Below are 66,949 nucleotides of genomic sequence, written 5' to 3' on the forward strand. Positions count from 1 at the left end.
ATTTATAAATCACCTCACGTACCCCTTGGCTGCTTGACATATTGGGCTCCGTGCTCAGCTGTGTTTAAACAAATACGTCTCGGTAATGAATTTAGAACTTCTCATCAGGAGCTAATTCTGAAAATTGTGAATGTACCTTTGTTATTAATAGTGGTAGGTTCGTATTTAACAAACGTGCCAATCATGCCATTTGGGAAAATCCTCATTGTCTACAATAATGTTTTTGGACACATTCCATATACGGGCGTGTCTCGCTTAACGAGCGAGATACGTTTCTCGAAGATTGCTCGTTAAATGATCATTGCTTTCCCATCGACTCCCATGTTAAAAGCTGATATATATGTTTCAGCTCCAAAAAATATCCAATCTTGAACAGCTTTTATAACATGCGATATACAAATTATGGTATAATTTTAAAATAGAGTAATTAAACATCAAATGTAACACTTACCACACATGAAAAACCACAGTGCAAGATCCCCAGTATAGCCTATGATATCACCTCCTTACAGCTGCATATTCTATTTGAAATCAACGCCTTCACACTCTCTTTCTCTCCTCAATCACACAGCCCTATTGCGCGCTCCCCACACGCACTCCTCTCCGCACCCATGGCACAACTGCCAAGCAAACAGCTGCGGGCCGTGGTGTGCCCACTACCGCCACGGGACGCATTTGATCGATTGGTCTCAGCTCGTTACGCAAACACTTGCTCGTTTTGCGAACAAATTGGGCTCAATTCAAATTGCTCGTTATCGTGAATTCCCGTAAAAATCACATTCGTTAAGCGAAGCATGCCTCTAATGCTACCATAAGTTCACTCTCGCGAATGTAATTTATTTTGTACAAACATACGGCAATTTTATCAATCCACCGCTGGATTAAAGCCGTGGGTCCTGGGGGTAAATTTGATCAAACTTCACCACGCTGGTCAGTGAGGGTTGGTGAAGATGTGGTGCATCGATGTGGAAGCATATAAGTACAGAACAACAATGTATTTTGATGGGCTGCCCTCTACTTGCCACCACGTAGCCCCGCATGACCCTATAGCAACCACAGTGGTCACTCATCCAAGCACTATCCAGTCTCAAACCAGCTTTGCTTCTGAGCCCTGACAAGATACAGGATCATTCCATGTGATTCGGTCAGAGGCGCCTGCTAACACCAGGTATTAATATAACCATGGCAAGGTAATATAGTACTCTATTCATTCTATCCTGAACAATATTTTGTCGCAGTGTTACATGTAATCCTAACCCTGAAAAACAAACTCGTATTCGGAGCGAATGGCCACGGATATTAAACATGAGTGAAGTGCTATACAGAGTAAAATGAGTATCTCCGTGTCTTTTCGTTATTCCTACTGCTCTGTATACAGTTGTGTTATATTGAGAGCCCCTTTGGGGAAAGGACGGCCAATGGCGTTGTTGTGCAATGCCATCCAATGCACAAGCAATGCTCTACATATGACTTTGTGAATGACGATGGCTTGCCAAAACCAAACAAACGGCTCACATTACAAGGGGAGGCTAAATAGAGTCACGCCGTGGACGGGTTGCTTACGCTGTTGCAGAATGCCACGAGGGTGGGGGACTTCGATGATGCACCATGCCTGGCGCCTAGCTGGGGGGGGAGCCTTTACATTTTACTTCAATTGTAAATTTTGAAAAAATAGCAATATATCAGCAAAAACACAAGCATATCGACATATTAACGAAAGATTACTTTAATGGCTGACAAATTCCTAGAGCTCAGTCTTCTGACCCAAGAGGCCCCTTTCGTGAAGGCGCGAGGAGTGCGCGGAACTGGAGATGCGCACGTACATGTCATCAACCGCCTGTCAGGCTCCGTTTGTTCCATGAAAAGTGACAAATGCGATGTGGCCCCCTGACAGTATTAGCAACAAACAGAAAGCCGATTGCGTTAAAGCATCTTCAACGGTGGTTACAGACATTTACAGTGTATTCTGAGAGCAAGGTTGATCTCACTGACCATTGTTCTTGCTTCTTCTTTGCTTGTTCACCTAGGAAAACCTCAGGAGGGTCCTGTCAAGTCTCTCGCAGGAGGTGGCGATATTGCTGCTGATGTGTAAAGCCAATTGAGTAATTTGCAGGGGTTTTTTTCCAGCATTGGGATGTTTGGCCAAAACCAGATACATTCTTCTTCTTTGGGTCTTTCGGTAAAGTCACGTAGAATGAGAATAAAATAATAAATTAATAAAATAAAATAACACAATAAAATTATCACGACGTTTCGGCCACAACACAAGTGGCCTTCATCAGGTGTTGTGGCCGAAACGTCGTGAGAATTTTATTGTGTTATTTTATTAATTTATTATTTTATTCTCATTCTACGTGACTTTACCGAAAGAACCAAAGAAGTTTAATCCTTGCAGTCACGAAAGCTTTAAATGGAAACAGATACATTCTATCGTTGTTTATGGTGGGTTAAAGAAGGTAACTGCAGAAATCTAGATAAACCTCATGTTGAACAGGGAGGAACATACAAACTCCACACAAAGATGCACTAGAGCCGACAACTGAACCCAGAGAGGCACAATAATTACCACTGCGCCACCCTGCCGTCAAATATAGCTAATTATTGTATACACTGCTGCGTTTAACTTAGAATAATAATTCATAATGTACAGCCTTTTGTCAACCAACTGCTGGTTGAAGGCCTCCTCACATAATGCTATAATGTTGGTCATTAACTATTTAACTACTTTTAAAATTTCATTTTACCAGGTAAGGCCCACTGACCTATATAGCTTTTTTCATAGCCCAATGAAGTGGCTTATTTGGAAATGTATAGCAGCCAAATACTCTAAACCAGTGGTTCTTAACCTTGTTGGAGGTACCGAACCCCACCAGTTTCATATGCGCATTCACCGAACCCCTCTTTAGTGAAAAATAAAATGTGATTTTTTTCAAATTCAAGACGTAGATATGTTTTTTACTGGTACACAAAATGAGCCGTGCATGAACATTACCTTGTTCAAAGAATAAAACCAACACAATGCATAAACTCACAACAAATTACATACCTGGAAATCAATGTGACTTCTGCTGTTGCCTTTGAGAGATCAGTTCAGATATGCGTGGCTTCACCTTGGCAAGTGCCACTCTCATGTCATTTTCACAGCAAAGTCTGTTCCTTTTCTTCGTTTTTATGTCCAGCATCCTCGAAAAGGATTGCTCACAAAGATATGTTGTAACAAATGGTATAAAAAAATCCAGGGCTTTCTTAGCAATAACTGGATACTTGTTCATTTGTCGACACCAAAACGTTGAGAGCGTTGTTGTTCTGAAGAGTTGCTGTTGAACCTGGCTCTGCTGAATTTCAATGATTTCGTCGAGGAATTCATCATTGACATCTGCTGTTTCAACAGCAAACGTGAACGGCTGTCTCACCCATGCTGGATATGACTCTCTTGTAGGGAAATATCCGTCGAGAGACTTTGCAAGCTCATCTAAGTGCGTGGCAATTGTTTGCTTCAGTTCCGTGGATACAGAAATATCTCCGATTCCAGACACATCTTCGATCTTACTTGCACAGTCGTCCAGAAGCGGGAAGTTTGCGAAGTTATTGTTCTCTGTTCGTCGTTTCCATAACGGTAGCTTTTTTTGAAAAGCCTTCAGGTGTTCTTCCGCTTCCATGATATTGACTCCACCACCCTGCATCTGCTGATTGAGATGATTGAGAGCTGCGAATATATCAGCCATGTACGCTAAAATGAGAATGAACTCAGGATTTTTGAAGCAATCTGCATGGCAGTGTTGGTGTTCTTGCAAAAACAGGGCTGATTCCACACGCATGGCAAAAACACGATTCAGCACCTGTCCCCGGGATAACCACCGAATATTAGAATGGAGCAGAAGTACCTCAAATTCAGAGCCCATTTCTTTACACAGCTCACTGAAGATGCGGTGCCTCAGAGCACTTTTTCGCACATAGTTCACACATTCCACCACAGTTTTTAATACTTCTGCCATTTTTGGAGGTAAGGTTTTTGTTGCCAACGCATGCCTGTGCAGAATACAATGCGTCACAATGATGTGTGGTGCATCGGCCTTTACTAGCGCACCAAAACCAGACTTTCTTCCCAGCATGACTGGAGCTCCGTCCGTACAAACTGCAGAAACCATATCCCATGAAAGATTGTTGTCTCTGAAGAAGTCATCCACAAGCTTCTTCACATCGGCTGCCTTCGTTGTTGTTGTAAGAGGCTTACAAAATAAAAACTCTTCTTTTATCATGTCGTCTTTCACATAGCGTACAAAAACAGCAAGCTGGCTTAGATCAGAAACGTCTGTGGTTTCGTCGAGTTGAAGGCTGAATTTTGCCGGGCTTGAAATCAGATCCGCGACTACTTGAGCCAATATGTCTTTACTCATGTCTTCTATTCTGTCACTGACGGTGTCATTTGAAAGGGGAATTTGGGATAATTTACCTTCGGCCGCTGTTCCGAGTATCAGATTCGCCATCTTTAATGCAGCTGGTTTCACAAGTGTTTCACCAATGGTGTGTGGCTTGCCCTGCTTTGCGATCAGGTAAGCAACTTCGTACGATGCTGTCAGGATCGGTTTGTAAACAGGTACAAATCCAAGAGCAGGCAGAGTGGCCCTTTCATCGAATCTGGCTCTCTTCACCCTGAATTCAGCAAGTGTTGTGTTCTTGTATTCCCCGTCTCCATGCAGCTTCAAGAAGTGTTCCTTTAGTTTTGCCGGTGCAAGACTAGAGTTGCTCAACTTGGCGTTGCAAATCATGCAGATAGGACGCTCACTCCCATCACGTTCCGTGATACATGAGAATCCATGTTGTACATATTCGTCCGACCACTTTCTTCTTTTGCCCGACATAGTTAGTATGGATAAAATATTAAAGAAATCACACGACGTACGACAACAACAGTCACACGTTGACTACTGAGTACGCACTAAATTCCCCGCAGCGCTGATTGGCCAAGCAGTGTAGCATGATCATCTGCAGCCAGTGATGGCCAAGCGGGCCGTGTGTGTCATCACAAATTTACACAATAATTCAAGTGTGTCCGGACCTCCGTGGCGGGGGCTCTGCCGAACCCCTGAGATCGACTCACCGAACCCCTGGGGTTCGATCGAACCCAGGTTAAGAACCACTGCTCTAAACGCATGTTTCTAAATGTGGAAGGAAAATCAGAGGACGCAGAGAAAAATCCACGCCACCACAGGGAGATACATGTAAATTCCAAATATACATGCGTCAGGGTCGGGGTTGAACGCACGGCCTCATGTATACCAGAACCAAAGAGTATACTTAATCATACTGGTAATTTTGGGTGATGAAAGGATTGGACCTGGGTAATCCACAAATTGCTGCGATTTATTCCATTTTTATTGCGGATTTTTGGAGTTTTGCTGTTATTTTAAACTTGACAAATTTGGACCAATGATATCAGAGGAACTTTAACATCTACTGTCCAGCAGACTGAGTGCATCGGTATGGTCAATACACCGACAGCGATGACTAAATGGTAACCAGCCCCTCCCTGTCTTCAAAGAAATGGAACACAGCGAGGGCCTCTGAGCGAATGAAATTATCCTGCTGAAATGCATTTGTTCCGGCAATTAAGAATTAATCAAACTGTGCTCCCTCCACATTGACGCAAACACAAGCGTATGTCGATTACCAACATGTTTATTGGGGAAAGCAAGCAGAAGTGCACAACATGTAAATCAGTACCAAATACCCAGGAAATAAACTATCGTTTGTTGCTTTCCATACACGTGTACCCATTGTAAAAAAAACACAAAGCGATGTCTCCTTGTGTATTGTAACATTTGTGTTGTGTGCACTTGTTTTGTGTATACGTGTGTTGTGTGTACTTGTGTTGTGTGCACTTGTTTTGTGTATACGTGTGTTGTGTGTACTTGTGTTGTGTGCACTTGTTTTGTGTATATGTGTGTTGTGTGTAATTGTGTTGTGTGTACTTGTGTCGTGTGCACTTGTGTCGTGTGTACTTGTGTTGTGTGTACTTGTGTATTTGTGTCGTGTGTACTTGTGTTGTGTGTACTTGTGTTGTGTGTACTTGTGTCGTGTGTGCTTGTGTTGTGTGTACTTGTTTATGTGCACTTGTTTTGTGTGTACTTGTGTCGTGTGTACTTGTGTCGTGTGTACTTGTGTTGTGTGTATTTGTGTTGCATGTGCTTGTGTTGTGTGTACTTGTGTTGTGTGTATGTGTGTATTTGTGTTGTGTGTACTTGTGTTGTGTGTACTTGTCATGTGTACGTGTGTCGTGTGTATTTGTGTCGTGTGTATTTGTCGTGTGTACTTGTGTTGTGTGTATTTGTGTCGTGTGTACTTGTGTTGTGTGTGCTTGTGTTGTGTGTACTTATGTCGTGTGTACTTATGTCGTGTGTACGTGTGTTGTGTGTATTTGTGTCGTGTGCATTTGTGTTGTGTGCATTTGTGTTGTGTGTACTTGTGTCGTGTGTACTTGGTCGTGTGTACTTGTGTTGTGTGTACTTGTGTTGTGTGTACTTGTGTCGTGTGTATTTGTTTGCCAAAAGCATGAGGGATATAGAGCCTCCATTTGTAAACCGCAATACGCATTCAACTTTCATTGAACACATCAATCCAAAAAAGCTTACCAATGTGCTCTGTGAACTCTATTAAGAAGTTAACACTTGTCCTTGGTATTTAATTTGCTGGCAATGGCTGAGATATATGCCCACATCAATGCGTACACATATACAGTACTGTACGTAAACAGGTGTGTTTAGAATTACAATTTCAAATCCAATTAACATTTTCATAACGTGTTAGCTGATTAAATTAATGCCGCTTAGTATTGAGACATGTAAGCTGGGCTGGAAAGTTTTGGGGAATTACGTTTTGTGAAGTATCTAAGTGCCATGTTAAGCATCGGTTGAGTCGGACAGGGTTTTCTCAGCCACTTCCTCCGTTGACTCCACCACTTTCCCATCCACGATGGTCTGAGTGATGATTACGGTTTTCGTTCTCTTGACTTCCTCTGGAACAGTTAAGATACCACAATTGTAAACTCTACAGACATTAACAATATACAGTCATTTGTTTTTGATAGAGCCCTCCTTTATCCTGGGGCATATCAGAGCACTTGACATGCAAAAAGCGGCTTGTTCACATCTCAATTGAAACATGTGAAAGGGTACCCCCGGTGGCAGGTGTCACTGTGCTGCACAAGATGACTCAGCACCTGGCCTGCCAGCGGGAATTATCCGGGCCAGTAAGGAGTGTTGATTGCTGCTCTTTGTGTTCCCAATAGAGTAATTTGCAGGTCATTTTTCAAATTTCTAAAACTTGGACAATGATGCTGGCACACAATGGCCTACTCTGCTCGCATAATGCCAGAGGGTCTTTAACGTCTGCTTTGGTGCAGATTTGAACCACGAACCTCTACAACAACCAGTCAACTCGCTAACTCTGGACCGTGTTACCACCCATGTGACATGGACCTCACACACAACTCTAGAAAAGTGCTTCCAAAATAGAGAATCAACATCCATGTCTGTTACAACCTAAGACAAATATCCCCCCGTATAGCCTTAACAGACTGTTGGGGCAAGTGCTGTTAGCGAGCACCTATGAAGGCCAGCACCTCACGCGAGGGGTGGGTGGTCAGCACCATGCCCGGCCACCTTTGTCTCCCCAGTGATGATGTTTACACACCGCACCAGGTACTCATATGAGGCTGAGTCGACCTCGGGGAGGCCAGGATAGATAATCGTCATTGGTGTTGTTTGTGAGCGGGAATGGCGCAGCGGGCTAACTGCTCCACTACCGCTCCTGTAAGACACACCTATTCCTAGACTCGCTTTTTCAAGTCTAGAAATTACATGTAGAGTATATGCCTGATGTGATACTATGCCTTATTCACATGTCCTGCCATGAGTATTTATCAGAAGCATTACAGGATGTAATTGTCATGGAGTTTTCTTTCACACCAATAACAATACGTCCCAATTTTTTGGGATAACTTAATTAGTTGCAATTAGGCAATTTGACAATTATATCAATGTTCTTTCTGTTAAAGATGTTTCCTTCTGAAAATGTTATCTGTAATTCCAGATAAAGACAGATCGTACAGAGTGAGGAGAGTGCAAAAACGGGGAGAAACATCAGGGTTACCTCGCTTGGGTTCTGGTTCTTTCACAACTTCCTCTGTAAAACAAAACAAACAGATGTCAGCATTGCCACCGATTCCCCCACTCGTGTTGAGGACTCGGTCTACAAGACTGACTGTTTCGTCTCATCTTATCTACATTCATAAAAGCCTTATTCGAAGGCGCTTTACAGGAATTAGTTTCTTTACATAAGATGTTAGTGGTTGAGATAAAGAGTGGGGTTATTGAAAGTGGTGCAGTTATGGTGACAGGAGAACAGGCAGGAGAGGTTAAGGAGGGGTTGGGGTAGGGGTTGTGATAGGGGTATGGATAGTGATACGGGTAGTGATAGGTGTTGGGGAAAGTGATAGGGGTTTGGGTAGTGATAGGGTTTTGAGTAATAATAGGGGTAGTGCTCGGGGTAGTGATAGGTGTGAGTTGGGGAAGTGATAGGGGTTGGGGTAGTGATAGGGGTTGGGGTAGTGATAGGGGTAATGATAGGGGTTGGAGTAGTGACAGGGGTTGGGGTAGCGATGTGTGGGGATCGTAATAGGGGTAGTGATAGGGGTAGTGATAGGGGTAGTGATAGTTGTAGGGGTAATGGTACGAGTAAGGGTAGTGATAGGTGTTGGCGAAAGTGATAGGGGTTGGGGTAGTCCTAGGGATTGGGGTAGTGATAGGGATTGGGGTAGTGATAGGGGTAGTGATAGTTGTAGGGGTAATGGTACGAGTAAAGGTAGTGATAGGGGTAGGCCTGGTGGTAGCTGGGGAGTGAAGGGGCAGGGAATAGGATGGGCTCGGGAGAAGATATGGGTTTTAAGGAAGGAACGGAAGCAGGTCAGTGAAGATGATTGCTCTGTGTGCTGCAGTGGGAGTTGGTTTCAGTGAAGGGGAGCAAGAAGGGAAAAGGAATGAAAGTATGACTGGGTGCAGGGCGAGGGAGGCATAGAGAGGGACACTCACCCATTCACACACTCAATTACCCACCCACTCACCCACTCATTCATTCACCCACTCACTCAATTACCCATCCACTCACCCACTCACTCACCCACTCATTCATTCATTCACCCACTCACTCAATTACCCACCCACTCACCCACAAACAAAGACCCCCCGTATAGCCTTAACAGACTGTTGGGGCAAGTGCTGTTAACGAGCACCTATGAAGGCCGGCACGGCACACGAGGGGGTGGGTGCCATTTGCTGACCACGCAGCACCTCTTACACACAGTGGGGGTTGTCTTTCCGGGCAAACGAAACAGGCGTTCCAGGCTCCTGCTTAAGCACTGTCCAGGCTCTACTCTGCTGAGTTTCTGAGCTCTAACGAGACCAGGTGCATTCCGTCAAAGTGAAGAAAAAATGTCCAAGGAAATTCGTTTAATAACAAAAACCCATGATGCCAAACTTGTCGTGCATGTGGATGATAAATACAAATTAAATCAGGCTTTGCTTCAAAATGACAGCCATTAAAATTCATGTAAATTCATCCCCAGTGCTCTTGTTGTGAATTGTTTGTCTATTTATGCTACATTATTATGATTTCTAGATTTAAAGCTTTCGTGACTGCAAGGATTGTCTTCTTACTATTGTGCTTTTTTTACCCAGGAAAGTTTAATAACGTTTTACAACTCTTTTCAGGAGGGTCCCACCAAGTGGGTGATGTTGCTACTGTGTGTGATACCAAGTGAGTAATTTGCATGCAATTTTTCAATAATGGGGTGTTTGGTCAATACCAAAGAACCCGGAGTAAACCCATGGAGAACATGGGGAGAGAGAGAGAACATACAAACTCCTGCAACAGATAGATACCTGAGTCGGGAATTTAACCCAAACGCTTATGGCTGTCAGGCACGTGTGCTACCACTGCTGCCACCCTGCCGTCCTGAGATTGTAGATGTGACTTGAACATGGACTCTACTCCACACTCCATGAAACAGCACAGGAATGAGAACAAACTGCTTCGCTGAGCCGTTTCACTCACTGGTGGTGGAGGAGCTGGTTATGGTCGTGGAGCTGGAGCTCGACGCGTCGTTTTCTACGACAACGGAATTAGAAGCGGCGCTAGAGGCGCCGTCACTTGAAAGCGAACTGGTCTGGCTGGTGGTCTCTGTTAAAAGATCGTCACCACCACAATAAAAAAGTGAAGCATATGAACATTATAGATACAACAAATATATAGTTCCGTATACAGCATGAACAAAAAGTCTATGTAGTGAACATGTGTGGTGCCACCGCAGCGGAGCAGCTCGGCCGGCGCTGCCCTCTCCTTGCACCCCCCCCCCACCACGAACGCACGCACGCCCCACTAAACACTCACATGCACCCCCGTAGGGTCTCGAGGAGGGATCACCTGGTACAATGGGTTTTCACCCGAGGACCCCATTAACAGGGACGTTCTACGGTTTCCCCGGACCAGGAAATTGGCTGTACCCCCCAGATCGGATTACATGGCAGCCCCCCCAAAAAGGGGGCATAGAGCTTTACAGGCAAATTGGGTCAGAGTTCTTCTGGAGTGGCGGAGAATACCAGTCGCCCTCAGCGTCCGTGGGACGCCTGCAGGGTGCAGCTGAAAACAATTGCCCAGGCAAAGTCTCCGAGGCGGGCATCTTCCCCAACCCCCATCATGCAGCTGGAAAGGTGAGTAAGTATGGGGGGAGGGGGCCAATTCAGCCCAGCTTGGAGGATAGACGCACTCTGCGATGGCTAGGTGATAGGTTAGGCGCTGTCCGAAGGGTACTGGCTGGAGGGGGCCATAAACAGGAGTTCCCTATTCGCTCCGGGAAATAAATCTTAGCACAGACTGACGTTTGACGCGTGGTGCATGTGTGCGTGTGAAGAACGGTGGGACAGCGAACGGTGTACGACGGTGTGTGGGCAAATATAAATCAGTGTGGGTGTGACGCGCGCGCATATTAAAATATCAACGGTTGCCCGTGCCGGCGCGTGTCTATGGGAGCATCACAGTGTTAACGGTGAGACACACACGTGTGTCACTAGTGTCTGTGCGTGCACTGCAGTGTTAACGGTGAGACACGCGAGTGTCACTAGTGTCTGTGCGTGCACCGCAGTGTTAACGGTGAGACACGCGCGAGTGTCACTAGTGTCTGTGCGTGCACCGCAGTGTTAACGGTGAGACACGCGCGAGTGTCACTAGTGTCTGTGTGTGCACCGCAGTGTTAATGGTGAGACACACGCGAGTGTCACTAGTGTCTGTGTGTGCACCGCAGTGTTAATGGTGAGACACACGTGAGTGGGTGGGGGGCGCGTGAGCGCCGATTAATTTATTAATATCCGGACCGCGCGGGAGCGTTCGCCTTGTTGACACAACGGCTTAGTGGAAATTATTAATTAAATCCCATACAGTGGCGAGTCAAACAATTACGTAATCCATGCGGGGAGGAGGTGATTGACTCCCCCCCCCCAATGGCGGGTGGGGGGGAGGGCATCAGCCTCCACCAATTAGAAGTGGTGCCCCTCCCCCGCCCGTGGTGGGTGAGGGGGAGGTCGGCCCCCACCTAATGGGGAGTGAAGGGGAGGGGCATCAGCCCCCACCAAGTAGACGTGGCGCCCCCCCCCCCGCTCGTGGTGAGGGAGGGGGAGATCAGCCCCCACCTAATGGGGAGTGGGGAGGGGGGAATTAGCCCCCACACATGTATCAATTGTGCTAGATGTTAACTACGATCGTGTGAATGTGAAAGGGAAAGAACGAATTATCCAACTGCATGGTAAAACATTTCCGTCTCAAGTTGTGTCGAGGTTTTCGACGTCATTCTGCCAAAAATAGGTGGTCGTTCTCGTGCAAACTCGGGCCTATTCGAATAGCAATACGCGGCCACCATTCTGCAAGGTTTTTATGGATACCAACTGATTTGTAGTAGCTTTTACCTCCCAGAATGGGGTCTGATGTCGCTAAATTGACGCATGCATACAGATAACACGAATATTATGAAGACGTTGTTGGCAGACACTTTCTGCTTCACTGAGCGTGAGCTGTGATATCTAGTTAGGCAAGATGAGAGATGCAGGGTAGCACTACGACTCACTGGTGGTGTTGGATGTCACGGCAGTGCTGGCTCCTCCTGTGGTGCTGGATCCTCCTGCGCTCTTTGTGGCAGAGGAAACGGAAGATGAAGCAGCCCCAGAGCCAGAGCTGGACCCGGTGGTACTTGAACTTTGGTAGCTGGAGCTGCTCTCTGTCACTGAGAATGTCATCAGATTCAGAGAAGATATGCATGTGGCAGAGCATTCACCTTCAGAGCATCGGTCTCTAAACTGTGGAATGAGCCGCCCCGATCTGTAAGGGAGGGTGCCTTCTGGCTGTTTTTAAATAATATTTATATGATATAGAATTTACACTCGTGTAAATGATATTTTATTACTTGCTTCATCTGTTTTAAAGTATTTGTTTTGCACCATTCCTATTATTGTCCATCATTATGTACGCTGATATATACATTTATAGTCTATTGCTCTGTTACTGAGAATGCAGTCACATGATTCTCATTTGGCATCACGAGCAGCAGTCCAATGTGCACTAAGTCCCCCTCTTGTGAACGTGCTGAGGTGCAGTCTATTCATCGCTTAACCGACCATTGTAAACATTGCACGTTCACACAGGAGGGAGGAGGGACGGTTACTCTTGTGCGTCAAGCAACACCTGTTGCCATCAGATGGGTTACCAGACTCGGCATACAGTTCTAATATTTTTTTGCCAGATGCTTTTCAAATGCCATACGAAAGAAGATGAGTAGCAGCAATCCATGTTGTGTAACGGTGTGTGTAATACATACATGGGGATCTGAGTGTGTTTAGCTGTACAGTATATCGTGCATTGTTAAAGGTAAGTACAGTAAAATAAATATATTCTTTGGAAGCGACCGTACCACTCTGTACTACGTATGGGGGGGAAACACATTTTGTGAAATGGAGCAGAAGATAATGCTATATTTTCACCACGATAAAATCAACTCGCTGTGCATGGGAATATTTTCATGAGTGAGCACGCACATTTACACTCAATAGATTTTATTTGCCTTACTGAAGTCTCTAAACTTGATGAATGCAAGCACGTGTGATTGTACGACCATGCAGGTAAATGTTCAGAACACACAGTACCTCCTTTGTGACCAGCACCAAAGCTGAAACTCGACTGCATCGAGTGCGAAGATTCCGAGGAGATATTCTTCAGCCTGCGGGGATCGGGGTGTTGGGGAGATCACAGGTGAGGGAGGAGGATGCATGATTAAAATATGTCATGAGCATTCTATACACTTTTTTTTATTTTCCCAGGTAAGGTTCATTGAGCGATATAGCTCTTTTTCAGAGGCTACCAGGCCACAAATAATAGCTCAACGAAGTGACTTATCACGTGGAAAATTATAGCAGCCAAATACTTAAACGCATGTTCTAAATGTGGAGGGAAAACCAGAGGACCCTGGAGAAAAATCTACGCAACCATGGGGAGAACATGCAAACTCCAAGTATACAGGCGTCAGGGTCGGGATCAAACCCACGAGGTCCTGTATACCAGGCGAGGGAGTTGACATCTAGCCCCCATTGCACCCCCTCACATTCACTCAAATCGCCTTTTAATAAAGACCCATATGGCAGATTTTCACTATTTGGGTGTTATATAAAAATAATGAGCTTAAAATCCGTGCATTTATTGTGGAGTAATATAGCTGTTTGTCGTGTGCCACGCTTCCCCTGAAATCCTCAAATATTTTGAGGACTCATTCCTCCTGTAATACGCGACACACGGCATCAGTGCAAAAAGAAAATCCCGAATCATAAGTCTAATCTCCGCGGTGCACCAATCATTATTTAGTCCACAATATGATCCCCTGATATCAGTGCAAATGATTGGATTTATGCTATACATCAAACATAGCTGTAGGGTCTCACAGAAGGAAGCAATGGTGGTGTCATCACACCTGATTATTTGACATGACCTTCTCACCTTGACCTGTGCAAAGCAATAGCCATTCTTGCTCTCATTAAATGTAACTGATTGTGGTCAGCGTTAGGAGTAGAGATTGTTAGTGCAGATGCCTTCCCGAGACTCAACGTGAGCTGAGTATGGACAAATAGTGACATGTCTGGGAACATTTAGCACAAGGTTAACCTTACAGTGCAACATGTTGTGAGTCATGGACAAGTATCTCCACCTGCCACTATGTGACGAGAGCCAGTGCACTCGTGTTTGCATTTGCGGGCAGTGACGTGATACCAGCGGTAGTGCATTCACCCCTTTTTCCGGAGGTTCGTGGTTCGAATACAGCATGCCGCCCTGGTTCATACTATTGGGTGCGTTAACCACAAAATACCCACCACCGTCTGCGTCACAGAGGACGTTAAAGATCCCCTGATGTCATCCTTGGGTGCCAGTGTCGTGGTCCAAATTTGCCAATTTAAAAAAATACCTGCAAATTACTGAATTGGGATTACACATTGCAATCACCTCCCCCAAATGTAAAACTACTTCAGACTGTGTCAGTGAAACATGGCACATTCACGATAGCCTTTTGCAATGAGAATGGCACGAATACCATCTGTACTCAATGACAATAATCATTATTATTACAATGATTATGTAACTAGAGCTAGTACATGTACCGGCTGTCTTCTCCCTCCAGAAGCCTCCTGTAGGTGCTGATCTCCTGCTCAAGCTTCATCTTCATGTTGAGCAGCTCTGCGTAGTCCTTCAGCTGTTGGTTGATGCCCACTCGCACGGAACCCAGCTCTCCCTCCAGCATCTGGATATGCACGGTGTAGGATGCCAGGTCGCGGGCATTGCGGTCCTCCGTATCGTACTGCTGATCTTCCAGAGAGCGAATCTGGTTGTCGTGGAACAGAGAGAGAGATGTGGATAAGATAATGTATAATCTTAGTTCTTTCGGTAAAGTCGAAACGTCGTGAGAATTTTTATTGTTTTATATATTTTATTATTTTATTGTTTCCCTTCAACGTGACTTTACCGAAAGAACTAAGAATATGAATTACTGGAGTCACGAAAGCTTTAAATCAAAATTTAAGATAATGTATTTGAAGTTTTGTGACAAAATGGATGAACGGGACAGTGAGTGCCATTACATCATTAAAACTCAAATATTTCAAATCAAGATCAAATATTTTGTTTAAACCCAGAAGAGGTGTGCGCAGTTGTGGGTCCTGGAGCAAGGAATGCATTTCCTTGCTCCATTTCCTGTCTCTCCATAGCCCAGCATCTGGACCTTCAGGCCCAGAGGCTCCCCGTGTATTTGCACTGCCTGCAGCACAGTCGATAGCTACGTCACTGAGTGCAACTGTGACGTATGTGTGTGATAACCGTGGTGTATGTGTTAGGTAACTGTGGTGTATGTGTGTGGTAACTGTGGTGTATGTGTAAGGTAACTGTGGTGTATGTGTGGTAACTGTGGTGTATGTGCGTGGTAACCGTGGTGTATGTGTGAGGTAACTGTGGTGTATGTGCGTGGTAACTGTGGTGTATGTGTGTGGTAACTGTGGTGTATGTGTGTGGTAACTGTGGTGTATGTGTGTGGTAACTGTGGTGTATGTGTAAGGTAACTGTGGTGTATGTGTGGTAACTGTGGTGTGTGTGTGTGGTAACTGTGGTGTATGTGTGTGGTAACTGTGGTGTATGTGAGGTAACTGTGGTGTATGTGTGTAGTAACTGTGGTGTATGTGTGGGGTAACTGTGGTGTATGTGCGAGGTAACCGTGTACAGGGCACAGTGATTCTCACGAGGCCTCGCAGTGACTCGAGCTCGGTCATGAGGCTCTGCATGGCGTGCCTCGTCTCCGACATCTCGCTCTGGGCGGCCAATGCAGCTTGACTTTGCTGTGCACCTTGCACCACGACACTTTCCGCCTGAACACAAACGCATCTTTCGCATCAACTCAATACTCATAATTCACATTCCAAGGTCAATTAGACAGACTCATGATTGTTTTCCCCCTATTTTAATGGTTTTAACAACTTTAATACCAACTTTAATTCGGCATCCCTCAATAATAAATAGAATTGTTATCTACGTGCAACCTGTCTGCCACTTTTGGCACCAGGTCTGGCATCCGACATTGGATCATTAAGCGTGCCCTACATGATCGGCAATTTCACGCACGCTGATGAGAGGCTCACTGACGCGGATGATATTGCCGGATAACGGTCTCGCATGGTAATTGTAATTGAGGGAAAATGCTCGAAGTTGAGCTCCACATCTCGTGGGCCAAGACTAAGATTCAGAAAATGGGTGCTCGCCGAGCAGCGCCACAACCTCGCCATGAACGGCCAGATGGTCGAAAGCGTTCACAACTCCATCTATCTTGGAAGCCTGTGAAGTTGAGAGAGGGCGCCAGTATTTTACGGTGACCACTGCTGCATCCAACGCGATGACTGCGTGGAGTTGCACAGTTGCATGTGCGTGTGTGTGCAATGTGAAGAGCGGTAGTGTAGGGGAGCGGTAGTGTACTCGTTAGCGTGCTGCACTACGGACCAGGCGACCCGAGTTCGATTCTCGCTCACGGCCAACACTGGTGAGGATTATCTGAATCGTTCCTGGGCCTCTCCTAGGTTGACTCAGCCTCAAATAAGTACCGGGAGTGGTGTGTAAACATCGCCACTGGGGAGACGAAGGCGGCCGGGCATGGTGCTGGCCACCCACCCCTTCGTGTGTCGTGCCAACCTTCATAGGTGCTACTCGCTAACAGCACTTGTGCCAACAGTCTGTTACAGGCTATATGGGAAGCCTTGTGCGTGTGGTCCAGCACCTGCTTGTTGAAGGCCATCTCTGCGTTGGCGCGGTTCACGGCGATTAAGCCCTCGTACTGCGCCCGCATGTCGTCCAAGATCTTGTGGAGGTCCTGGCCCCTGGTGCTGTCGACCTCCACCGACATGTTGGCGCCGGACAGCTGGGCCCTGAGAGCGGCCAGCTCCTGCACGGCACGAGCGAGAGACCATTACTGCCCCCCATCTGCATGGCAATCGATCGCACGCACGCGTGGGACTAAGCCAACCCTCGGACATGCACGGTGCGACACTTTCCGTAGTCAGCAATAGACTGAGTCGACTGTTGTATTTTAACCGCATAAGGAATTTGAAATAAATGAAGTGTGAAGCATGCTAATTGCATCTCACAACACTGTACAATAGTTACATGCATCTTGACTTAAAGCTTTCGTGACAGCAGGAATTCATATTATTTGGGCCTTTCGGTAAATTCACATAGATAGGTTGATGAAGATCGCTTGTGTTGTGATCGAAACGTCGTAGTTTTTTTGTTATTTTCTTTCCACCTATCTACGTGACTTTACCGAAAGACCAAACGAATATTATATGCATCATCGCATTTCTGTGGTAAATTCTATTTATAGCAATATAATGAAATAAATAAAATACTCAGAACATAAAAAATTAATAAGCAAATAAAATAATGGTATAAAACAAAAGGTATAAACAACAAACGAATGATCACAATGTAGGTATATAAGACATTATGTATGGTAAAAAGGTCTGGCTCAGGGGTCAGCCGCATGCAGCTCTTTGGCTGCCTCCTTGCAGGCTGCCGTTTAAAATAAACGGAATTCTTCAAACATAATTTAACGTAAAGATAATTGATTAAATACGGCAGGGAATGGGTCACTGTGGAATGTCTTGGTGAAAACAATATGTACAACAGTCAAATTGTGAAAGAATAACGAAGGGGGGAAAAACTAAATATATGCAGTTCATTCCATCACCTATTTGTTTATTTAAGTCAGAATGCATTTGTCATCTGCTGTATGCTTGCTGCTGTGTTTGTGTACGTGTGCAAGTCGCTCTCAAAGACAAAACAAATGGCTCTTCTACTTTGAAAGGTTGCCGACCCCTGGTCTAGCTCTTAGCTCCTCACCACCAGCAAATAGCCATTAGTCCACTCAGTGACAACCCAAAGCACAATCCCAAACACACAGCAACATCACTCCTTTGCACGAGCTAAAAAAGCAACTCACATTTTCGTGGTTCTTTTTCATGAAGATCAACTCCTCTCTCAGGGCCTCGATGTCGCCCTCCAGGCCCATGCACGCCATCCCGTACTCGTCCAGGAGGCCCCTCAGGTTCCCGATGTCCGTCTCCACCGACATGCGCAGTGCCGCCTCCGTCTCCCACCTGAGAAGCACGTGGCCGGCAGCCCACAAGAGTTTCCCTTTACACACTGCGATGGTGGTTCAAGTTGGCTGTTTATGCATTACCGGTAACCGCGTCGAAAATACGGTACAAACACCAAAACTTGTTATCGGTTTGACACATAGGCAGACATATCTGGGAAATTAGGGGAGTTCGAACTCGCTACCCACAGGTCACCAGTTCGAATCCATTCCTGACGCGGTAGTTAAATCAATGGTGCAGGTTCGTCAAAAACGCTGCCCACCCCCACCATCCTCTCCGCCTACATCCAGCCAGCAGGATACAGCACAGTCGATCCAGTAAGTAGATCGTGTATGGTGGGGTAAAGTGTGGGTACGCCCACCTCTTCCTACTAAAATTCAACTGGAAATGATTACAAGTTCTGAAAACGATTATCGCTTTGCCCATTATCATTTAACCCTGATTAAAACTGTGATGTTTGGCGCAGTGATGTGGATGCTATACTATTAGCTCTGAGGCTATGCATCCCCTCCCAGGTGACCTCCTGACCTCACGTTATGCCCGGCAAGACCGCACATGCTCTCCACTCACTTGCTGCGGAAGTCATCTGCGGCCAATCTTGCGTTGTCTATCTCCAGGCTGATTTTTGCATTCTCCAATATTTGGACAAAGATCTGTAAAGGGATGGCGGGACAGAAAAGAAAACACGCGGCAATATTTTAACGAGCCAACTCGACAGACATCTATAATAGTGTTTTTTCTTAGATCGCATAAATATGAATGTGTCGTTAAACCTACCACCACCCGACACAGCCAAGTGGTAAGGTTTGTGTAAACAAAAGATGCCAAATCGTTACTCGTTCAGCACACTGGTGTGTTGGAGAGTAAACCCACAACATTTACAATTCGATTGCGTCATTTCGCCAATAATTTAAACCAGCCTCATCAGGCGACAGCCAGAATTGTGGAGAAGTCAACAATGTCGATGGACATCGTCAATGCGCACAAGGTGAGCGAGACAAGACAGGAGGAAATCTCTAACCTTTTCCCGCAGGTCCTCGATAGTGGAATAGTAAACACTGTAGTCCTTTGCGGTGGACCCTTTGCCTTGCAGCATCTCTTTGATTTTGAGCTCTATGGCCTGGTTTGCCGATTCCAGGTATTTAACTTTGTCCAGGTATTCGGCAAGACGCTCGTTCAGGCCTTGCATCTCCACCTTTTCACTCACACCGCCGCCTTGTCCCCCCACGATCATCTTGAACTGTGAGCTCCCCCACCCACCCGCGCCGCCTCCCGCGAAGTTCCCCCGACCAAAGCTGGCCGAAGAAATCTGGCAGCTACTGCCACCATAGACGCTGGCTGCTCCGCTGCGACCCAGGACAATTCCCCCTCCATATCCTCCGCTGACTGAGCGTGAACTGGAGCTGTAGTACGTCATCCTAATAAGATCTGCTTTGTGGTGATTACAGTTAAGCTACAATTTGCAAGGGTATGTTTTTAGCGAATCGATTTTGACCTAAAAGATTAACCGAGTGTCCGATGCGCGGGGAGAGTGCAGTCTTCTAGGAAGTCGCAGACGTAATAATTTGAACACGCAAGCGGCAAATTTTGCAAGTGAGGCACGCGCAGGTTTGGCTACGGCTGTGCCTGAAATTTCTAGCCAGGGTTGGCACCTTTTAAGGTTGAACATTGTGGGAGGGCTCTTTCAATGGCAGACATTGATTGATCGATGATCCAATAAGAAATCAAGAACACAAGCCTCGGGTGATAGGAGGCTCGGAGTGGGTATAAGGGAGGGGTTAAGCTGTTGCATGTTTGTAAAAAAAAAGTAATAGCTAGGAAGCATCGTAATCATAATAAATAATTTATAACCACACCTTTATTTGACCATAATTCACCACGCTGGACAATTTCGATTTGTGAAGGGGTTAGGGGGCCTCGGGACCGCTTCAGATCGCGCGCTTCTGATGTCAGTCGTGGCCCGGAGGGGATGCATAGCCTGGTTCCGAGTGCAGCGCAAACAACTGCACCACCGCTCCACACGGAAGCATCGTAGTAACTACTTGCACGTCGAGTCCCACGCGCTGTGATCCCCTCAAGCGACAGCTCCGTGTGTGTGGCTGTGGATGTGTACGTGGGAGCGGTAGTATAGCGGTTAGCACGCTGCACTAAAACCCCAGCGACCCGAGTTCGATTCCTCGCTCACGGCCGACAACAGTGAAGATGATCTGAAACGGTCCTGGCCTCCCCTATGTCAACCAGTGCCAGATTATTCTCGCAGCAAAAGTAGCTACATATGCTACGGGACCCACACTTTCAAGGGCCCCGCGCTAAATGCTTTCAAGCTATCAATTCCGGTTCAGTGATTCTGCACTTGCTCTATTACTATAGTACTATACTGCATTCAACTTTTATGAACGACTGGGTGTTTAAGGTTAGCGATTTGTCGTATTATTTGGCTGTATAGAAAATGAAAAAATACAATTACTTTAATATGCAAGTGAAAAATGTGTGTTTTAATGTTTTTATTTTTATTTCGGGCCCCTTTATAACATATGCTACAGGCCCCGTACTAGCTTAATCCGGCACTGATGTCGACTCAACCTCAAGTGAGTGTCTGCTGCGATGTGTAAACATTTCCGTGCCGGTCTTCATAGGTGCTCGCTAACAGCACTTTCCCCAACAGTCTGTTCAGGCTACAAGAGGGATCCTTGTATTTTTGTACGTGCAAACTTCAGTGGTGGTTGCGGGTTGTCGTTGCAGTGTCCTGTCCCAGGGCTGCCAGCCAATTCCAATCACCTCGATTCGTTTTGTAGCCAAGCACATCAGTGACAATTGTGAACTACTCTGGTCGTGATGATTGCATGTAATCGTATATCTCAGTGCCATAAGTTCCTTCAGTTCCTCAGTGAGCTGGCGTATGGCAAATTAAAGTATTTTTTTCATAATTACGTTTTTCTTAACACGTAGATTTTCAGAGCCAATATTATCATTATTAATTGATCTTTGGGTTAGGCCACCTAGATCTGGCCAAAATTTTGTCGTTCATTCCCTCCACCACCCGACACAGCCAAAAGAGTTCGACCATCACGTGTACAAGCGTTTTAACAAAGTGGCAATTAAAATTACAGGTAGTCCCCGACTTACGATGGAGATGCGTTCCGACGACCCCATCGTAAGTCGAAAATTCCGTAAGTCGAAAATGGCCTAGCCTACCAAGGAGTCTTAAAGAATGGTGATAATTTAGCAAAACAGTGCAATTTACAGTACCGTACTGTATAAACTATATACTGCATGTATTTATTAATTACAATACTTTATTGCAGAGTAAAATTTTAAGTAAAAAGCAAGGTAAATTCTTAGGCTACCTATATGAACTGCATTTTCATAGAATTTTTTTTAGGAAACAATCCTATCTGCTATAAAAAAACTTTTAACATGCATTGAACGTATGTATCGTATCGTGGTAACCCTAAAATGAAATCGCTAAAGCTATGTATCATACATGCATTGAACGTATCGTAACGTATCATATTCTACTGTGCTCACCAAGATTCTGTCCGTCGTCTGCATACTTGAACGATGTTAGGTTGTTGATGGCTACATTAACTTAGTTGTCGGAAGAGGAGGATGGCGATGATGCAATTCAGTATCGTACCTCGTAACGCTGCTGCGTTTGCCTGCCGCGCGAAATTAAAAATATTTTACAATTTTGTCATATCGCTATCGCCATCGTTAAATCGAAATATCGAAAGTCGGACCATCGTAAGTCAGGGACTACCTGTATTATTGTTTCAGCTCACCGGTCAGTTGAAGAACAATGATCACAACCATAATTTGCAAATTAGATATGAAGATTTTTCCCTTGAAACTACCTCAAGCATTTTCGGGACAAGATCAAGGAAATTAGACTACTGCGTGACCTGTGACTGCATTGCGCGCTGTTCTGCAGATGTCTGGAATGCTCTTCCTTTTGATAAGAGGAAGCCACTGGAGCTATGCACTTTTTACATCTAGATTTTAAACGAATTTCTTTAAAACTGTTTTTATACCACAACGCTACGGTCCTACACGTCTGCGTTGGTTTTCTAACCGAGCCGCCTATCCCACTATGCACCACTCACCTGTCCATGGAAGTTGTACACCCCCCCCCCCACCGCGGTTGAATCAATATAAATAACTCGCCTTTTGCCCGTCCAAGGACGGATGTATTGCAGTAAATCTGAACTTGCGAGCGAAAAGCAGACCGCGACGTGATATTCATTGCATCAATGCGTGTGCAGTTAGTAAGGGCGCGGTGACACAGAGCTATTTTATTTTAAAGTTATAATCCCTTGTTCATCATGACGTCCTTTTTACTTCGATGTCTCAACAGCGTTACGGAGATCACGTGACGTGAGGGTTCTGCCTTTGTAGTGAGGGTTGTGAGTTGACGCTGAGGAGGGGGGAGGAGGTGCCTCAGCCCCCCATGTGGAGTGACGTCTGCCGCTAATTATTATGAATGGAGGGGGGGGGGGTGTCCATTTGGAGGGCGTCACCTGCTCATGAATATTAATTAGGGGGTTGGTCGATGCGGAGTGACGTCACGAGCGTTAAGGACAGACATTCCTGGGTGATTTTCGTATGTATTATAGTATGTAGTGTAGAATGTAGTGTAGTATGTAGAGTAGTATGTAGTATAGTATGTAGTGTAGTATGTAGTGTAGTATGTAGTATAGTATGTAGTGTAGTATGTAGTGTAGTATGTAGTATAGTATGTAGTGTAGTATGTAGTGTAGTATGTAGTATAGTATGTAGTGTAGTATGTAGTGTAGTATGTAGTATAGTATGTAGTGTAGTATGTATTATAGTATGTAGTGTAGTATGTAGTGTAGTATGTAGTGTAGTATGTATTGTAGTATGTAGTGCAGTATGTAGTGTAGTATGTACAACAACAGAAACTGCTTTTTATGTTGTCCCTTCCCCACACCTCCAATCAGCACGGTTGGCTACCTACGGTGCGAAATAAGTTCAACTTCCATACATCATATAGGTGTCAAATTTAACTTAGCATCATTGTTTTTTTTCTTCAGCCAATCGAGCCCAGTGAGATAACCTCAACCCAATGCAAAGGCAACCACAGGTGCCTGAAACCCACGTCTCAGCATTGCCGGCTGAGTGCGCTGTTGTGGTAATGGCTCCCTTGCGAATTCAATAATTTCAAAAGTAATCATTCACTGTGTTCTATTCGGTAAAGTCACGTAAAAAAAATTCACGACGTTTCGGCCACAACACAAGTGGCCTTCATCAGGTGAAGGGACCGTGCTGTCATGAGGACAGCGTTGGAGTGACAACAGCCAAGCCCAGGTCGCGTCCTTTAAGCTGTGTGGGAGGAAGCAAAACGCTTGACAAAGGAATTAGTATAGAAATGAGCACGATGTACGTAGGAGGTGCATGGGCCATGATGGACCAGGAGCCGGTGGGGACCATGACGGACCAGCAGCAGGGGGGGGGGGGGGGGTGGGTAGAGTGAGTGAGTGGAGTGAGTGGAGTGAGTGAGTGGAGTGAGTGGAGTGAGTGAGTGGAGTGAGTGAGTGGAGTGAGTGGAGTGAGTGGAGTGAGTGAGTGGAGTGAGTTAGTGGAGTGAGTGGAGTGAGTGAGTGGAGTGAGTGAGTGGAGTGAGTGAGTGGAGTGAGTGGAGTGAGTGAGTGGAGTGAGTGAGTGTAGTGAGTGGAGTGAGTGAGTGGAGTGGAGTGAGTGAGTGGAGTGAGTGAGTGGAGTGAGTGGAGTGAGTGGAGTGAGTGAGTGGAGTGAGTGAGTGAGTGGAGTGAGTGGAGTGAGTGAGTGGAGTGAGTGGAGTGAGTGAGTGGAGTGAGTGAGTGGAGTGAGTGAGTGGAGTGAGTGGGTGGAGTGAGTGAGTGGAGTGAGTGAGTGGAGTGAGTGAGTGGAGTGAGTGGAGTGAGTGAAGGGGACCAGACTGTCCAGAGGACAGCGCTGGAGTGCACACAGTCAAGCTCAGACCGCGACCTCTAAGCTGTGTGAGAGGAAGCAGAGCGCCCTGACAAAGGAATTAGCATAAAAATTCGCATTTCATTGGCGGACTTAGAATGAAGGACGATGTACTGGGGGGGGGGGGGGGGAGCATGTGCAGACAGGCGAGGGGGAGAGGGGGGAGCCCACATATTGACGGTGTGAAAAGGGAATTTAAGCAGCTGCGAAAGTTTGGGATACCACTACTTAAAAAAATATACTGTACCATTGAAAATTAGCTTAATGTTTGGTTTGATTCAGAACAACTTTCCAATGGTTGCTTAATTGATGGACCAGGGGGGTGGGGGGGGGAGTGGAGTGAGTGAGTGGAGTGAGTGGAGTGAGTGCGTGAGTGGAGTGAGTCCGCCAATGAAATGCTAATGTTTATGCTAATTCCTTTGTCAGGGCGCTCTGCTTCCTCTCACACAGCTTAGAGGTCGCGGTCTGAGCTTAACTGTGTGCACTCCAGCGCTGTCCTCTGGACAGTCTGGTCACCTTCACTCACGCCACTCACTCCACTCACTCCACTCACTCACTCCACTCACTCACTCCACTCACTCACTCCACTCACTCACTCCACTCACTCACTCACTCCACTCACTCCACTCACTCACTCCACTCACTCACTCCACTCACTCCACTCACTCACTCACTCCACTCACTCCACTCACTCACTCCACTCACTGCACTCACTCCACTCACTCACTCCACTCACTCCACTCACTCCACTCACTCACTCCACTCACTCCACTCACTCACTCCACTCACTCACTCCACTCACTCACTCACTCCACTCACTCACTCACTCCACCCACTCACTCCACTCACTCACTCCACTCACTCACTCTACTCACTCACTCACTCCACTCACTCCACTCACTCACTCCACTCACTCACTCTACTCCCCCCCCCCCCCCCCCCCTGCTGCTGGTCCGTCATGGTCCCCACCCGCTCCTGGTCCATCATGGCCCATACACCTCCTATGTATATCGTGCTAATTTCTATACTAATTCCTTTGTCAAGCGTTTTGCTTACTCCCACATAGCTTAAAGGACGCGACCTGGGCTTGGCTGTTGTCACTCCAACGCTGTTCTCATGACAGCATGGTCCCTTCACCTGATGAAGGCCACTTGTGTTGTGGCCGAAACGTCGTGAATTTTTTATTTTTTGTTGTTTTTTACGTGACTTTTCCGAATAGAACCAAAGAGTATGGATCCTTGCAGTCACGAAAGCTTTAAATCTAGAATTCACTGTGTTGTTCACTGCGTTATTTACGGCTGAAGCTTTATTATTGTTATAGTGGCTCACAGTCAGCTCTAGAAACGTCCCAAGTGGGGGGGGGGGGGGGGGGGGGGGCGGTCCTGAAATGTCCAGCTTCTTAAATAGATCCCTACGTTTATCTAAATATATATGTAAAAACACGTATATTTTTATGGTATATATAAATAAGATACCAATTTTTTGGGACCTCATAGGGGGGAAGGGGGAAATTTCCCTCTTCACCCCTCCGTGTTTACGTTTTCAAAATAACAAGATGTGCATGAATATTGTATTCGTCTGGTGAACATCGTTGACTTTTCTTCTTTGGTTCTTTTGAATCGAAATGTAAATCTTTGACTTTGTTTTATTTCCAATTAAATATGTGCATGTAATGTTTATTAGTGATAATTTCTTATCATTAATGAGAAGCACAAGTTATGAAGTTGTTAATGAGAAACAAAGCTTCAAATCAAGAAAGAAACACAAGTCATAAACGACGGCAATAGGATTGTAGATGTCAGGTACGTGCACAGCATTAATTACGGCTGTCAGTTTCATTTAATGAAATTGCCATTGGCCAAGCCACATACTCGTGGAATCTTGAATGCCCTGTAGGAGAATGCAGCGCTCGGTTGCACAATTTATTATAGAGACATCGCTGTTCATTCAATCCACAGCTGTAAATCATTGCCAAGTACTCTAATCAGCTATTCTACACTTGATGAAAAAATAAGAGGCTTTACCCCGTCCAGCAAGAATACAGGAGGCGTTCAAGCACAAATAGACACCCATTACAAGGCATTAAGTCTGCATTAATCACATGTGTTCATGGTGAAACATGAAAACAAACATGTTTTGATAATGTGTGCATTGTCCTTGAAACTGATTGGCCAACAATCCTTGAAACTAATACTGAAAAAAGGATGCCATACTGTACATATTCTACAATTGTACTCCTGTAGTAAAGCACAATAGTTTACAGCTCCTTATCAATCAACTGCTGGATGAAGACCCTCCCACGCCACATCAGTCATGGAGATTGTTTAATTGTGATTGTTGGTGGAGCAGCCACCCCAGAACCAGTGTCAGTATCACTCGCCATTGACATTAGTCACTGCCAGGAATCCAACTCAGGATTCTGGATTCATAGCGTAGTTGTGTTTTCTTATCTCAAAATAGCATTTTGGTTTAGTTAACGTGTTCTTTACCTAGTCTATGGAACTTTATATAATTTGTTTAAGGAGCAAGGTAAGGTATCTTTTCAACCTATTATGTAATTGATGGTTATGTAAACATAATAATTATAGATCATTCTCATATTTATAAATTAATAATTTTTAAAAATCCGAGACCAAATTCCCACGGCAGGGTGCAGAGTAAAGCCGTCCTTCCACATGCAGAAAAATATTTATCGAAATCTTTTATTTATTAAAAAAAATGTACGTGGAAAATCTCTAAACCTTGCTCATTTGGTTGGTTGTTCACAAGAACATAAATAGTAAAAAGTACATCATAGCGTCACATATTCGACCACCTGAGGACTGAGATTTAGGTGATTTTTTTCAAAAGATCAGATTCGTGAGCATCTGCAGAAATTATAGTTACATCATCATGCACACCTGCTGCACTGGATGTAGGCAGTTGTTTGGTTAGTATGAATATGTGATATAATGCGACGTACTGTAAAACTGAAAATAAAACTATGAAAGAATTAACAGCTCCACGGGTTACATGAAGAAAATACCAAACTGTGCTGAATAGGAAAGTCGGTCAAGGTGCCCACGCTTTCACTCGTCATTGAGAGCAACGTTGGACTTTGAATGCACTGCGACATTAGATCTCTAAAAACTAGACCACAGGTAAAAAGGTATAAACATAGATGCAAATAATATTAACCACCTCATATTTGCTTACGATATAGTTCTTATATTCACTGATGGGCTACCGGGGGTTGATGTCAATTGCCTGCAGCTGGTGCAGAATACGGCTGGCAGGCTATTGACTGGTATGTCGAGGACCGGTCATAATTATAACGCCTCTGTTCCATGGACCGCATTAGCTGCGAGTGCGAGGATACATTCAAAATCAATCCTCTAACCTATAAAGCCCTACAAAACCAGGGACTCTTCTACCTGCAAGGTGTCCTTTCTCCGCACTTCCCCTCAAGACCAACTCAACCCACCGACAAGGGATTGCCAGGGTGCAAACGGGCGCAGCACAGCCGAGTAAATACTGCACTATACTAGACTCATCAGCTTTGTCTGCATCTCTCCACTATTATTAATCTTCGGTGGGGGCGTAAGCCACCACCGCCACCATTCCTCGCCTTTTGTTGATGGGGAGGCGAGCCCACAGTAGCCCGGGACTCGCAGTTTCCCACCCCTCGCCTCCAAACAAATTAAACTATTCTTTGGTTCTTTCGGTAAAGTCACGTAGATAGAAAAATAATAAAATTATTTTAAAAAATCACGTTTCGATCGCAACACAAGCAATCGTCCTAAGGTGAACAAATACAGCAGGCGGACTGCAGAGGCAGGAAGAAATATAGCGATAGAGCCACTAAGCTTTAAGTCAAGATTTAACCGCCTCTACAGGGAGGGTTTCCACACAACAATGAGATCTTTTAACAGACTCCGAGACAAGAGGGTGCATTTGATCGAGTCGCTCACTTCTCTGAAGAGATGCCGCGACACTAAGGTAATACCGATCGCCTTATTTTTGTTTGCATTCTGACCACAAGTATTGTGGTTAATACAGACATAATTAGCCGAGGTATTCCTGGCTCTGCGATCTTGCATTTACTTGCAAATTCCATCTCAAGCCCCGCCCACTTCAAGCATATGTAGGGGTGTTGTGAGATGCAGAGGTACAGCCGACCCTTGGTGTGATCCTAGGTGGCTACAACCACGTCCGCTGTTTCAGCCCCGCCCAGGGGTCTGTGGGTATAAAGGGCGGGGAGTGAGATACCTCGGGGCAGAGTGTTGGGGCCAATAATGAAGTACCAGGGAAGAAGGAAGACCAGCTAAGTAGAACCCTGGGACTCCCCTGACCGCTGTCCTTCTTAGGATCGGCAGGGCAAGCCAGTGGTATGGCCCCAGGAGCCACAGAGCCGACGTCATTCTAAGGGCTGGTCTGGTTGGCGGGGTGCCGTGATCTGCGCTTAACCAGGGCCAGATCAGACAGCCTCCCCTAGAGCCCTTAGCTGGAGGAATCGGGGAACATAGGCTTAGGCTAGATAGCCTAGGGGGATATTCCTAAGCGTATTCGGGTGAAGGGGCCGCTACCCCTTCTGTGTGACCCCTTGTTATAAATGAATAAGTGCTGCCTCTACTCTACCGTCTCCGTGTCACTGGAACCCACTACAACTGGTGTCAGAAGTGGTTTTAAAATGGATACAAGACGGATTAACCGCTCACAAGAACCTGCGACGGAGGACAACTCGGCTGGGGCTGTTGGGGGAGAGCCAGAGGATCTGACCGAGGATCCCGGGATGGCCCAGCAGCCGCAGCAGATGTAAGACTGGCCGCCGATGGGGGACAGCTTGCGGGCGGCTCACTCCCGGCTGGCTGAGCTGCTGTACGCCGCGGCCACCACGCTGGAGGAGATCAACCGCGCGGGGTTGCGGGCGCCGAGGCAGCAGGGCGGGGAACGGCCATTCCCGCCACCGAGCTCCCGCCAGATTTTGGAGTTGCCGCCATGACGATGTCCGCCGCGGCGATTGGGGAATCGCAGCACCACGTGGACACCGGGGGCCAATCACCGGTCGTCACGTCATCACCGACGGACGCTCACTGCCAGAGCCAACCGGTGGTCGCGACATCATGACCTGTGTGACCGCCGATGGGAACCCCCATGCACTCCGATGACGTCAGGAACGGCGGGGACTGCGCAAGGTGGCATCTGGAAGGGGAGCAGACATTTCAACAACATCTACCGGCGTTCAAAGAATTTGTATCTGACGGAGGTGACTGGGGGGCCTTCGAGCGTCGTTTCCTCGCCCATCAGGAGATGTCCGGGTGGACGGACGACGAGGCGCTGCACGCACTGCCGGCCACCTTGGACGATGACGCCCTCACCACGCTCACCACGGCTCCAAAGGCGGTGCGCTACGCTGCAGTCTGCACTACGAGTCCTCACCACAGTCTATGGGCCGCCGTCGGACTATCGCCAGGCATTCTACGAGCGGCGCAGGGACCAGAAGGAATCACCGCTGGTGTACCGCACGGCTCTCCTGGCCCTCGCAAAGGCGGCTTTCCCGCGCATGGACGGTGAAGGGGTGGACGCTATGGTGACGGAGAAACTTCTGGCGCTGGCTCAAGAGCTCCAGATTGTTATCGTCGCAGCGGACGACGCAGACGTGTTCCTTGCAGGCGGCGACGTGCATCCACGCACATCTCCTGTAACGGCGTTGACCACCTCTCGTCCCCAACGGAGCGGCTGCAGTGTGTGCTGGGATGCCAACCCCCCCGCCCCGCCGAGGAGGTCTTCGCGGCGGGTCCCCCTACGGAGTGGAGGTCTGGGGGGAGGACGGCCCCACCATCATCGGGCCACCAGGAGCAATCTAAAGCATCGGGTGTGCTCATCACCTGTTACAACTGTGGCGTCAGGGGCCACGTGGCTGCGGGATGCCGGGCACCGCGACAGCGACGGCCGAGACCACAGCCGGACAGTGCTCCAGCCTACTCATCCCCGCATCTAACTCCGGCAAGTCGCGGCACCACACATGCTCAGCCTGTGCACACACATATCCTTACCTCGCGCGCTCCAGTGCACAAACCCCGGAGTTCGACCGTGGGTTCGTCGGGTTGCGGCGGGGTCGAGAGGGCGCTAGGGCCGAGCCAGTGGACCAAATTGGCCGACCGTGTTGTTGTTGCGTCGGCGGGTACGTCCGTGGTCGCGGGGTGTATAGACGGGGTTGAGGTGCGGGTCCTCGTCGATACGGGTGCGTCGGCGACTATTGTCTCGGATTTGATCTATAATATCCTTCCTGTACAGAGCCGCCCCTTGCTGCCAGTTGATGTTCCGTGTTACGCAGCAAACGGGGGTTCGTTGGGTATCATAGACCAAAACCGAGCACAAATTTGCATTGGGGATATAAAATTGTCTGGGCCAATATTAGTTTCTTCCTCGCTAGCGGTTCCGTGCTTGTTGGGGACAGACTTTTTGGCCAAAATGCCGATTAAAATATTAATTGATCAGGGGTGCATCGATCTCCCTTCGGCCCGACGTGTACCGTTTCTGTCCTCCCCCGTCACCTCACGGGCGGCATGCACAACGGTACAGGCAGTCATCACCCGTACAGTGCGGGTACCACCGGGTGCGCAAATGCTCGTGCCTCTCTGGTTGCGTCGACCTTTCGCTCCGGGTGTAATGGATCACGGTGTCCTGTTGGGGCCCTCGAGGGCTGGGGAGAACGGATTGGATTTGGTGGCCGCGCAAACCATCGTTAAGAGGAGCGATGAACCATTCATCATGGTCCTTAACGTCGGAGCGCAGACGGCCGTAGTTAACCAAGGCACCGTGCTTGCACAGGCGACGCCGATACCCATAGTAGAAACGGTTGTGGGGCAAATGGGGAGTGGTCCTCCGACTTACCCACGTCCCGTTGAGGACGAGGGTTGGGCGGATGCGCTATGTTCCGAAACAAGCGATCTCTCCGACTCCCAGCGCGCCGACTTATGCACCCTTCTGATCGAATTTTCCGATGTCTTTAGCAAACATAAGTATGATATTGGATGCACCAAATTGTTGCGACATCATATCGACATGGGTGACAATGCCCCGATACGCCAAAATCCTTTTCGGTTGAGTCCCGCCGAAAAGGAACATGTCAAATTGGCTGTAGATGACATGTTGGCCGCAGATATCATATCTCCGTCCACCAACCCATGGGGAGCACCAATAGTGCTTGTCAAAAAGCACGATGGGTCCTTGCGATTCTGTGTGGATTTTCGGCGCCTAAATAAAATCTCTGTGGCCGATGCGTATCCACTTCCCCGGATGGACGATTCCCTGGATGCTTTGGCAGGTGCACGTTTTTTTTTTCCACACTGGACTAGTTATCCGGATTTTGGTAACTCCCATTGGATGATGAGTCCAGACCGAAGACTGCCTTTCGTACACCTCAAGGCCTATTTCAATTTAACCGGTTACCCATGGGCTTACATTCCGCTCCGGCAACGTTCCAGCGCCTTATGAAACTGGTTTTGGCTGGCTTGCAATGGGATGTTTGTCTCATCTATCTGGACGATGTCATCGTGTTCAGCAAAATATTTGACGAACACCTGTTGCGATTGCGCGCCGTGTTCCTCAAAATGCGCGCTGCAAATTTGAAATTCAAGCCGCAAAAATGCCACCTGCTCCGGAAATCCGTGCGGTATTTAGGACACATCGTCAGCTGATCGGGCATTTCTACCGATCCCGCGAAGACGCAGTGTGTCAGCTCCTGGCCGACCCCCACCTCGGTGGCTGAGGTCAGGAGTTTTATTGGTTTTGCATCCTATTATTGGCGGTTCGTTGCGAACTTTGCTACCGTTGCCAAACCTTTGCATGCCCTGACGGCAAAGGGAGCGAGGTTTTGTTGGGGCCAGGCTGAGGAGATCGCTTTCCGTTCCCTTCGCGACGCTCTCGTGCAGGCTCCACCATTAAGCTACCCCGATTTTTCCCAACCCTTCCTGCTCGATACTGACGCCAGCAATACAGGTATCGGGGGTGTGCTCTCGCAGGTCATCGATGGTGTGGAGCGCGTGGTGTCTTATGGCAGTAGGGTCCTGTCCCCTGCGGAGCAGAGATATTGTGTCACGCGTCGGGAGCTGTTGGCCATTGTATATTTCATACAACAATATCAGCCATATCTGTACGGGCGGCATTTCACCGTCCGTACAGACTATGCGGCATTACAATATGCCTTGCGGGTAGAGCAGCCCTCGGGGCAATTGTCCCGATGGCTCGAGGTCCTTCAGGACTTTGATTTTACTACCACGTATCGGAAGGGTGTTCGACACGCTAATGCGGATGCCCTGTCTCGTCTGCCACCCACCTCCGATTGCGCTTGCCTCACGGGCGTTGCAAGCCGCCAGATGATGGCACCACGTTTGACACTCCAGTCCTTGCTGCTGCCACCGAGGACCCCTTGTCAGTGGGTCCTATCGAGCAGGGGGGTAAGGACTCCTTGCTGGGGTTGCCCGTTACGGAATGGGGGCGCCTCCAGATGGAGGACGCATCCCTCCTCGCGTTGCGTCGTCATACGGGAGATTCCTTGAAGGGAGTGACAGGCGTTGACTCGTTCGGATTGTGCCAGGGGCCCCTGCTGCATTGGGACGGGAAGGCCCGCCGGCACAGGCTGGTGGTGCCTTTTGCTCTACGGGGTAAGGCTGTGTGGGCTGCTCATGAGCGGCTTTTGCACTTGGGGACCCACAAGACCCTTGCCATGCTCCAGCTGGACTTCTTCTGGCCGGGTATGGCTAGGGACGTGGATGACCTCCTGGGTGCATGCACTCAATGCGCCCAACGGAAATCACCAGCGAGAAACGCCTGTCCACCAATACAGTCAATTACAGTCTCTCGGGTTAATGAACTCGTTGCAATTGACATATTGGGGCCCTTCCCTACGACCCCTAGGGGTAACACGTACCTCCTGGTTGGCGTGGAATACTTTACACGCTGGCCTATGGCATGGCCCCTCGCCAACCAGTCAGCAGCGGCCGTCGCCGAGGCCTTTGTCCAGGGCTACGTCCTCGACAAAGGTGTCCCCGAACGGCTGCTGACTGACCAAGGGAAGAATTTCTCTGGTGTCCTTCTGCACGAGGTGTGTGCGCTTCTGGGTACAAAGAAAATTCTAACTTCTCCCTATCACCCGGAAACTGATGGTATGGTAGAACGCCTGCACAGGACCCCCACGTCTATGTTGTGTCACCAAGGGTGTGACTCCCAGACCGATTGAGACCTTCAGATCCCGGGTGTTTTGGCGGCCTACAGGATGGCTCCTCACGCGGCGACCGGTTTCTCGCCGTTCTTCCTGATGTATGGTCGCGATGTTGACCCACCTATTACAACTCAGTTGCGGGTCTCCGAACCCAACTTAGAAATCAAAATTGGCCGACCACATCAAATTTAACATCCGGAGGTTGACCGAAGCGCGGGAGGCAGCCACCCAAAACTCTCATTCTCGTCAGAAGGCCAACGAAAGGTTGCGGTCGCACAAGTCACACACCCATGCGTGGAAGCCCAGGGACAAGGCTTGGTTGCACTGCCCTCAAGTGCCGTTGTCAATCTCGGAAAAATTGTTGCGGCCATGGAGGGGTCCGGTGGTAATTGTACAAGTCATGCGGCCACAATGTATCCGCATTCAGTGGGGAAAACGCTGCTGGTACGTCCACCCCTCGCGGCTGAAGTCATTTGTGACACCTCGCGCCCCTCCACCACACCACACAGGCCGAGCATGTGATGTGTCCGCTGACTCCGGGACGGCAACTCTGCCGCCTGGCCCTGATGTACCACTAACTGTGCCATCTTCAGGTGCCCCGAGGATGACGGCCTCCGGGCCGCTTGCGCCACCCGGCGGGGATGAGGGCTGCCTTCCCGGGACGTCGGGGGATTGTGCACCCGCACGGACAGCACCCACCACCGGCACGGCCGGGTTTCCCCCCTATGATGGGCCCGCAAAACGGACTCGTGCTAAAACGCGCCGGTTGTTGTGACTTCTTGTTGCACTTGTTATGTTCTTCCTTTTCTGCACGGACGGGTGGCTCGGGTTGAATGCGGGGGGGGGGGGGGGAAGAATGTATATATATTGTACATAGTGAAATTTTGTATAGGTGGGCTTGGTTATTTGTTGGGGTGTTTGTTATTATGAGGCACGCACAGTTGGGGTTTTGTTACATTTTTATTGTTAATATTGTTACAGCCGGGACGGCTGCGAGCTGTACGGGAGGGGGTGATGTAGGGGTGTTGTGAGATGCAGAGGTACAGCCGATCCTTAGTGTGATCCTAGGTGGCTACAACCACGTCCGCTGCTACAGCCCCGCCCAGGGGTCTGTGAGTATAAAGGGCGGGGAGTGAGAGAGCTCGGGGCAGAGTGTTGGGGCCAAGAATGAAGTACCAGGGAAGAAGGAAGACCAGCTAAGTAGAACCCTGGGACTCCCCTGACCACTGTCCTTCTCAGGATCGACAGGGCAAGCCAGTGGTACGGCCCCAGGAGCCACAGAGCCGACGTCCTTCTAAGGGCCGGTCTGGTTGGCGGGGTGCCGTGATCTGCGCTTAACCAGGGCCAGATCAGACAGCTTCCCCTAGAGCCCTTAGCTGGAGGAATCGGGGAATATAGGCTTAGGCTAGATTGCCTAGGGGGATATTCCTAAGCGTATTCGGGTGAAGGGGCCACTACCCCTTCTGTGTGACCCCTTGTTATAAATAAATAAGTGCTGCCTCTACTCTACCGTCTCCGTGTCACTGGAACCCACTACACATATATAACCTTTGACTGCAGTGGTTCTGCCTTTGGCTGCAGGAGCTCTCTCGCTATATTTCTTCCTACCTCAGCAGTCCGCCTGCTGTATTTGTTCACCTGAGGACGATTGCGTGTGTTGTGATAGAAACGTGATTTTTAAAAATAATTTAATTATTTTTCTATCTACGTGACTTCCTGTAGTCACGAAAGCTTTAAGTCAAAATTAAACTATGACGTGCACAACTAGGTGAATAACTCTTAACAACCAAATTTGTCAATGTTGTTAACCAAACTCAAAGTTTAATAATTATTCTGTTTCATAGAATTGTCTGTTGCAACCTCACCAGTCCATACAGGATAAGTGCACCGCTTGTGTAAAAGATTATGGAAAAGTTTCCCAAGGGGAGGTCATCCCGCACTATGGACCTACATCATTGACTATTACTGCCCAACTATTAAAATAGCAGATACATACTTTTGACTGTTTAGGTAGTGAAAATGCATGAGTACTGTGGGTTTTGTTTATTTTTACAAAGTAAAAATAATTAATGTAAAATACCAGATCGCCTGTCACTCAACACAGACTTCTCATTGTGTAATAAGTTGGAGTGCATTTGGCACACTACTCGTCAAGACCAAAGTAATTGCAACTTTACGTAATAAAAAATGTCGTCTCAACTTGTGCTCGCCTCCGTAAGGGTTAGCCTCTGGCTGTAAACATCAATTCATGAGCATGTGGAACGCGTGCTGATTGTATTAAAATACTAAAAGGCAATACGTTTTAGGAAGCGATGTGTTTCAATTGAATGGTATTTTCTTTCTGCAGTCAAAACACAATGGAACATTTCATAACATAAAAATGTTACGTATACAACCAAATCCCTCGTTTTTCAAGTCTTACTCCTTGTGTTTTGAGTTGTGAATTGAAATAATGTCCTTTATAAATCGAATTCTTTCGTACATTTTCAAATTGTATTGCCATTGCTTAATGGTTCCTCGTACGAGGACCATCAGATATACAGTACTGTAATGAAGATCAACACACCACTCGGTTAAAATTGATTCCTGCTACCCGAACAAAGATGCCATTTCCCGGACCCAGGGCAACTCGAGTTGCAACTCAAGCTTTTTATGTATTTATTTTACCACGAAAACGTTTTCTTTAACTACAATTATTACTTGATTTGAAGCTTTCGTGACTGCAGGAATCCATACTCTTTGGTTCTTTCGGTAAAGTCACGTAGTAGGTAGAAATAAATAAATAAATCGGCAGTTGTCCTGCTGTATCGGTTCCGCCTGATGACAGTCGCTTGTTTTGCGATCGAAACGTCGTGATTTATTTATTTCTACCTACGTGACTTTACCGAAAGAACCGAAGAGTATACAATTATTACTCTTGTACAAAGCACAGATTGGACGGAAGGTGGAATACTTGTGTCATATCTGGGGTGTCGGGTGCACCCAGTCAAGGGATATTGATGTTCGAGCACTCACCGATTCACTCCGGTCACTCACTCACTGACGGTCAGTCGCCTCCTCGATACTCTTCTATCGCTACGAACATGGTTACTGTTCCCGTGAACGTCACGAGTTGATTCCTCCTCCGATGTTGAGGCCTCGGTATACCAGACACTGTTTCATCTCATCCACACTGTGGTCAGCCACCACACTGCGGGCCACACCACTTCTCTCCCTGCTTCTTCCCTCACACTGCTACACTTTGGAATGCCCTCCCATTATCTCGTCCCAAGCTCTCATAACCATACACAATAAAAAAAAGAGTGTTAACTCTTATTGTTGTGTGTTGCTGGCCTCTTGATGTTTTAGACCTTTGCGGGTTGCCAGATGAACCTGTACCCTGACCCAATACGTGACAATTTACACCCGTGGTAACTAAATATATAAGCAATGAACCGCATGGGCATATCTCTCTATGAAATACGTAAAAATATTTAACCCGCATCTGGACGTGCATAATTTAAGCAGCATTTGGTCAATACAAGCAAACTCTAGATATGTTTGACATTCAGTTCCTCATTAGCAGTCAGGCTTGCTTGAACCAATGCTGAACTGTCAGATGTGATATGCACCCTCTTTGTACCTGTGGGGGCCTCTTTCGGCGTGCCCATAGCTCCCTCTACTGCCTGACTGTGTTTATAACCGGTGCTCTCCCTCTCTTACTTATCTCAGGTGTCAGGGAAGTGTTATAACCTGTGCTACTGGGTCTTAAACGGGAAGAGTATTACACGCACAACATCATCATGCATGTATGAATCAACTCTACAAATTATGGAAATAATTATCTTATATAGAGATATATATAGCGCTTAGTCCAAGGTAGTGACAGGGGTTGGGGTAGAGACGGGTTGGGGTAGTGATAGGGGTTGGAGTAGTGATAGGGGTAGTGACAGGGATTGGGGTAGTGATAGAGGTTGGGGTAGTGTTGTATACGGCCCTTTTTTCACAATTAATATCAATAATAATATTTGCCGTTTTTTTTAGTAACCGAAATAATTAATGAAGACACACAAACCAGACTCTCAGCAAACACAGATGCAGGTCGTGAAAAGGCCATTAAAAAAATAATAAATTCCGTAGTCCTCCCAACACACACAACAGGGCGCCAGGAGATAGACCATAAAAGGTAATGAACCAAATCAAAGGAGACGGGGGGGGGGGAACCCTCCAAGAAATTCCAGGGCTCCATCTTGCAAACCCTAGACAGAGTGACACCAACGAGTTAAACAGTTGCCTCTTATTTTGCTATTAAAACACCGGTTACAAAGTTCAAAATTCAACAGCAAGAATAAGCTAACATTATCGATCCTCACACCCACTCCAATTAAAAACCAGGCCATAATCTACATCAGTGAATCATTACCCATTTATTAATTCGATACCAAATGATTTTCACCTTTAATACTCTTACTGTTAAATCACAAATCTTGGGGACAGAAAATACAGAGTCACATCAAGGGTTATCGAGAAGTAATGAGGCGAACGGGCAAACTTACGAAACGAGTTTAAACAATATTCCAAGAGATCCCGACCGCCTTTGTCTTCCCGCAACGCGGGGGAGCAGGAATTACACCTTATCGCGAGGGCCATCTGTGCAGCGGATACGCGGGACTTAATATGAAAACACACAAACACCACAACCCCATAACACCCTTCGAGATCAAAAGGAGGAAGGGGGCGGAAAGGAATCTCTCTTGCCGAGCAGCGTCCAGGACGGCGAAAAACCAGACAGACAGCATTCGGTTATTTTTAATTAACGGAAAGTCCAAAGAAAACTTGACAACAAGAATAAGCTGAAATTATAGGAATAATCTCGGGAAACATAAACCAAAAATGATAATGATGAGGGTTAAACCGAGAGCAGCCAGAGAGAGAGACTCCCGGCCGTCTTTGTCTTCCCGCAGCGCGGGAGAGAAAGGAATTTAACACCAGAGCGAGATCAAAGGGATTTCTCCGGCAGCTTCCAGTCAGCGAAGCCGAGCGGACAAGTAATTAACAGTGAAGCCCGGTCACAATATACATAGTTTCATACATAACATTAATGTTAACGTTATTCACTGTAAACTATATTCTGTTTATATAACCTTGCAAACACCAAGGAATACGAATTCCCAGGATCAAGAAACATACCTCAACTCAAGATATCAGAAATAAAATTATATAAATGATAAACATACACACGGAATGACGAAATTAATAAAAACTGAGGAAGGGCCAGGATAACGGGGTGAGTCACAACCTTGTTGAACATAAAACCAAATGATATTTGAGCGATGTTAAACCAAGGGCCAGGGAAAGAGAGAGACTCCCGGCCATCTTTGTCTTCCTGCAGCACGTGATAATAATATGCATACGCTCAAGAGAGCATCATATCCTCATGAAAATAAAAAGCAGATACCGGGAGTCACAGACAAAATCCTAACTGCGAGTGGTACGGTATCAAAAACTATGATGAAATAAATGTCAACTTTAAAAACCTAAAAATTCTTTGTGCGTCGGAAAATGTCATACAGGGGGGAGAAATCGCCCCTCCCTCCAGATTGTATTGATAGGGGTTGGGGTAGTGATAGGGGTTGAGGTAATGACAGGGGTTGGGGTAGTGATAGAGGTTTGGGTAGTGATAGGGGTTGGGGTAGTGATAGGGGTTGGGGTAGTGACAGGGGTTGGGGTAGTGACAGGGGTTGGGGTAGTGATAGGGGCTGGGGTAGTGATAGAGGTTGGGGTAGTGATAGGGGTTGGGTAGTGATAGGGGTTGGGGTAGTGGTAGGGGTTGGGGTAGTGACAGGGGTTGGGGTAGTGACAGGGGTTGGGGTAGTGATAGAGGTTGGGGTAGTGATAGGAGTTGGGGGAGTGGGATGGGCTCGGGAGAAGAGATGGGTTTTAAGGGAGGAACGGAAGCAGGCTACAGTGAAGATGATTGTTTAATGTGCAGTAGGAGTTGGTTTCAGTGAAGGGGAGCAAGAAGGGAAAAGGAATTAAAGCATTTCTAGATTTAAAGCTGTCGTGACTGCTAGGATCCATACAACGCCGTCCTCCAGACAGTCTCGTCCCTTCACCTGATGAAGGCCGCTTGTGTTGTGGCCGAAACGTCGTGATTTTTGTTATTTTATTTTTTACCTACGTGACTTTACCCAATAGAACCAAAGAGTATGAATTAAAGCATGATTGGCGAGGGACACGTAGAGAGGGACAGCAGAGATTTGGAGCGTAAAGGACGGAATGGGACATCGTAGTAAGATATGAGAGAAGCGAGTTAAGGTGGGGCAAGGCCATAGTTGGATTTGTGGATGAAAGTGAGACATTTAAAAAGACAGTGACAGTAGACAGGAAGCCAGTGGAGTTGGGAAAGTAGAACAGAAGTGTGGGGAAGGTCAAAAATGATCACGACTGAGGCATTTAGTATCTGTTGTAGAGGAATTGCAATCGTCATGGTGAGAGAAAATAAGTGAACCAGGAGTTTAGCAGCAGATAGTGAGATGAGTTGGGGGGGTTGCGAATATTGAATAGGTGAAAGCGACAATTGCGGATAGTGACAGATGTGGTTGGAGAGGGGGGAGATGATGATGACTCCGAGTTTGTGAGCAGAAGAGATGGAGGGAGAAGGTAGAGTGTGATATGGTAGGACAGGGGGGGGGGGGGGGGGGGTGAGAGGGGAACAAAAGGATTTCATTTTTAGAAAGATTGATGGAAAGGTAGGTAGTGGTTTGTCATCCAAGATTGGACAATCGTTAAGCAGTCGGAAATGCAGGAGGAAAGGTGAGCGGTAAAGGAGGGAAAGGAAAATTAAATCTGCGTGTCGTCAGTGAAGAAGTGATTGGGAAAGTTAAATGAAGAAAGCTCATTTAACGGTCCCCACAACATCCGCATTCCCTACCCCCTGCACGCTGACGTCAAACCCTGCGCCCACTTGACCGGGAGTAACTAAGGAGATATATGTTGAACCTATTTTGCATCATACGAAGCCAACCATGCTAATCGGTGGTGTGGGGGAAGGACATCAGGACACAAAAAGCAGTTTTAAAGAAATTAATTTTCAATCTAAATTTAAAAGTGCAAAGCTCCATTGGCTTCCCAATATCGGAAGGAAGAGCATTCCAGACGGCATGCAGAAGCGCATCTGAAAGCGCGTGATGCAGTGACCGTCTTTGTTCGATGGCCAGTCAAAAGCTGCTGCGAGGATGACCAGATTTCACATGATAGTCTATGCTCTTTCAGATCAGCAACGTATTGTGGTTCATTTGTGGCATGCACTTTGTGTAATGAGTGCGACCTTATAACCGGAAACCAATGCAGCACGCTGAGGACTGGACAGACATAGTCAGATCTTGCAGTACCCATCATGACACGTGCTGCAGCTTGGTAATGTTTTTTTTCCAGACGTCCCGTAGTGAGTTGAAATAATCGAGCCTTATCAATACTACACGCCACCGTGTTGGCTTTGTCACGACTCAATAGTTGTCGTGTGCCGGAGAGGCCTGATATAAAAATTGCAGGACCGGACTATATTTTGCACGTGGTGATCCAAGTGATATATTCTGGTCGAGTTTGGTGCCTATGTTCTTTAGATTAATAGAAAACTGAATCCTCGAGACTTCGACCACCACACCTGATTCTCCCACAAATGTTTTTCCTTGAGCCCGAGTTCCAACCAGCAGAACCTCCGATTTATCTGAATTAACCAGCATTCCATTTCATGTGTAGCAGCATGGTTGGGCACTGTGTACATTTCCCATCCATCCTTACCTGTAGTATCGGACACGTGTCAATAGGGGGTGTACATTGAATGGGTAAGATGAATTGGGCCGTTGGGCCAATAGGGCTCCCCAGACCCCAAGAGGGGGGCTGGGGGGGATATTCCAGAGCCCCCTAGAGAGTTCCAGAAGGAAGGAGTGGCTAGGGGCGGAGAGATTCTGGAACAGGTATAAATCCGGACCCCTGGACGGGTTCGGCAGTCATCGTCAAGCTGAAGACTGCTTAGGCTAGGACCCTGGGAACCCCCGGACCCGACGTTCTTCTAAGGGCGGGGACTGAGTGGGCCAGTGGTCGGACCCTGGGAACCTCCGGGACCTGACGTCCTTCTAAGGGCCGGGACCTAGTGGGCCAGTGGTTGGGACCCGAGGTCCTTGGCTGGGACCCGAGGTCCTTGGCTGGGTTGGGTCAGCTAGCCTCCTCTAGGACCCCTTTAGCCGGAGGGCTGAGAGTACGTAGTCCCAGTTGAATGGACCCGCTAGCCGGAGGCTATTCCTCCACAGGTATCGGGTGGAGGGGCTGCAACCCCTTTGTGTTAGGGATCGTTACTGTTATTATTGTAATAAACGTGTTGCCTCTACGAACTGTCTCTACTCTCCTTGGACCCACTACACATGCAAAACTCTCGTGCAATCTTCGATGTTACCGAGGCTCTCGATATGCAATTTTGACTTCCCTGCAGTGTATCATTTTGTCATCAGGAAATTGATGGAAATTAATGTCATGCGATAAGATGACATCGCGATCGAAGAGGCGTATGTTGAAAATAGGGAGGCCTGAGGATGGACCCCTGTGGTATGCCAACTAGGCACGGCACAGGTGATGTTTGTCACCTAGCGTGAACTTATTGACCCCAGTGCCATACCTCATACACCGTACCGTAACCTTAGCTGAGCGATGAGTATCTCATGGTCGATGGTGTCAAAGGCAGCTGAGAGGTTGAGGCCAACCAATGCTGCTGCACACCGGTCATCCATGATCTTGTAGAGGTTACCAGTGATCTTTAGCAGAGCTGTCTCAGTACTGTGGAACGTCTTATATGCCGACTGCAACAGGTTGAATCTGCCCATCGTTCTTAATACCACCAATCACATTGGTGGCAGGAAATACATCTCCTATCGTGGTTCTGGTGACCCCAATTTGTGGGGCACCTATAATTTTACACTGATAGAAGAGGTGTGCGACCTGTTGTTCGTAAGCAGTTGACGGAGCACCAGTTTTCTTGGCAGATCAAAGCCATACAGAGCAATGGTGGGGTTCTTTGATGAGGCTTATAATATGCACCTACGCAGAACCAGTGGTCCTCAGTTGACCCTGCGTCATCTCGTGCTTTCCCAGATTGATTTCCTGGATCTTAGACGAGTTTGTGGAGGGTCGAGTAGATATTGGTGTAATGTCAGGTCTACACTTTCTTGCATATTTTTCAGTTTGATGGTTGTGGCACCCCGTTTAGTACTGAAGCATCATATTGTGCGTTCCAGAATTGGCTTGTGATTTGCAGTGGTTTTGGCGGTGTTAACTTTTAAGATTTAGTTTTATATTTTTTATGCAAAATGTAGTATAAATAAAATGACAAGATTTCAATGGGCTAAAATTGGTCTTCACTGGACATAATGGGTGCTAACATAGAAACCTTACAAAACACATTTTGTGCAATTTAATGAGCTACGTTTAACGTGATGCTACAAATAGGTGTAGGAATAAGATATACAAATAATGTACACTTCTAAAGTGCCTTTCACCTGACGATCACAAGGCGCTGTATAAAACACACACACATGCAGGCTCACAGCAAAAAAATAAAACGCCAAAATAAAAAATCAAGAAATGGAAAAGGCCTAAGGAATAAGTTTTAATAAAATTAGGGAGGCAGCAGAGCAAACGTCCAGTGGAAGTGAATTCCACAGCCTGGGGGCCACACGAGAAAAGGCCTGGTAACCCATCGTCCTCCAGACGTGACCTCGGCACACACACACACATCAGCCAGACTCTGAAAACCGCAGTGCTCTTGTTGGAACATTTTAGGCAAAGGAGGTCCTGTATATATGAGGGAGCAGCATGATTGAGAGCCTGGTAGGTGAGAAGAATCTTGAACTCTACTTGAAACCGGACCAGCAGCCAATGGAGAGATGCCAGTGCAGGGGTAGTGTGTTCAGCAACATGCGTGCTGTGCGTAGGAATTCTGGCATCCGCGTTCTGCAAGTGTTGTAGACGACAGTTAAAGGAGGACGCCAGCGAATACAGAATTACAAAAGTCAATACGAGAGAAAACAAACGCATGAACCAGCTTCTCAAGTGTCCGATAGTGAAAGGATGCAGCTGGGCTATATTTTTCAGATGAAAAAACGAAGTCATAGTGATCGTCCATAGGACGTTTTTTTGGGGTTAAATCGCATAAATATAAATGTGTCATTAAGCCCACCACCACTGGACAAGCCAATTAATAAAGTTTGTCACGTAAACACAACATGCCAATTAGTTAATAGTTCAGCACACCGGTGTGTTGGGGGCTAAACCTACATTTTTTATTAGAGTACGACATTTAGCCGGTAATTACAACCAGTCTCATCAGGCGACAGCCAGAATTGTGAAGAAATCCTCCGATTTCGGTCTTAAATAGTGGGGGTAAATGTGGTGTCGTCACTGTGAGCTAATTAGGTGTTAATGTGTGTTTCAGAGGCATTAAGGACAACACTGTGACTGTGAACTGCCTGAGTAGCACCAATATTGTGGCCATCAATTGTCACAAAGACTGAATCAGTCTTAGAAAGCTGGTGTGTGGACCCAGCAATAAACGACTCCGTCAAAATTCAACTGAAGAAAACTGGATTACATCCAAGCCTTGATAGTCATGAGAGATTCTGGCAGACTTGAAACAGATGCTTGAAGGAAAGATTAATCATGAAGTAAAATAGCATCCACAACACGGCATTTATGAAATTATGGAAAAGTGAATAATTACATATTACACCAAGGATGCACGTGTCAAATTATATTAGTTTTATTCATACAATTTTCATCATTAAGTATCTATTTTTTTAAACTTTGCATTAAATTACAATTAATACACGTTAGCAGCAAAACAAATGTAATAACCTGGCGAAGGTAAACACTGCGTGACCGACCAAAATTGTGTCATTAAGACCCTCCACCACCTGATGCAGCCAAAACCAATCATATTGTAATTTGTACACTCGTTATACGGGCGAATTAGTGTTTCAGCTCAGTGATAAGTTGAACAATTATTATCACAATCAAATTTTCCAATAGGTGTCATGACATCGAAGGAACAACCAATCCGATATAAGCTAGATAATTAAGCATTATAAATAAAAAAAAATGTAAAGGTGACTGGCCCACAAATCACTGCACTCTCCCTTAATAGTGACAAAAAGGCTCGGCTGCCCCTGGCATGGCTGACAAACAACCTGCTTTAGCTGCTGGACCTAGGAAGGGGCAGCCCCGAGTATGCGCCGTGGATGGGTGCACGCCTGCAGTGTCACAGCAGCATGGAATATTCTCAATGCATACACACCTTTGTCTTAAATTTGCTACTTTACACGCATACTGATGCGACGTTTGAAAGTGGCTCTATTATTATCGTTAAACTGGTGTACAAAAATAATTGAAAGTAATTTAATCCATTATTAGACCTTAACAATGCAAGCGATATCTCTATCGCTTTGTAAATTAGTTCGCGTAAGCATATCGTGCAACAACTTGCTCACAGCTTAGCGCTCGCGACGTGGCCTCGGAGGCTGTCACAGACGAGCGCTGCCACTTCTCTGGCGCAGCCCCAGTGCAGCGTCACCCCGACTCCCCCGTGTCCATAGCAGTGCACCACCGTCATGCGCAGTGCCCCACACGCCAGGCATTCCCTCTCCAGGCGGATCGAGGCCCGGCTTGGCCGCAGCCCGACTCGCTCGGCAAGTCGCCGCGATCTCTTTAGGGATGGCACTAGGGCGCAACACCGCTCCCATATGCCCAGGGAATCTTCCGCTATGGGCAGCAGCATACCCCAGTGACTCTGACGCGTGCCGCCAAGTGTCACGTCACGCACCCCCGGATATATGTAAGTGTGCCCATCCCCTGCACGCACAAAGTGCTTTAGCCAGGGAGCGCGCACCATTATCACTTGCCCACGCACCGGATACACTTCATTGTCTCCAAATAATGCGTGGGAGCCCAGGCCTGTGCAGTTGACAACCACATCATACTGACCATGAAGATGCCATATATTTTCCACATGCGTCTTCTTTAGCTCTACATTTGCCGACTGCAGCCTAAAGAAAAAGTACAAGTGATGTCATGCTTAAATGAGCATTGAGGTGGTGTCCATCTGCTTACAGCCCTGAGCGAGTGGTAAAAATTCCACATTCCTATGATGGGGAGTGAGTATTCATAGAACAACTAATGTTGGCTTCCCCCACAAAGTGGTACTCATTTTATCGACACTTGCAATGTTCCATTTGCAAGCCACTTGTTCTTCCGCTGAGCCACCTGGCACACAAACCATATACATTCTGGACAAATGCAGGTACAATATCTGATTTGGGTGGATTAAAAATAGTCCAGTGTATAAGCATATTTATGAGTATTTCATTACATGTTCAAACAAAATGTACCATTTAAGTAATATTTGTAATATATGTGTTTCCTACCAAACTGATAATACATTTACAATGTAAATAATTACTGAAGACATTTTCAATTGCATTGGCTTGTTACCACCGACCTCTCCCATCTTATCTCTTCTTTCCCCTCCCAGCGACTTTCTCTTACAATGCCTCTGGTTAGCCTCGTTCCATGAGACGTGGTTACTTCTTCTCCTCTGCTGCCCCTGGGTCTCAAATTTCCTCTACCTGGACATGTGTACTGTTAAAAGACTTTCCTCTTCATCTCTGCTTGCAGCTGACTTTTCTCACAATCTTAGATTTCACTGCTTGTCCCTCCTTTGTATAGATATTGAGTAGTAACCATAACTCGTTGTCTAGGTTGTAATGCAGCTGTTGGTACCCAGGCACGAGTGAATTCCCACCACTTATGCCCTCGAAGAAGGCACGCAAGTGGGTACGAGTTAACAATGCGTTCCACTGTTGTGGAGCAGTACAGTCGTATTTGGACGATTGTTATTTTCCATTTGAGGTGATCCCACCTGCCCTGGCCTGTTCAAATAAGATTTAAGGCAGCCGATTAGATTTCACGAGAGGCTATACAGCATTAAATGTTTATTTCCTCCAATGCCCCAACTCCCTTACTTTTAGAAATTATTTGTATGTTCATAAGTAAATAATCCTCCCCATTCCCCTGTCCCTACCCCTTTAATCCTCCTACACCATCTAAATACATTCTACCCCTCCATCCATGTACAGCGTCTTGAGGCAGAGACGCATTTAGACGCACAATCATATTCTATAGCAAAACACACCCCGTTATCTCTGAGACCAGAATTCCAGTGGAGGAAGAATATTCCTCACTTTTCTTACAAATCATTCATCACAGCTCTTTCCCAGTTAAGCTTCACTGTGATTGACCATATTTAGTCTTTAATGGTGAGCAGCCATCACTTGCATTTGTATTGAGGGTGATCCAAGCAACAGTGAAAGCTATATCAATGCCACTGTGCCCTCCATTCAAAAATTAATTTAATGACTTTACCAGCTACATGGTTGGATTACATCGTGTGTTTTAACACTGTGGGATGTTTAGGTGTGAATTTACATGGGCTTTTGACTTGCCAAAGTAATTAAAATGCATGAAATAATATTTTTTGTCATTTTTTTTTAAATTGGTTTTTGGTTTCAGGCTACTGAATATTTTATTTTTTATTAACACAAATTTTTATCACAAGAAACTTTCCAGAGCAGAAAAAAAATCTGGATTTTTGTTATGTTGTGTGGCTGCCAAATAGTGACATTCAGTGCATCGGTGCTGGTCGCGCAAGTGCGTGTGTTAACCAAGTGTGGTAGCGCAAGTGCGTGTGTTAACCGTGTGTGGTAGCGCCAAGTGGGCTGCTTACTTCTTCATCAGCCAGGGCAGGTAAAAGGAGCTCTCGCACTGCAGCGTGGTGAAGAACCAGCCGAAGGTGTGCCCAGGAAACCCAGACAGTTCCTGATCGGTCATTGCGCGGAACCCAATCACCAAGTCAGCCCAGAAAGGGGGGTGCTCCACTGGAGGCTCCCTGAACACTTCGTATCTGAAAACAAAAGAGACCACTTCACACAAACACTCGCACCTACCGGGCACATCGTATTAGCTTCATCCTAGGGCAGCAGGAAGGCACAGTGGTAACACTTGGGCCTCACAGCAAGGTGTGCTTTGGATCAATTCATTACTTGGGTGCCTTTGTGTGTAGAGTAAGTAACCCCTGTTCTTCATCGGTGTCCTCCAGGTTCTCTGGTATCCTCCCATAATAAAAAACACATCCGATCTAACTGGGATTACAGGAAAAAACATCGTCCCCTACTGCAAAAACTTAGCAGGTCCCTCCAGAAAAAGTATTGTGACTCAGGATTCCTTGGTAAACAAGCAACATTAATAATCTTTAATAATACTTCAGAATCAGAATCTTTAGACTGCAGGAGGAATCTGATGAGGTATGAAGCTCTTTTTCACAGATGCCCAGTATGGGTGGGTCAGCAAAATACTAACTTGGGTGTTGGTGTGGATTGCATAGTAATCAGACAAATGGACCTCCACAACCTTCTCAACAAACTACGGATTACAATGAAGCTGTGTTCGTATTGTGCATCCTATAAATAACCCTTTGGTTAAACTAAAGTGTATTGAGATATGATTGCGGTTAAAATTATCAAAAGCTAGTGTTTCTACGGGTCAGCCTAGACCATATGCTCACAGAAAAATACCACCTCTCCAAAGTAGCTCAGAAGATCAAGAGTTGAAACTGTTTCCTGAACAAACTGGGAGTTGAGGAGACAATAGGAAAACACTATTATCAAGGCCTGTGCTTGCTATTTATCCTCAGCACCCATGGCCAGACCACTGCTGGATCAAGGCCTCCCCATGCCTATTCTTTACTAACCTGCTTCCGTTCCTCCTTTAAAACCCATCTCTTCTCCATTGCCCATCCTTCTGCTACTGCTACTCCTTGCCCCTGCCCCCCAGCTACGACCAGGCCTACCCCAGCCGCTCTCACAACCCTTACTCCTATCACTACCCCTACCCCTCCTTAACCACTACCACCCGTCCTCCTGTCACCATAACTACACAACCACTTTTTTTATTGTTTTTTTTTCCATTCTACGTGACTTTACCGAAAGAACCAAGAAGATGAATCCCTGCAGTCACGAAAGCTTTAAATCGATAAATTTACACAACCACTTTTAATAATCCCACTCCTTATTTTAACCATCATCTCACGAACAATGTTACAACTATTTTAAAGTGCCTTGAAAGGCTCTGTATGAAACGGTATAAGATAAGACCCCCGTGGACTTGGGATGCCAAATTTCATATCAATCCTGCAGTTCAACTGATCTCACCACTCTATCTCTATGGTGGTCATCCTCTTGGGCACGTTCTCTCCTTTGGCTGCTATTGTCACCAGTTTCATCCATCAGCCATACCTGATAGCGATGTGTGCTGTCCAAGAACACTTATTTTCCTTTTCTATTTTTTTGTCGCTTTTCTCCATTTTGTAGTGACTGTGAATGTCACTGTGTGGTGCCGGGCTTGCGAAGCCACGGCGGATGTCATTATGTGCAGCCCGCTTACTGGGCGTAGAACCAGCCCTAGTAGGGCTTGGGTGAGCGCTGGTTAGCGCAGAGGCACCACGTACAGTGTGCGGTGCAGGCTCCCGGTGAGGGAGCGAGAGGGAGTGTCAGCCAGCCAGGGTTACGTTGGGGCATAATACGCTGGTTGACCTGCCGAAACGTGACCGGATGATACTGGAGGGGGGCCACCGGCGGACGGGGGCAGCTGGGCGGTCACGTGGTATAAAGGAGCTCTAGGGAGCCCTCGGGAAAGAGCTCGAGAGATCTAGAAGGTGGGCAGGGTGAGGGGTGGAGCCAGCCTCAGCCCAGGCCGATATAACGGGGGGCCCCGTGAGAGGCTCGGGGTTCTTCGGGTTGTTGGTGAAGAAGATCCACGTCGGGTTGAAGAAGCCTCTAGCCACGCGGTCCGGGACCCAGCTTGTGGTCTGGGCCGGGATAGCGAACTGTGTCTAGTTCTGCCATAGTGTGGGCGTTCAACACCCAAGTCTAGGTTACGTTATGTTGTGTTGTGTTGAGTTGGTGAAATAAGTAGTATTGCTCCCAAGACAACGTCTGCAACTCAGTTGGACTCACTACAATTGTATCCTCACTGTACTTTTGTCATGATGTGAGATAAATCATCCCTTCGGAGCTCCCTCCACCCCCCTCCCCGTGTCAGAGAACAATCTGTGGAAGAAAATATAACATAATCATTGAGATCCCTCTAAGTGACCTTTTTGCCCACACGAGGGGGGCAACACTCTCCCACCCACCAAATGAAGCACAAAACAGAATTCTATACGATATTTTTTCTGCAGCATTGTTGACCGGGCCAAGACCATCAACTTACTATATGTGAGAATCCAGATTAATTACATGGAAATGTGCAGATTAACTGCTACCCAGGCTCTCAGCAGCATCGGCTCACCACTGACCTCTGATCCACCCAGCCACCTCACGCCCTTACATTCCTTAACCGTCAATATGACGTCCTTATTTTACATTGATCACTGACTTACGCATTCCCTTTCTGTATTTCAGTGCAATTCCCAACATAAATCTCTGCATGCTTCTTTATGTACTTTTCACACTTGGTATTTTCTTTGTCAGTGTCCGTGTATCTGATCCGTTTGTCATAGCAGGTAATGTGTACTCATTGAAAACTTCTTCATTAAGCACAATGGTTTGTTAATTTTCATTACCAAAATCGGTTTTCCATAGGCTCTCCATCTTGCTCACATTCACCTCTTTATTTCATCTTTTGGTTACAATCTGCCTTTATGAATTGCTCTAAGTGTACATGTTTTATAGTGTTTCCAGTAGCATCCCTCTAATAATTATTTTTTCTATTAGTGACTGTCGGACGTGTCTTTTGTTTTGCTTATATTTCGCTTCAACTAGACTGCAGCCTTGGTCTCCAATCATGTCCTTTTTCTGCCATAGACCGCATACAGTAAATGTCAAGCCAATGCGAGAAAAAATAGAATGAATACCAAATACAGGCAGTCCTGGACTTAAGAACAACCGACTTACGAACACCAACTTCTCTGAAACATTTTTTTTACATCGACTTAAAACGCGAACTTGCACTAGCAAACTGAACCGCTGAATTATGTTGTTTAGCCGAGCGATCCTCCGCGAGATTTAATGAGTCAGCCTAGTGCTGGGAGTCTTTGTGTGTGTGTGTGTGGACGTGTGTGTGTGTGTGGGGAGCGGCGACCCGAGTTCGATCTTGCTCACGGCCAACACCAGTGACGATTATCTGAATGGGTTATGGGCCTCCCCTAGCTCAACTCAGCCTCAAATGAGTACCTGGTGCGGCTGGGTGTAGTGCTGGCCACCCACACAGTCGATCAGCAGGCCATGTATTGTGGGGTAAATTTTGGGAATGCCTACCTTTTCCAAGACATCTGGCCAGTGTGGAAGAGTAGACGAAATACCCTCTAGAACTCCCTCTGGCATCAGCAAGCAATTGCAGGGTTGTACCTTTACCTTTTAACAGAGAAACGAGGGAAATTGTACCATGCTGTGACTTGGACTGTGCCGTTAATACATTTGCGTGTGTTAATCGGTACATTCATTACGAACATTCTAGTGCAGTGGTTCTTAACCTGGGTTCGATCGAACCCCAGGGGTTCGGTGAGTCGATCTCAGGGGTTCGGCAGAGCCCCCGCCACGGAGGTCCGGACACACTTGAATTATTGTGTAAATTTGTGATGACACACACGGCCCGCTTGGCCATCACTGGCTGCAGATGATCATGCGACACTGCTTGGCCAATCAGCGCTGCGGGGAATTTAGTGCGTACTCAGTAGTCAACGTGTGACTGTTGTTGTCGTACGTCGTGTGATTTCTTTAATATTTTATCCATACTAACTATGTCGGGCAAAAGAAGAAAGTGGTCGGACGAATATGTACAACATGGATTCTCATGTATCACGGAACGTGATGGGAGTGAGCGTCCTATCTGCATGATTTGCAACGCCAAGTTGAGCAACTCTAGTCTTGCACCGGCAAAACTAAAGGAACACTTCTTGAAGTTGCATGGAGACGGGGAATACAAGAACACAACACTTGCTGAATTCAGGGTGAAGAGAGCCAGATTCGATGAAAGGGCCACTCTGCCTGCTCTTGGATTTGTACTTGTTAACAAACCAATCCTGACAGCATCGTACGAAGTTGCTTACCTGATCGCAAAGCAGGGCAAGCCACACACCATTGGTGAAACACTTGTGAAACCAGCTGCATTAAAGATGGCGAATCTGATACTCGGAACAGCGGCCGAAGGTAAATTATCCCAAATTCCCCTTTCAAATGACACCGTCAGTGACAGAATAGAAGACATGAGTAAAGACATCTTGGCTCAAGTAGTCGCGGATCTGATTTCAAGCCCGGCAAAATTCAGCCTTCAACTCGACGAAACCACAGACGTTTCTGATCTAAGCCAGCTTGCTGTTTTTGTACGCTATGTGAAAGACGACATGATAAAAGAAGAGTTTTTATTTTGTAAGCCTCTTACAACAACAACGAAGGCAGCCGATGTGAAGAAGCTTGTGGATGACTTCTTCAGAGACAACAATCTTTCATGGGATATGGTTTCTGCAGTTTGTACGGACGGAGCTCCAGTCATGCTGGGAAGAAAGTCTGGTTTTGGTGCGCTAGTAAAGGCCGATGCACCACACATCATTGTGACGCATTGTATTCTGCACAGGCATGCGTTGGCAACAAAAACCTTACCTCCAAAAATGGCAGAAGTATTAAAAACTGTGGTGGAATGTGTGAACTATGTGCGAAAAAGTGCTCTGAGGCACCGCATCTTCAGTGAGCTGTGTAAAGAAATGGGCTCTGAATTTGAGGTACTTCTGCTCCATTTTAATATTCGGTGGTTATCTCGGGGACAGGTGCTGAATCGTGTTTTTGCCATGCGTGTGGAATTAGCCCTGTTTTTGCAAGAGCACCAACACTGCCATGCAGATTGCTTCAAAAATCCTGAGTTCATTCTCATTTTAGCGTACATGGCTGATATATTCGCAGCTCTCAATCATCTCAATCAGCAGATGCAGGGTGGTGGAGTCAATATCATGGAAGCGGAAGAACACCTGAAGGCTTTTCAAAAAAAGCTACCGTTATGGAAACGACGAACAGAGAACAATAACTTCGCAAACTTCCCGCTTCTGGACGACTGTGCAAGTAAGATCGAAGATGTGTCTGGAATCGGAGATATTTCTGTATCCACGGAACTGAAGCAAACAATTGCCACGCACTTAGATGAGCTTGCAAAGTCTCTCGACGGATATTTCCCTACAAGAGAGTCATATCCAGCATGGGTGAGACAGCCGTTCACGTTTGCTGTTGAAACAGCAGATGTCAATGATGAATTCCTCGACGAAATCATTGAAATTCAGCAGAGCCAGGTTCAACAGCAACTCTTCAGAACAACAACGCTCTCAACGTTTTGGTGTCGACAAATGAACAAGTATCCAGTTATTGCTAAGAAAGCCCTGGATTTTTTTATACCATTTGTTACAACATATCTTTGTGAGCAATCCTTTTCGAGGATGCTGGACATAAAAACGAAAAGGAACAGACTTTGCTGTGAAAATGACATGAGAGTGGCACTTGCCAAGGTGAAGCCACGCATATCTGAACTGATCTCTCAAAGGCAACAGCAGAAGTCACATTGATTTCCAGGTATGTAATTTGTTGTGAGTTTATGCATTGTGTTGGTTTTATTCTTTGAACAAGGTAATGTTCATGCACGGCTCATTTTGTGTACCAGTAAAAAACATATCAATGTCTTGAATTTGAAAAAAATCACATTTTATTTTTCACTAAAGAGGGGTTCGGTGAATGCGCATATGAAACTGGTGGGGTTCGGTACCTCCAACAAGGTTAAGAACCACTGTTCTAGTGGAAACAGTGACGGGTTCCTGACCTTAGGAACCAGCAATCGATTATTAAAACGGTTACCAGTTGTCGTTTACCAAATGTATTTTACATGCACGTGTCGGAGCATACATGGGAATATTTACCCTGACACAAGCTGAACACCGATGGAGGGAGCGTCATCTCGCCGTGAAAGTCCCAGAACGTGCTCAAATGTCTGCTTGAACCAGTAGCGTAGCGTGTCTGTGGGAGTTCCTGTTAGGAGGGGGGGGGGGGGGGGTGAGCGATAGTGTAGCGGTAAGCGCACTGCGCTATGAACCCGGCGACACGGGTTCGATTCCCAATCACGGCCAACACCAGTGACGATTATCTGATCCGGTCCCGGGCCTCCCCTAGGTCGACTCAGCCTCAAATGAGTACCTGGTGCAGTGTGTAAACATTGCCACTAGGGAGACAAAGGGGGTCGGGCGTGGTGCTGGCCACCCACCCCCTCGTGTACCATTCCGGCCTTCATAGGTGCTCGCTAACAGCACTTGCCCCTAGTCTGTTAAAGCTATATGGGGGATCTTTGTTGGAGGAGGGGGTGGCAGAACACCACAAACGTAACACACGGGCAACTCCTGGTGACACCAGGGCCCTGCTGTGGCCGACGGTCTCTTCGTGGCCAGGAAGTCTTAAGCGCTCAGACTCCCCTTCAATGGAAATAATCTCTTTTTGGTCCCTTGTAAAATCCTCCGTAGATTCTTGCAAAACAGCTGCCCTTTTTGACCTGTCACAAAACAGCGCTTAAGTAGGAAGGTGTGGCTCTCAAATACTGCACCCAGCCAAGATGTGGGTGAATGTCAATGGCAGACAGAAATCTGCAACGTCTGTCTCTGAAATACAGTATCTCCCACACGATCAACCCACATCATCGAACTTGACTATAGAGTGCAATGCTATCCCATACCGTTTACATCCTACATGGGCATCACTAACTGGTGATGCAGGGTGCATGCCGTAAACTCCACGTGTTGAAATTAAGGCTTGCGTGTGGGTGCTGTGTTGCTTTGCGGGGGGGATGTTTGCTGATAAGGACATACCAGGTATTGTACTTGGGTGTAATATGCCAGCTGCCACATCGCTAGTGGTGTCAGGACTGAAGTTATCAGCCAGCACAGAGATGTGGGCGTGCGGCAGTGATCGGGAAATGCAGAGTGCGGTGGACAGCCCCATCACTCCTGCACCGAGCACACACACTCGCGGTGCATCTCCCTGCCGTCTGCACCACCCACACGCACAAGAACATCTTACGAGGATGAGTCTGGGATAATACGCAGTCTAAATAATGACATCTTTCAAAGCACAGAGCTGTCTTTTTTAAACCTGGTAAGGTCACGAGAGGGCATTGCTGCTCTGCTTGTGTGTAGAGCATGACAAGTGTCCAGTGCTCCGGATAACTGCACCACTGTGTCAACTGTGGCAGTGACGTGGCCCAGTGGTAGCGCATTCGCCGCTTGTTTTATCAACTAATAAAAACTATTAAAAATGTTTTATTTTACCAGGAAAGGCCCACTGAGCTACATAGCTCTTTTTTAAGAAGCTACCTGGCCACAAATGATAGCCCAATGAAGTAGCTTATCATGTGGAAATTTATAGCAGCCAAATACTCTTAACGAATATTTCTAAATGTGGAGCGAAACACCGGAGGCCCCAGAGAAAAATCCAATCGACTACAGGGAGAACATGCAAAATCCAAATATATAACAGGTGTGAGGGTCGGATTTAACCCACGACCTTATGTACACCAGGCGAGGTAGTTAACATCTCGCCACCAAGGTTCGTGGCTGCCCTACTTCTTACTGCGGCGTGTAGTTAACATAACATAGTTCTTCACATTGGCATTTAGCTCCTGAACATATTGCCATATGAATCGATTGGCGGTGACCTGGGTCACCATCTTGACCCGGGGGTGCCAAAACCTCCATAACTCCGAAACCAGAAGACCTATGAAGACGGGAGATGTCAGAGCCCGATACGCACGCCAAATATGGAAATAAAAAACACACGCAAAACACCCTTAAAAAAGGGGGGCTGCTGGGGATTTGTGCGTGGCAACGGCTGTTTATTGCTTGTTTTGAAAGTACATCAGGATGCTGGTCTGGTCATTCCCTAGCACGTTCTGCTTCTTACGGGGGCGGCCACCCTTGTCTTTGGGAGTGAGACCACTTGGAGGCAATGGCGCACCAGGCGCTCTCTTGGTACGGCCGGCGGTCATGGTCGTGCTGGCGGGATCGACATCGTCGTCATCATCGCTCCCAGCGTCGCCCTCCGGCAGGACAGGATAGTACCAGCGATGCTCCCAGAAAAAAAACCTTAAACTATGCCCGGCCCACCAATATTTTGCGGTGACCCGGGCTACCGCCAATCAATTCACATGCAAGAATATAATAACCACTTGGTGGTGCTGCATCACATTATGCTGCACAGGGGCAGCTACCACCGGTTTATGCACGTACGGTTTATCCGATATGCGGATTAACTGCGTACCTGAGCTTATGACAAAAATTATAGCTCGTGGATTTTCCCTTAAGCCCAAATTAATAACACAAAAAAAGTTATGCATAGTTATTCTTGGAAATGTTTATTAAGTCACGTGCTTAAACCGAACAAAAATGTGCTCCGGTTAATCCTAAATCCACGTGATCGCCTCTACAGTAGAGTAGGTGCAATGTATTTACAACAGTGGGCGGCGTTATATCGATGTTGATTGGCGTGGCTCTGCTGCTGCCTACTTCGTTATTTCAGTTTCAGTTTATTTATTTTGGTATAGCCCTGTGAGCCATTCGGCTCTTAAATCGGGTGTAACCACAACAAACAAAAACAAAAAAAACAAAAACACGAACAAGAAAAACATCTTAAAGTGACTATGTGACTGTGCAAACAGAAAATCCATGAAAAAAACTGCAAAATATTCCTGAAAAAAAGCACCGTACACGAACGCTGTGCAAAAAATCCCAGTGGGATGCAAGTCAAACAACAATCACAAGAAAACTTAGATTAAGGCCATCAGTCTAACTCCGTACTACAACAAAAAAAACATGTCCAAACCAAAAAACGTTTTCGAAATCACCAAAAAATAAAGCCATAATTGCAACGTAACAGTGATCATAGGGACTGTGACCGAATTTTTACAATAAACTACATAACATGTAACACCAAATCCTAGAGCCATAGCTGGCTCGTGGGCTGAGTCTTCTTCTGAGCACGAGCAGGAAGTGTTACAATCACTGAGCACGCGAACAGATCGGTCGATCGATCGTACATTCGTGGTTTTGGGCATAGAGATACTGTAAATGCAAAGATTACGATTGTCATTATTCTCTCTGGCCCTCCATAGCAAGGATTGGTGGATCGCACAGATGTTATGAAACTCACTACATTGTAAACGTTGCCAGTTACTACTGTATATCTCACACACAATTGTATAATTGTTAAGCACCTTAGAATAATCTAAATCTATATAAGATACGATAAAGTGAAATGGCTTAACTACAATTCACTGGATCGTATCACTCATGTAGCTTCCATGTCAACATACCGCGAGTTGGCACAACGTATGTTTGACCATATAAACACGTGTGTTGTGTGTGATTGCCAGCAAGGGTTAAGCCTATTCTTATTTTTTCTCACTCATCTTCACTCACCCTGCCTGAGACATGTCCGTTGATTTACGCTCCATTGCAGCTGCGTTCTTTGAGCTTCAACTCCCCTCTCGCGCCACTCTCCCTGCCCCTCTCGCGCCACTCTCCCTGCCTCTCTCGCCCCACTCCCCCTGCTCCCCTCCCCTCTCGCGCCACTCCCCCTGCCCCTCTCGCGCCACTCCCCTTGCCCCTCTCGCCCCACTCCCCCTGCCCCTCTCGCGCCACTCTCCCTGCCCCTCTCCCCTCTCGCGCCACTCCCCCTGCTCCTCTCCCCTCTCGCGCCACTCCCCCTGCCCCTCTCCCCTCTCGCCCCACTCCCCCTGCCCCTCTCCCCTCTCGCGCCACTCCCCCTGCTCCTCTCCCCTCTCGCGCCACTCCCCCTGCCCCTCTCGCGCCACTGCCCCTCTCGCGCCACTCCCCCTGCCCCTCTCCCCTCTCGCGCCACTCCCCCTGCCCCTCTCCCGCCACTCCCCCTCTCCCCTCTCGCCCCACTCCCCCTGCTCCTCTCCCCTCTCGCGCCACTCCCCCTGCCCCTCCCCCCTCTCGCCCCACTCCCCCTGCTCCTCTCCCCTCTCTTGCCACTCCCCCTGCCCCTCTCCCCTCTCGCGCCACTCCCCCTGCCCCTTTCCCCTCTCGCGCCACTCCCCCTGCCTCTCTCCCCTCTCGCGCCACTCCCCCTGCCCCTCTCCGTGTGTGAGTGGCCGTGTGTGTGAGTGAGCCGTGTGTGAGTGGCCGTGACGAGAGGGACTTCTGCACTCGTGTGTGTGATTGCGTGGTGATGTGCGCTCGTCTGTATACCTGGCGTAGCCTGAGTGAGGCCTGGTTGGTCGTGCACATGACACTGCCTGAGTGAGGCCTAGCTGATCATGCACCTGGCGCAGCCTGAATGAGGCGTAGTAAATTGTGCACGTGGCACAGCCTGAGTGAGGCCTGGTTAATCGTGCACGTGGCACAGCCTGAGTGAGGCTTAGGTACTGCAAATGACACAGCCTGAGTGAGGCCTGGCTGATTGTGCACCTGGCGCAGCCTGAGTGAGCCCTAGTAAATCATGCACGTGGCGCAGCCTGAGGCTTAGCTGAGCGTGCACCTGGCGCAGCCTGAGTGAGGCCTAGTTAATCATGCACGTGGCACGGCCTGAGTGAGGCTTAGGTAGTACTGCACATGACAGCCTGAGGCCGAGTAAAGCGTGCACCTGGCGCAGCCTGAGTGAGGCCTAGTTAATCATACACGTGGTGCAGCCTGAGGCCTAGTTAATCGTGCACATGACGCAGCCTGAGTGAGGCCTAGTAAATTGTGCACAAGGCATACCCTGAGTGAGGCTTAGTTGGTCATACACGTGACACTGCCTGAGTGAGGCCTAGCTAATCGTGCACCTGGCGCAGCCTGAGTGAGGCTTAGTAAATCATGCACAAGGCGTAGCCTGAGTGAGGCTTAGTTGGTCATACACGTGGCACGGCCTGAGTGAGGCCTGGTTGTGCACATGACACTGCCTGGGTGAGGCCTGGCAGATCGTGCACCTGGCGCAGCCTGAGAGAGGCCTGGTTAATCATGCACAAGGCACAGCCTGAGTGAGGCCTGGTTGACAGTGCACCTGGCGCCGCCTGAGGACTAGTAAATCGTGCACCTGGCACAGTCTGAGTGAGGCCTGGTTGATTGCGCCCATGGCGCAGCCTGAGTGAGGCCTAGTTAAAAGTGTGACGGACCACAAGCTGTGTTCCTGCCAAGGCGGCATTGCCACTGACCCCAAGCTGTGTTCCTGCCAAGGCAACATTGCCACGGACGCCAAGCTGTGTTGCTGCTAAGGCAACATTGCCACGGACTCCAAGCTGTGTAAATGCCAAGGCAACATTGCTACGGACCCCAAGCTGTGTTCCTGCCAAGGCAACATTGCCACGGACCCCAAGCTGTGTTCCTGCCAAGGCAACATTGCAACGGACCCCAAGATATGTTCCTGGAAAACTTCACGGAGATCGTCAAGACGGCCAAGGGTCGTGAATGAAGAGTCCCCTGTGTGGGCTTCAGTGGGGCCGTCTGGTCGGGCAGCAGAGACACGAGAGGCCAAGAAACGACATTCCAGTTGTGGGCTTAGCTCAAGGAGGGCTAGCTCGAGCACCATCCTGCGGCAGGGAAAGGAGGTGGGGCAAGCGTTTTCAGCTGAGCCCACAACAGCCAAAAATGTGCTGTCCCTGTCTGGGGGGGGGGGGGGGCGCTGTTCAACCCTAGCACATGGGCGAAAAAGCCGTGCATGTGTGACGAGTGCGGCAAGACGTTTTCTCGCGCTCGGCCTACAAGTATATATATTTTATTTTCCGTTTGTGTGTTAATCTGTGTTTACCCCGGATATTTTAGAGATGACAATTCTTCTGCTGTGTATCCTACTGCTGTCCCGGCCATATCTAGTGCCACACTCAACTCTACAAACAGCTACCCTCGTTACTTTGCGTCCATACTTGTCGCTCGATTTGCCACTACACCTGCTAATGAAACAGCTCATAGACACTTTGTTGTATATGAGCCTTTTCCAAAATTGATATTAACAATAATATTTGCCGTTATATATATCATATATATTTTTTAAACAAACAAAAAAATAATCAATAAAACCCGTAAGCCAGACACACGAAAAACCAGATGTCGATCATAAACAGGCCATTAATAAATACAGAAATAATAAAACTCGAGGCGAGGATGTTAGCAGCTATCTGCGAAGATCTCCAGATGAACAAGAGTTTGATGTGCCCTAAGGGAGGTCACGCAGAGGGAAGCCCTCCACAAGCCAGAAACGAGGATGCCCACGGGTTAAACCATATATATTTTCCCCTTGTCATTAAAACAACGGTTCAAATTTAAAATGCAATAACAAGAATAAGCTAAAGTTAGCGGTCCTCGCGCTCACTCCAATTAAGACCAGGCCACCAGATACATCAGTGAATTATTATCCAATAATTAATTCGCTATCAAATGATTTTCACCTTTAATATTTTTATTGTTAAAACAAAGCTTGGAGACAAAATACAGAGTCACATCAAAGGTTTTTGAGAAGGAATGGAACAACGGGCAATCTTGCGAAAGAGTTTAAATATCCCAAGCAACCCCGACCACCTTTGTCTCTCTCGCTGCGCGGAGAAGCAGGAACCACACCTTATCACAAGGGGCCATCTGGAGCCAGCCAGACGGGTTAATGAGAAAACACAACAGCCAGCGAACACGTATTTAAGTTAAAGAAGTGGCTACACATCAGTCACACATAAAATTAAGAATAACGTGTTCACCTTACACGACATTCCATTATAGAACCTTACAGAACCAAGGGATACGGATTCCAACAATAAAGAAACGGACCTCTTAAACTCAGGATGAAAATTATTTTTCTTTTTAATAATTCCATCATAATGCGAACCTCGGTAAACCGAGAGGGGTGTCGGGAGGACGTAGTTACAAACACGAGTCTTGGCGAACATGGGACCAAATGGTATTTGAGAAATATAAAGTCGAAAGTATAAAGAGATAGGTACTCCCGACCACCTTTGTCTCTCCCGCAGAGCGCGAGAGAGGAATTTCACGCCAGGGCAAACAGATCGTTATCGCAGGAACCATCTGCCACACACGGGACTTAGTAGTGGCCCCCACCCCACCCTGCACACGGGCAGCAAAAGAGCGAGCAAGCTTTAAGTTAAATAAACCGCCATACATTTATACGTGATAAGACACACAGAATGACGAAAATTAATAAACTGAGTAGGAGCCAAGGTAACGGGGTGGATCAGGCTGGTTGAATGTGGAGTCGAAGTGATATTTGAGCGACGTTAACACAAAGTATAGAGAGATGGGAAGATCCCGGCCACCTTTGTCTCTCCCCACAGCACTTGATAAAATGCATACGCTCAGAAGAGCATCTTCACTTGGAAACAAAATCAAATACCCCGAACCACAAGCAGAATCATATATGGGTACGGTACAATACCAACTGTGATGTGAAATGTTAAACTTTAAAAATCTTAACCATTTCTTTGTGCGTCGGAAACGTGTACGAAAAAGGGGGGGGGGGGGGAACCGCCCCTCTCTCTGGATGAACAGCGTCGACAAACAGACGCCTTCGAGATGAATCGAAGCGTCTGTTTCCTTGATGTTTGATGGCTTGAGGAAGACCCGAACAGAACCAGGACACAAACACACACACGAACACACACACACAGACCACGCCCCCCCCCCCCTTTTTCACTGCGCGGAGAGAATTGTCTTTGAATATAACGGTCAGCCGCATTTTCAAAAGTCAGTCAAGAGTTAAGTCAGTCAAGAGTGAAGCAGCGAGTCAAGAAAGATCAACGAGTCAAGACGTCCACAGGACGAGCAGTCGCATGGAGCGGCTGGCACCGAGCCTCGCTGAGTAGCGAGGATCGCATGAGTCGCCATGTATTAACGAAAGTGAGTCATACAGCAGTGGAGAGAAACTGCTATCAGCGAATCAGCGCTGAGAGCGCTCGAGCATCTCCACAGGGAGAGAGCGTGCAACGTGGCTCAACCAGCAGCGGAAAAGCTTGGACAGCCGCCAACAACTTCAGCAAACCAGCGACCAAGCGCGTGCGACTTGAGTCATACAGCAGTGGAGGAAACCTGCTGTCAGAGAGCCGCCAACAACTTCAACAGAGAGAGCACGTGCGACTCGGCTCACTCAGCAGAAGAAAACTTGACCTGTCGCCTGCGAGTGCAGCATCAGATACTACAGCAGCGGAAAGAGCGTGGCCAGCAACGCCAAGCAAGAGCGTGCAGCAGCTCATCCGGCAGTGGAGAGAAACTGCTGTCAGCGGATCAGCATGGCGCAGCTCAGCCAGCAGTGGAGAGAAACTGCTGTCAGCGAACCAGCACGGGCGTGTTCATGCATCTTCAAGGAGAAAGAGCTCGGCCAGCACCGCCAAGCAAGAGCGTGCAGCAGCTCAGCCAGCAGTGGAGAGAAACTGCTGTCAGCGAACCAGCACGGGCGTGTTCACGCATCTTCAAGGAGAAAGAGCTCGGCCAGCAACGCCAAGCAAGAGCGTGCAGCAGCTCAGCCAGCAGTGGAGAGAAACTGCTGTCAGCGAACCACGGGCACGTTCGCGCATCTTCAAGGAGAGGGAGCGCGCGCCACCAGCGTGCCATCAGCACCAGCATCACCACCAGCGCGTGCCAACATTAACCACCAGCGTGCCACAGCGCGCAACTTCACATCACCAGGGCTGAGAGGGCAGCGGCCCCGCACTCAACACCCATCGGTGCGACGACGGCGAGTGTCGTGCTGACTCATCCAGCCAGCGGTGGAGAGAAACTGGCAGCCGGTCGTATGCCCTCCCCCCCACACTCTCCCCCTCCTCACTCCCCCACCGCTACACAACGAACAAACATTTTTTTGACAAGGAAGTCAACCTAGGCGTTTGCTCAACACAAGAAATCAACAACACTCCCATTAAACACACAAGACTCATGATAACTGCGTCAACTATTAGCTGATAACGAAAAACATCGCCACCCATTGAGTTACGTTGATGAGGCAATCAGAATTATTTCAGTTGAACGCTTTAATTGCATAATCGTTGATGAATCAATTAACGAATATCGCCGTGGTACTGTGCTGACGATTTCAAGCATAATAATTTCGCATATCAGAATGTGTTAAGGATTGGATACGAATCAAATACCGAGTGCCGTCTTGTGTAATAATTCAAGCATACGAATTTGCATATAATAGAGTTAAGGTTTGATAGAATAGTTATGCATGTTTAATCTCTCTCAGCAACCGATTGATTGCGTTACGCGTCAGGAATTAACCACAGGTGCCGCTATCGAGGTGAAACAACGCAATCGTGATGGTATCATGTTAACGCTGTGTTGAAATTCCAAAATCCCGAGATTGAGTTTCATATTATCCAAAAATTAAAGTTAGCTTGAAAATAAAATTGATTAAAGCAGGTTTGTGTGTGATTCTTCCTGAAGTTCTGCATAATATTGTTCTGCGTATGAGATCTGAATCCTGGGGACCTATCATAAGCACACTATCACCACACATAATCCATAACACACATAATTCATAATGTTCAATCGAGAGTAATCGTATCCTTATCGATAATACGGAATTAAAGAGCAGAGTCGAATCGACTCTCTCTCATTCACGCTCACAACGCCTGCGTCACTGCATACGATCAATTGCGTTATTCCAATTCATAACCCAATTCTCGTCACCGAGGCTGGACCTAATTATCATAACGACCAGCATTATCATAACCACGCCCACTCGCATAAAGTAATACGATTATCTCTCGAATCAGCATAATTTATGCGCATAATTACATCAATTAACATAATTTCGGATAAATTATGCAAATTTCATTTGATTTTCATTATTTTCATCAATTTTCATAACACCTATATATACAACAACTTCTACACTCCATAATTGTATCCTTTTAAACCCTATCTTTGTCCCATTACTTCACCAGCACTCCTTCCAAACTTCATTCTGCTCTTAAAAATAACACCATCTGCGAGCTACTGCTATTCGTCCAAGGTTCGCCGCTCTTCATCCTTTCACATAAAATATTTGTGCAAACTATTAATTCTACTTTTCTTATTTCTGGGTGGTATTGAGCTTCATCCTGGCCCAAATGATAAGAACTCGTATAATTCTGTAGATTTTTCTGGCAGGAAAGGTGTTGGTGTTCTACATGTCAACATCAGAGGGCTTGTGATTAAATTAAGTCAACTAAAACAGAAGTGGCAAATCTTGACCCGGACATTTTTCGCCGAACAGAAACATTTCTCACTCCTGCCGTCAATGACTTGCAGATTGTGATTGACAACTACAACCTTTTTCGGCTTGATCGAGGATCTAAAGGAGGTGGAATTGCCATCTATGTTCGTAATACTATTGCATGTTCACTAGCTCACTCCTTGTTTAAAAATTGTTGCTGTGAAGGTCTTGCTCTCAAAATAACTCTCCCAAATAATCAACAGATATTGGTAGTGTGCTGCTATCGATCGCCTAGTGGGAAGGATGTTGAAGCTGCATCTGCACTGAGAGAGCTTTTTGGGGGCCTCCCTTAAGGTGAAATAGTTTTAGTGGGTGATCAAATTTTGCAGATGAATTTAATCTGTTTCAATTAATAAATGTCTCCACAAGACCCAACCTAAAAAATCCGGGACAGTTATCTCTGCTATTGACAAATGCCCCTCACAATTTCACACTGACTGGTGTTCTGGGTAATAACCTTAGTGGTCACTCCTTAATTTTTGGGGTGAGATCATCAGCCAGACCCAAAGCCCCCCCTAGTTTGGTTGAGAAGCACTCTATGAGACACTTCAGCACTCAGGCATTTACTAATGATGTGCTTCACTCAGATATTGACACGGTCTGTGATATCTCCAACCTGACTACGGTTTGGGAGACCTTCAGGTACACGTTTCTCCAAATTATTAACAAATATGCTGCATTGGTTAGTTTTAAAACTAAAGGCAACCGCTCACCATGGTTTAATCCTTTGATTACAAAGCTCATGAAAACTAGGGACAAGGCTTGGGCATGTGCTAAGAAAAGTAATTTGGTCAATGACTGGCTAGAATACAGGATTTTAAGGAATAGATGCGTCAAAAAACATACGGCATGCAAAAAATGCCTACTTTTCCTCCACTGTCCTGGAATCACAAGGAAATGCCAGAATTTTCTGTAAAGCAATCAAATGTATCGAAAAGGCATCCAAAACAGACAATCTGCGCATTGAGCTTAACCGAAATGGGGAATATTTTTCAGATCCCGAAAAAATAGTTGACAATTTTAACCTTCATTTTTCTGAAGTGGGTAATCTTTTTGATAATGTATTGGGAGTCACCCCTGCTCATGCAAATTTCTACACTCCTGTCCAAACATTAAACGAAATTAGTTTCCAGCCAATCTACGAAAGTAATGTTCTGAAACAACTGTCCTACTGTACCTCAAAGGGTCCTCCTCTACCGGAGCAGATAGTTTTCCTGTCTTTGCTCTACTAACTGTTGGTCACCTAATTTTTTCAAACTTATAGCACATGTTTTCAACCTGTCCATCAAAGAAGCATTAGTTCCTCTAGAATGGATACATTCCTATGTCCGTCCACTTCACAAAGGGGGCCCCAAAGATGATCCAAATAACTACCGACCTATCTCAATTTTTACCCGTTGATGAACATTTTTGAAAAATTATTGACCTACCAAATTAGCAGTTTCCTGTCCACTAACAATCTACTACATCTAAAACAATCTGGGTTCCGAAAAAAATACAGCACCACATCTGCTGCATTAGACTCTCTGAATCACATTTACAGTAGCCTTGATAATAAGTATTACTCTGCCTGTCTCTTTCTAGACCTGTCCAAAGCTTTTGATACAGTAGACCACAACACCCTGCTTAGTAAACTGAGTTGCCTCGGTTTTTTCGAAGACGCAGTAAAATGGTTACAAAATTACCTCTTTTCTCGCACCCAAACTGTATTCACAGATGGTTGGAGGTCAAACAGTGTTAAGATAAGAAAAGGGGTTCCACAGGGTTCCATCCTCGGCCCCCTTTTGTTCTCTCTTTATGTCAATGACTTGGGCACTGACCTGGATCATTCCAGGGTAAATCTTTTTGCAGATGACACGATACTGATTACTGCTGGCCGCTCTCCGGATGACGTGATTGCTAAGCTCCAGGGTGATTTCAACAAACTACAACATCAGCTAGTTGCTCTTAAACTCGTCCTGAATACCTCCAAAACCAAGGTGCTATGCTTCTCACCAGGACTAAAGCAGGAAGTTATTTTCCCCAATTACATTCCTTTAAGAATTATCAAATAGAGCAAGTCAAGATCTATAAGTATATTGGGGTCATCCTAGATTCAAAACTGAATTTTGAAGATCACATTGATTATATTGGTAAAAAGACATACAAAAATTGGTTTTCTGTATCGACACAAGCACTGCTTCCCCCCAATGTTCCATTTGGAATTGATAAAAGCTACCATACTGCCTCTACTTGACTACTGTGACATCAAATTCTTGGTTCTTTTGGTAAAGTCACGTAGAAAGGAAACAATAAAATAACATTTTTATTATAAAATATAAGAATATATTATAATATATTTTTATTATTTTATTGTTTCCCTTCTATGTGACTTTACCAAAAGAACCAAGAATATGAATCCCTGCAGTCACGAAAGCTTTGAATCAAAATTTTACTGTGACATAGTGTATAAATCAGCCCCAAGTACTGTACTGAAGACGCTTGATTCCATCTATCACTCGGCCTTAAGATTTACATTGAACTGCCCATATAGGACTCACCACTGTGATCTCTACATTGGGTCAAACTTCACATCTCTTAATGTTCGACGGCTTGTGCACCAGATCTTATTTATTCACGATGTACTTACAAAAAAATCCGCAGACTACCTGCTGGATCTCCTTTCTGTTTCAAAGAACAAATTTGACCTCAGGTCTTCGCTCATTTACCAGCTTCACATTCCCTATTGCCATACAAAAACTGGAGTAAGGGTCTTTGCTATTGATGCCCCCAGGGTCTGGAATGCTATTGCCAATAAACTGCAACTTGAATCGCTACCAATGAGATCTTCTCTCAAAACTGCCCTAGAGGAGTTGTACACCCCTAGCTGCCACTGCTATTCATTGGCGTAAAATAAAATGTTTCGCTCCGGATGATGCTGCAAAGTATTATCTGTATTTTGATTTAGCGTGCTGGTCTTAAAGGTGCATTGAAAAGTTTGATACTCCAACTGATGCTTCTGTTGTTGTGGAGTAAATCATGCAGCCAGCTATGGCTCTAGGATTTGGTGTTACATGTTATTTATGTGGTTTATTGTAAAAATTCGGTCACAGTCCTTGTGATCACTGTTACGTTGCAATTATGGCTTTATTTTTTGGTGATTTCGAAAAGTT

At 46.7% G+C, this 66,949-nt stretch overlaps 2 protein-coding genes across 4 annotated transcripts; both read right to left on the minus strand.

Annotated features, from left to right (window-relative positions):
- Positions 1–5,663: 5,663 nt before the first annotated feature.
- Positions 5,664–19,918, minus strand: LOC116942282 (keratin, type 1 cytoskeletal 11-like). Its single transcript, XM_032953988.2, has 11 exons — positions 19,297–19,918; positions 18,846–18,928; positions 18,119–18,275; positions 16,898–17,062; positions 15,873–15,998; positions 14,745–14,965; positions 13,245–13,318; positions 12,173–12,328; positions 10,111–10,236; positions 8,152–8,184; positions 5,664–7,015 (listed from the first exon to the last, which is right to left on the minus strand). Exons 1-11 carry the CDS (start codon positions 19,690–19,692, stop codon positions 6,900–6,902), a joined length of 1,653 nt encoding a protein of 550 aa, XP_032809879.1. The 5' UTR covers positions 19,693–19,918; the 3' UTR covers positions 5,664–6,899.
- A 23,156-nt stretch (positions 19,919–43,074) lies between these two features.
- Positions 43,075–57,132, minus strand: DDO (D-aspartate oxidase). Of its 3 annotated transcripts, XM_032953985.2 has the most exons (5): positions 57,020–57,132; positions 54,416–54,594; positions 53,480–53,588; positions 47,255–47,431; positions 43,075–45,518 (listed from the first exon to the last, which is right to left on the minus strand). In XM_032953985.2, exons 1-5 carry the CDS (start codon positions 57,052–57,054, stop codon positions 44,960–44,962), a joined length of 1,059 nt encoding a protein of 352 aa, XP_032809876.2. In that variant the 5' UTR covers positions 57,055–57,132; the 3' UTR covers positions 43,075–44,959. The 3 variants fall into 3 exon arrangements, with proteins under 3 accessions (XP_032809876.2, XP_075923243.1, XP_032809878.2); XM_076067128.1 differs by lacking the exons at positions 54,416–54,594; positions 57,020–57,132 and adding an exon at positions 50,844–50,939 and having other exon boundaries at positions 53,480–53,555; XM_032953987.2 differs by lacking the exons at positions 53,480–53,588; positions 54,416–54,594; positions 57,020–57,132 and adding an exon at positions 48,822–49,605.
- Positions 57,133–66,949: the final 9,817 nt, after the last annotated feature.

This window comes from Petromyzon marinus, chromosome 14 (genome assembly GCF_048934315.1).
Source record: "Petromyzon marinus isolate PM22_M1 ecotype Great Lakes invasive population chromosome 14, UKy_Petmar_22M1.pri1.0, whole genome shotgun sequence".
Lineage (NCBI taxonomy): Eukaryota > Metazoa > Chordata > Hyperoartia > Petromyzontiformes > Petromyzontidae > Petromyzon > Petromyzon marinus.

Bases quoted from the DNA above. Each gene is read 5' to 3' on its own strand.
- DDO (XM_032953985.2), bottom strand. From the start codon at position 57,054: ATGGAGCGTAAATCAACGGACATGTCTCAGGCAGG. The intron at 53,589-54,415 runs GTATGTCCTTAT...CCCTCCTAACAG, and splicing joins ACACCCAAGTACAATACCTG to GAACTCCCACAGACACGCTA. The intron at 45,519-47,254 runs GTAAGCAGCCCA...CTTTTTCTTTAG, and splicing joins CTGCCCTGGCTGATGAAGAA to GCTGCAGTCGGCAAATGTAG.
- LOC116942282 (XM_032953988.2), bottom strand. From the start codon at position 19,692: ATGACGTACTACAGCTCCAGTTCACGCTCAGTCAGCGGAGGATATGGA. The intron at 17,063-18,118 runs GTGAGTTGCTTT...CGTGCCGTGCAG, and splicing joins TGAAAAAGAACCACGAAAAT to GAGCTGGCCGCTCTCAGGGC. The intron at 15,999-16,897 runs GTGCTGGACCAC...GTTTGTGTTCAG, and splicing joins AGATGGCCTTCAACAAGCAG to GCGGAAAGTGTCGTGGTGCA.